The 60038-nt window shown below is 47.9% G+C and overlaps 2 protein-coding genes and 1 non-coding gene across 4 annotated transcripts; 1 reads left to right on the plus strand and 2 right to left on the minus strand.

The window, feature by feature from the left end:
* Positions 1-7357: 7357 nt before the first annotated feature.
* Positions 7358-7429, minus strand: trnaq-cug (transfer RNA glutamine (anticodon CUG)). The gene has a single exon. It is a non-coding gene; the product is annotated as a tRNA-Gln (tRNA).
* A 596-nt stretch (positions 7430-8025) lies between these two features.
* wdr73 (WD repeat domain 73) lies at positions 8026-21536 on the plus strand. Of its 2 annotated transcripts, none has more exons than XM_078544990.1 (8): positions 8026-8145; positions 9253-9320; positions 9927-10015; positions 10178-10266; positions 11892-11959; positions 14363-14524; positions 15140-15496; positions 18871-21536. In XM_078544990.1, exons 1-8 carry the CDS (start codon positions 8093-8095, stop codon positions 19098-19100), a joined length of 1116 nt encoding a protein of 371 aa, XP_078401116.1. In that variant the 5' UTR covers positions 8026-8092; the 3' UTR covers positions 19101-21536. The 2 variants fall into 2 exon arrangements, with proteins under 2 accessions (XP_078401116.1, XP_078401117.1); XM_078544991.1 differs by lacking the exon at positions 8026-8145 and adding an exon at positions 8530-9172.
* Positions 21537-26853: 5317 nt separating this feature from the next.
* On the minus strand, positions 26854-52319 carry LOC144682533 (sialidase-3-like). The gene is made up of 3 exons (XM_078544952.1): positions 52245-52319; positions 40612-40823; positions 26854-27947 (listed from the first exon to the last, which is right to left on the minus strand). Exons 2-3 carry the CDS (start codon positions 40810-40812, stop codon positions 26961-26963), a joined length of 1188 nt encoding a protein of 395 aa, XP_078401078.1. The 5' UTR covers positions 40813-40823; positions 52245-52319; the 3' UTR covers positions 26854-26960.
* Positions 52320-60038: the final 7719 nt, after the last annotated feature.

The raw sequence follows: 60038 nt of genomic DNA on the forward strand, positions 1-60038 counted from the left end.
AAAGGGGCAGCCACATTGTTAGGTGTTTTTTATAGACCCCCAGATAGTCAGCGGGAAATTGAGGAGCAAATATGTGCACAATTAGTGGAGGTATGTAAAAACAATAACAATAGGGTAATTATATTAGGTGATTTCAACTTTCCCAACATTAATTGGGATAGACATAGTGTTAAGGGCTTGGATGGAGTGGATTTCTTGAAATGTGAACAGGAGAACTTTTTAGGTCAATATATAGAGGGTCCAACAAGGGACGGCGCAGTGCTGGACCTAATTCTGGGGAATGAAGCCGGACAGGTGGCTGAGGTGGTGGTGGGGGAGCATTTTAGTGATAGCGACCACAACGTGGTACAGTTTAAGTTTGTTATGGACAAAGAAATCGACAAGTTGTAAAAAAATGTTTTGGATTGGGGGAGAGTGGATTTTAGTAAAATAAGGCAAGATCTGGCCAAGGTAGACTGGGAACAGCTACTTGTGGGGAAATCTACAGAGGAACGGTGGGGGGTGTTCAAAAAGGAAATGGGGAGGGTACAGGTTCAACATGTTCCCTCTAGGGTGATAGGAAGGAGTAACAAGCCCAGAGAACCATGGATGACCAGAGATATTCAGGTTACGATGAGAAGGAAAAGAGAGGCTTTTAGCAGGTACAAGGGAAGCAAATCAGCAGAGGCATTAGTGGAGTACAGACAGTGCAGGGTGGAGCATAAGAAAGCAATTAGAAGAGCAAAGAGGGGATATGAGAAAGCTCTGGCTGGTAAAAGTAGGGAAAATCCCAAGAAATTCTATAAGTATATCAATGGGAAGAGGATAACCAGGGAAAGAGTAGGGCACATAAGGGACCAAGGGGGCAATCTATGGGTGGATCCAGAGGACATCGCTAGAGTGTTGAATGAATACTTCATGTCCGTCTTCACCCAAGAGAATGAGGATGAAGGTATCGAATTCGGGGAGAGAGACTGCGAGGTTCTTAAGCAAATTGATATAGGGAGTGACAAGGTATTGGAGGTGTTGGCAGGCTTAAAAGTGGACAAATCACCAGGTCCGGATGATTTGTGTCCCAGACTGCTGAGGGAGGCAAGGGAGGAGATCGCAGGGGCTCTGACCCAAATTTTTAATTCCTCTCTGGCCACGGAGGAGGTGCCAGAGGACTGAGAACAGCTAATGTGGTTTGGCTATTTAAGAAGGGTTGTAGAGATAAGCCAGGGAACTACAGGCCAATGAGTCTCACGTCAGTGGTAGGGAAACTATTGGAGAAAATTCTGAAGAAGAGAATCTATCTCCACTTGAAGAGGCAAGGTTTGATCAGGGATAGTCAGCATGGCTTTGTCAGAGGGAAGTCATGCCTAACAAATTTGATTGAATTTTTTGAGGAGGTGACCAGGTGTGTAGATGAGGGTAGTGCAGTTGATGTAGTTTATATGGATTTCAGCAAAGCCTTTGACAAGGTCCCACATAGGAGACTTATAAATAAGGCAAATGCACATGGGATACAGGGTAATTTGATAAGGTGGATTCAAAATTGGCTTAGTTGTAGGAGGCAGAGGGTGATGACAGAAGGATGCTTTAATGACTGGAAGCCAGTGTCCAGTGGCGTACCACAGGGATCTGTGCTGGGTCTCCTATTATTTGTCATTTATATAACCAACATAGATGACTATGTGGGTGGTAGGATTAGTAAGTTTGCGGATGACACAAAGATTGACCAGGTGGTTAACAGTGAGGTTGAGTGTCTTGGGCTACAGGAAGATATAGACGGGATGGTCAAATGGGCAGATAAGTGGCAGATGGAATTTAACCCTGAAAAGAGTGAGGTGACACACTTTGGAAGGAGTAATTTGACAAGGGCGTATTCAATGAATGGCATGATACTAGGAAGTTCTGAGGAACAAAGGGACCTTGGCGTGTGTATCCATAGATCTCTGAAGGCGGAGGGGCATGTTAGTGGGGTGGTGAAAAAGGCTTATGGGACACTTGCCTTTATCAATCGAGGCATAGATTACAAAAGTAGGGAGGTCATGTTGGAGTTGTATAGAACCTTGGTGAGGCCACAGCTGGAGTACTGTGTGCAGTTCTGGTCGCCACATTATAGGAAGGATGTGATTGTACTGGAGGGGATGCAGAGGAGATTCACCAGGATGTTGCCTGGGATGATACATTTAAGTTATGAAGAGAGGTTGGATAGACTTGGGTTGTTTTCGTTGGAGCAGAGAAGACTGAGGGGCGACCTGATCGAGGTGTACAAGATTATGAGGGGCATGGACAGGGTGGATAGGGAGCAGCTGTTCCCCTTAGTTGAAGGGTCAGTCATGAGGGGACATAAGTTCAAGGTGAGGGGCAGGAGGTTTAGGGGGGATGTGAGGAAAAACTTTTTTATCCAGAGGGTGGTGATGGTCTGGAATGCACTGCCTGAGAGGGTGGTAGAGGCGGGTTGCCTCACATCCTTTCAAAAGTACCTGGATGAGTATTTGGCACGTCATAACATTCAAGGCTATGCGCCAAGTGCTGGTAAATGGGATTAGGTAGGTAGGTCAGGTGTTTCTCACGCGTCGGTGCAGATTCGATGGGCCGAAGGGCCTCTTCTGCACTGTGATTCTGTGATAGTGAGAGGGAGGAATTGAAGAAAATCAGTATTAGTAAAAAAATGGTGCTAGAGAAATTAATGGGGTTAAAGGCTGAAAAATCCCCGGAGCCTGATAATCGACATCCCAGATACTAAAGGAAGTGGCCCTGGAAATATTGGATGCATTTGTGGTCATCTTCCAAAATTCTATAGACTCTGGAGCATTTAGTACAGATTGGAGGGTGACAAATGTAACTCCACTATTGAAAAAAGGAGAGAAAAAACAGAGAATTACAGACAAATTAGCCTAATATCAGTAGTGGGGAAAATGCTAGAATCTATTATAAAAGATGTGGTAACAGAACACTTGGAAAGCATTAACGGTGTTAGACAAAGTCAGCATGGGTTTATGAAAGGGAAATCATGCTTAACTAATCTACTGGAGTTTTTTGAGGATGTAACTAGTAGAATAGATAAGGGAGAACCAGTGGATGTGGTGTATTTGGATTTCAAGAAGATCCCACATAAGAGGCTGGTGGGCAAAATTAAAGCAAATGGGGGTCATATACTGGCATGGATTGAGAACTGGTTGACAGACCGGAAACAGAGAGTGGGAATAAATAGGTCTTTTTCCGGGTGGCAGGCGGTGATTATTGGTGTACCGCAGGGATCAGAGCTTGGGCCCCAGCTATTCACGATCTATATAAATGACTTGGATGAGGGAACCAAATGTAATATTTCCAAGTTTGCTGATGACACAAAACTGGGTGGGGTTGTGAGGAGGATGCAAGGAGGCTTCAGGCCGATTTAGACAAGTTGTGTGTGGGGGTAAACACATGGCAGATGCAGTATAACTTGGATAAATGTGAAGTTATATGCTTCAGTGTGAAAAATAGAAAGGCAGAGTATTATTTAAATGGTGATACATTGGGAAATGTGGATGTACAAAGGGATCTGGGTGTCCTTGTATACCAGTCAATGAAAGTAAACAGGCAAGTGCAGCAAGTAATTAGGAAGGCAAATGGTATGTTGGCCTTCATTGCGAGAGGATGAGTTCAGAAGGAAGGATGTCTTACTGCAGTTATATAAGGCCTTGGTGAGACCAAACCTGGAATACTGCGTGCAGTTTTGGTCCTCTTACCTAAGAAAGAATATACTTGCCATAGAGGGAGTGCAGCAAAGGTTCACTAGGCTGATACCGGGGAAGGTAAAACTGTCATAGGAGGAGAGATTGGTTCGACTGGGCCTATATTCACTAGAGTTTAGAAGGGTGGGAGGGTATCTGATTGAAACATATAAAATTCTAACAGGGCTAGACAGACTGGATGCAGGGAGGATGTTTCCCCTGGTTGGGGAGTCTCGAACCAGTGGCCACAGACTCAGGATACTGGGCAGGCCATTTAGAACTGAGATGAGGAAAGATTTCTTCACTCAGAGGGTGGTGAACCTGTGGAATTTTCTACCACAGAAGGCTGTGGAGGCCGGGTCACTGAGTATATTCAAGAAAGGAATTGATACATTTTTTGATATTAGGGGAGAGAAAGCAGGAATATGGCGCTGAGATAGAGGATCAGCCATGATCCTATTGCATGGCGGAGCAGGCTTGAAGGGCAGAATGGCCTACACCTGCTCCTGCTTTCTATGCTTCTATGTAGCTTCACCAGGTTGACACCTCATTTTTAGGTCTGCCTGGCACTGCTCCTGGCATGGCCTCCTGCACACTTCATTGAACCAGGGTTGATCCCCTGGCTTGATGGTAATGGTAGAGTGGGGGATATGCTGGGACATGAGGTTACAGATTGTATTCGAGTACAATTCTGTCGCTGCTGATGGCCCACAGCGCCTCATGGTTGCCCAGTCTTGAGTTCTGTTCGATCTGTTTGAAATCTATCCCATTTAGCATGGTGGTAGTGCCACACTACACGATGGAGGGTATCCTCAATGTGAAGATGGGACTTCGTCTCCACAATGACTGTGCGGTGGTCACTCCAACCGATACTGTCATGGACAGATGCATCCGTGGCAGGCAGGTTGGTGAGGATGAGGTCAAGTTGTTGTCTTCCTCACCACCTGCCGCTGACCCAGTCTAGCAGCTATGTCCTTTAGGACTCGGCCAGCTCGGTCAGTAGTGGTGCTACCGAGTCACTCATGGTGATGGGCTTTGAAGTCCCCCACCCAGAGTACATTCTGCACCCTTGTCACCCTCAGTGCTTCCTCCACGTGGTGTTCAACACGGAGGAGCACTGATTCATTAGCTGAGCAGGGGGTAGGAGGGACAGGCACGGTACATGGTAATTAGCAGGAAGATTCCCAGAGCAATTCCCTCCCAACTGTATACCACTGTGCTGCCACCTCTGCGGGGATGGTGATGTCTAGGACATTATCTGTAAGGTATGATTCCGTGAGGATGACTATGTCAGGCTGTTGCTTGACTGGTCTGTGAGACAGCTCTCCCAATTTTGGCACTAGCCCCCAGATGTTAGTAAGGAGGTCGACAGGGCTGAGTTCGCCGTTGTTGTTTCCGGTGCCTGGTTCATTCCTTATAGGCCTCATAGTGGTTTGATACACTGAGTGGCTAGAGGGCAATTGTGTGGGCTGGAGTCACATGTAGGCCAGACCAGGTGAGGATGGCAGATTTCTTTCCCTAAAAGGACATTAGTGACCCTGATGTGTTCTTAATAACAAGAGTTTCATGGTCATCGTTAGGCCTTAACCTCCAGGTTTTTTTTGGGGGTTTCGAACCCAGGTCCCCGGAGGATTATCAGTGACAATACCCCAATGCTACCACAAATTTACAGCGGGTGGAATGTGGGAGACCACAGGAATGCATTGTCATAGTCAAGTCTGTAGGAAACAAAGGCATTGCTGAGGGTTTCAGCAGTAGATGAGCTGAGATAGGGCTGAAGTTGGGTGATGTTATGGAGGTGGAAATAGGTGATCTTAATGATGGCATGGACATGAGGTCAGAAGCTCATCTTGGGATGATCTCTGGGGAGTATGCAGGAGAAATAGTTTAAAGGTGAATTTAAGATCAATGCAAACAATGAACCATCTTCTTCCTCATTGATATTTTTAATTCATTATATTTTAATTGTACGCAAATAAAAAAGATAAAAAGTTCAGATGCTTCCTGGTGGATGTTTGCTCTGCCTGTTGTATTTTTCCCAGTGTGGTGTCCCCCTGGGAGGGGCTGGTGGGTTTGTCCCAGGGACAGATCTCTGGGCCTTTTGATCAACAGCAACTCCTAAGCCCGCTCTTTGAGCTTCCTAGCGCAGGTCAAAGTTCACAATGGAGGATTTGTCCCCTGCCAGGCTACTTGGAACCTGCAGGAGGGGAAGGCCACCCCCATCACTTGCACTTACCCGGCCTTTTGCCTGGGGAAGTGAGACAAGTGACCTCCTGGCAGTGGTTTTCTGACAGTGCGAGACTACAGGCTGGAGATGGGCTTTAGGACTTCGGAGGAGGTGGGGCTATCAACCGCTCCAGATTGCTGATCTCAATCGCCAACCATGGTCGCCAGGAGACCCCCATGTCTTCAGGCTAGCTTCTCCAGGGAAGATGGGGTACATCATTCGCCCCCGTGGGGAGTCTCTACAGGAACCTGGTTCCTCCAGGATTTGTTTCTGTTAGGCAGTTGGATATCAATGTGTGGCTATGCCTCATGATGGGAGTTGGAGTTTCTTCCCCTTGGTGGTTGCTGATGTCAAGATATGGGGCTGATAGGTTTAAAATATCATTTTGAAATCTCCCTGAATGCTTCCTTTGGCCAATGATGATGCCAATTCTGATGCCAATTCTGGTAGACTCTTGGCCATTCTGGGAGGGTTGGCAACCCTGTAGCCACAGGCAGGGGGAGACAGTGGTGTAATGGTAGACTAATAATCCAGGTAATGTTCTAGGGAATGGGGTTCAAATCCCACCGTGGCAGATGGTGGAAACTTTAATTTGATTTAAAAACCTGGAATTAAAAGTCTGATAATAACCATGAAACAATTCATTGTTGATTGTCCCTTTAGGGAAGGAAATCTGTTCTGGCCTACCTATGACTCCAGGCCCTCAGCAATATGGTTGACTCTTAAATGCCCTCTGAGCAATTAGGGCACATCCCATAATTGAGTTGGATGGATCTAATATAAAAGCGAAACGCTGGTCATTTTAAATAAAAACAAAAATGCTGGAGAAATTCAGCAGCTGTGGAGATAGGAGCAGAGTTAACGTTTCTGGTCAAGATGACCTTATAATATCAGAACTGTTCTGACCTAACATAGGAATAAGGAGCACGAGTAGGCCATTCAGCCCCTGCTCCGCCATACAATAAGATCATGGCCGATCTGATATAAAAGCAACAATACTGCGGACGGTGGAAATCTGAGCTCTGAAAAAGAGTCATTATTGGTCTTGAAACATTAACTCCGTTTTGCTCTTCACAGATGCTGCCACTTTTTTATAGCACCTTCTGTTTTTATTATGCCTGATCTGACTGTGGCCTCAACTCCATATTCCGCCTACCTCCGATAACCTATGGCTCCCTTGGTCAAGCAAGAATCGATCCAACCCACCATTAAAAATATTTTGCTGAGTATTCCCAACATTTTTTATTTTTATTTCATGTCTTTTTTTTTAATGTCTCATATCTTTTTCCAATGCTTCTGTGCCATAAAACAGTGACCACATTTGACTGTCAGGTTCCTTGGGAGTCATCCTGAGGTGGCGGCAGGTGCTATATAAATGCACGTCTGCCTAGTAGAGCGGGTGATCCACATCCACTGACAATATGGAGTAATTCAGAGTAAAAGAAGCAGGTTCCGCCGAGATTTGAACTCGGATCGCTGGATTCAGAGTCCAGAGTGCTAACCATTACACCACGGAACCCAGGCTGCTCAGCCAGCCGCTGGGAGGCGTATTTCAGGGAGTAGGACCGCCTCAACTGTTATTTCCCCACTTCACCCCAGCAACAGCAATCCTATTGGTCAGAGCATCACCACATGAGTCGCAGTAAAACACACAATACTTCAAAATATTAATTTGTTGAATGATACGTTTCTATTTAATTTGAAAGTAACTTCAGGGCGGGAATAAATAAAAATTATTTGGTTGGATGTAAAAAAAAACTCGCCAGCCCATCTCAGGAAGTGACGTTGCCGTAAAGGGTGTAAACTTTGACCTCCCGCGTCGTTTATTTTTATTTTCTGGAATTTTTTATTTGAATCTGATGACCGTTTTCAACATCTTTGGACACGGGTTGAAACGAGAAGATTATTTTTCTTAAATTGGTGAAAATAAAGTTGACGTTTCTGAAGTCGGAACCCAGTTTGCGGTGATTTCACCGACAGTTCCTTCGCCTGTGGCGAAAAAAATAATAATCCGATGAAATTATTTTTATGTTGTTCGTGAGATTCGGATTTTGCGAACCGTTGGCGTCTTTTAATGTAAAATATAAAGTGAATTTTTTTGTGAGGGGTGGGGGAAACAGCGGAAGTGACGATTGAAGGATACAGGAAGTGGAGCTGCCGGTGTTGCCGTGGAGACAGCAAGATGGCGGAGGATGAGAGCGAGTGGGATGACTGGATGTTGGAGTCTCTGAGGCTGTGCGGCTGATTCTATCTGAGGCGCGGGGGGAAAGGGGGGGGGTGTGTTGGCGGGGGGAAAGGGGGGGTGGTGTGTTGGCGGGGGGAAAGGGGGGGTGGTGTGTTGGCGGGGGGAAAGGGGGGGTGGTGTGTTGGCGGGGGGAAAGGGGGGGTGGTGTGTTGGCGGGGGGAAAGGGGGGGTGGTGTGTTGGCGGGGGGAAAGGGGGGGTGGTGTGTTGGCGGGGGGAAAGGGGGGGTGGTGTGTTGGCGGGGGGAAAGGGGGGGTGGTGTGTTGGCGGGGGGAAAGGGGGGGTGGTGTGTTGGCGGGGGGAAAGGGGGGGTGGTGTGTTGGCGGGGGGAAAGGGGGGGGTGTTGGCGGGGGGAAAGGGGGTTGCCAACTCTGGTGGACTGATTCCGGGAGATTTCATCCCTTCGTCCAATTCCCAGGCGGATAAGCAGCTTTTCCCAACCCCCTAATTCTCCCACGTTTTTATCGTAACTGAACTTGCTCAAATAAATTGTTTTTAAAAAAAACATCTCTAATTTAATGCCCCACTTTAAATTTTTTTTCCCCTCCCTCAACCTGCCTGAATCTTCAATTCCTCGAGAGACTCCAGGACAATCCTGGAGGGTTGGCAACCCTAGAGTTGGGGGTGGGGGAGAATGATCCATAGAGAGAGGGTGGAAATGGATGGTGGGTGGAGAGAAGGCTGGTGTATCGAGGAAATGGGAGTGTGCTGGGGTCTCTGGTATCTGACACCTGTGTGAGGGAGCACTGAATTCACCTGGTGTCACTCTGCCTCTCCATGTTGGGTTCTGGCTGAGGATCAGAAGTGGAGGTGGCGGATTATACCGAAGATTAATCCCAGAGGCACTGCTTCATGTTAAACCAGGATTGTGGGATGAGATTGAACGGTGCCGTAGAAATGATTCTTTAAGACTATCTCTTTGACCAAGCTTTTGGTCACCTGTCCTTCTGAATTTTAAATTTTATCTGATGTTCACTTTTCTGGAGCAGTTTACAATGTTTTACTCCCATTTGCTAAATGTAAGTTGTGGCTGAGGTGGGTTTTTGGAGTGTTTTACAGTACAATGGCTGTAGATCACTGTATTCTGTCTGTCTTTCAGGTACAACGATCTTCATGTGTTTGAACTTCAGGAGCCAACACGTGCCATAGAATGGATTCAGGACAGAAGTATGTTATTCTGAGTCTCTCTCTGTTTCTGTGTGTGTTTACACATGCACAACAGTTCCTTTTCCAAAATGATATATGATCTTTGCCTTGGAGAGGCAGTTGTGCAGGTTCACCAGAATGGTACCAAGGCTATAAGGGTTAAATTGAAAGCAGGTTGCATAAACTAGACTTGTATTCCATCATGTTTAGACAATTGAGGGATGACCTAACCTAGGTCCAGAGTCCAGAACAAGAGAACACAGATGCTGCCAGAACTACTGAATATTTCTAGAATTTGCTGTTTTACTTTAATGTTTCCATAGAATTTTTGTTGGATATTAAGTTTTATAGAATCGGTGTGTGTAGATGGTATTAAAGTAAAGATCAACTAATTGAATAAAGGAACAGGCTTGAGGAGCTGAATGGTCACCTGCCCCTATGTTTTATGACCCAACTGTTTAGTCACCCCTCATGATCTGCTGTCTGGTTCATTCTTTACATGCCCCCAGTCTGTTTAAGTAGTGAAGGACTCTGAGGTGTTCCTGTTACTGTGTAAGTGTGCACACACTAGCTGGTGTATTGTCAGAGTTGTTCTGTAGCCTGATTCTGCCCTTCCCTGTCTGGCAGGTATCTGCGTCGCCGGCTGTAGCGTGGGGAAGAAGAATGAAATTCTCGAGCTCTCCCTCCCTCAGAAACTCTGTGCTAAAGGAAACCAGGTGAGAGGCTGGCAGCCAGGAGAGAGCAACACCTCAACCCTTGGCTTCTACTCCCTCACTGTTGGGGGGTTCTCTGGGTGAGGTATCAGGCTGGGGATGGGGGTGGGAGGGGATGTAGGACGGTTTTCGATACATCTTTAACCTCTCCGTTTCCCTCTGCAGGGACTTTGTCCAGAGAGAGACTTCACGGTGAAACGTGGTGGCTTCTCAGAGAGGCCCATTTATGATTTGAAACACGTTGCAGGGACCAGGTAGAGTATGAGTCTGAGTGTCTGGGTACATTGTCTGCAGGGACAACTGAGGACCCCCAGAGAAAATTACTGTCCAAGTCGTATCATGTTACAATGAGAGTAGAGTTGTTGAATTATCACAGGAACCAGTTAGTCTACAATAGACCCAGACATGGTGGCGGGGAAGGGCAACCACTCTGAATTTTCCACTGAGAGACCTAGCCCTTAATCTGAATGGGCTAAAGGGCCTCAGGTTTCACATCTCATCTGAAACTCTGCAGTGGTCCCTCAGCCCTGACCCTCTGACAGTGTGGCGCTCCCTCAGCCCTGAACCCCCCCACCCCCTGATGGTGTGGCGCTCCCTCAGCCCTGACCCCCCAACGATGCGGGTGCTCCCTGAACCCCTGACCCTCCAAGAATGTAGCAATTAGGAATGGGTGCTGGTCTAGCCAACGACATGTATCCCGTAAATGAATTAAAAGAAACTCCCTCAGTACTGACCATCCGTCAGTGCAGCACTCCCTCGGTACTGACCATCCGACAGTGCAGCACTCCCTCGGTACTGACCATCCGACAGTGCAGCACTCCCTCGGTACTGACCATCCGACAGTGCAGCACTCCCTCGGTACTGACCATCCGACAGTGCAGCACTCCCTCGGTACTGACCATCCGACAGTGCAGCGCTCCCTCGGTACTGACCATCCGACAGTGCAGCGCTCCCTCGGTACCGACCATCCGACAGTGCAGCGCTCCCTCGGTACCGACCATCCGACAGTGCAGCGCTCCCTCGGTACCGACCATCCGACAGTGCGGCGCTCCCTCGGTACCGACCATCCGACAGTGCGGCGCTCCCTCGGTACCGACCATCCGACAGTGCGGCGCTCCCTCGGTACCGACCATCCGACAGTGCGGCGCTCCCTCGGTACCGACCATCCGACAGTGCGGCACTCCCTCGGTACCGACCATCCGACAGTGCGGCACTCCCTCGGTACCGACCATCCGACAGTGCGGCACTCCCTCGGTACCGACCATCCGACAGTGCGGCACTCCCTCGGTACTGACCATCCGACAGTGCGGCACTCCCTCGGTACTGACCATCCGACAGTGCAGCACTCCCTCAGTACTGACCCTAAGGATGATAAAGATGTAGAGAAAATGGAAGGGGTGCAAATGTACAAGGGTGATACCAGAACAGAGAGGTGGTATCTATCAAAAAATTGAACAGAGTGGGTCTGTTTTTAGAAAAGATAAAGCTGAGGGGTGACCTGATAGAGGTCTTTAAAATTGACAGGGTAGACACAGAGGGAAGATTCCACTTCTTGGGGAGACCAGAACTAGGGACCACAAATATAAAATAGTTACTGATAAATTGGGTAATCGGGAGAAACTCCTTTACCCAGAGAGAGGAGAGAATGTGGAACTTGCCACCACAGGGAGTGGTTGAGGTGAATAGTATAGGTACATTTAAGAGGGAAACTTGATAAACACTTGAGGGAGAAAGGAATAGATGGATATGGTGACAGGGTGAGATGAAGAGGGGGTGGCAGGAGGCTTGTGTGCAGCAAATACACCAGTTGGGCTGAATGGCCTGTTTGTGTGTTGGAAATTTGAAGTTGCGTTCAGTAGCTCTGATTCTTTCCCTACAGCCTTTTGGTGAGCAGTGGACCCCCTGACACCTCACTACAGGTCTGGCGCTTGGCAACAGATGAGAGCGGTAAGTGAATTGATTGCGTCGTGTTCTTGGTTCTGCGAGGTTATGATAAATAGAGAGGCCATCAGGACCAGGAGATGCTGAGCACAGCTTGGAACCCCCTCCCACCCCCAACACCACACCAGGGAGAGGGACCACAGGCAGACAAGAGATTTCAAATCCCTGCCCCGGCTGCGTTTTCAGCACTGGCCCCTTATCCAGGCACTGTTCAGACCCTCAAGTCTCTCCCATTAAATCCTATCTGATTTGTATCTTAACTCTATTTACCCACCTTAGCTCCACATCCTGATACTATTATCCAACAAAAATCAATCAAATTCAGTCTTAAATTATTCTCAGAATGTGAGTGTCGCTGGCGGGGCACCATTAATTACCCTTGGGAAGGTGGTGGTGAGCTGCCTTCTTGAACCGCTGCAATCCATGTGGTGTAGGTACACCCACAGTGCTGTTAGGGAGGGAGTTCCAGGATTTTGACCCAGAGACAGTGAGGGGACGGCGATATTTTTCCAAGTCAGGATGGTGAGTGGCTTTGAGGGGAACTTCCAGGTGGTGGTGTTCCCAAGCGTCTGCTGCCCTTGTTCTTTGAGATGGTAACAGTTGTGGATTTAGAAAGTGCTGTTTAAAAATGCTGCAGAGAAAGATTGGAGATTGGGGATCAGCTCATTCGGTCAGACAGCAAGACCTTCTGGTCTGCACTTGGTTCAGGAGAATCACAGAATGTTGCAGGAGGGAAGGAGGTCATTCAGCCTAGTGCTATGAAAGAGCTGTCCAAATAGTTCCACTCCCCTGCTCTGTCCCTGTAGCTATAAAATGTTTTACAAGTATTTATCCAATTTTGTTTTGAAAGCCACTATTGAACCTCCTCATTCCACTAACCATGTGAACAGGTTTTTAAACACATCTTGTTGCCATGTGGGAACAGAATGATGGAGCCTCTGCTCATCTGTCTCACTGGGAACTACCTGCTGTTAATTCCATCTCCACTAGAGGGACTCCGTGGCCTGAGGATCTCCTGCCAGTGAAATTCCCTATAATAGAGTCATGCTGCACAGAAGGCAGCCATTCAGTCATCGTGCCTGTGCCAGTCCTTTGAAAGATCCATCCAATTGCTCAGTCCCCTGCACTGTCCCCATAGCTCCATAATTTTTTACATTACAAATATTTATCCAATTCCCTTTGAAAGTTACAATCTGCTTCCACTGCTCTTTCAGTGTGTTCCAGATCACAACTCGCTGTGTCAAAGAACCAGGGGGAGGATGAGAATTTTTTCCACAATCACATTAAAATCTGTGTCCCCCTGGCTGCTGACCCTCCTGCTACTGGAAACAGTTTCTTCTTATTTACTCTGTCAAAAACCCCTCATGATTTTGAACACCTCTGTTAAATCTCCCCTTAGCCTTCTCTGCTCTAAGGAGAATAATCCCACCTTCTCCAGTCTCTCCACATGAACTGAAGTCCCCCCCCCCACCCCCATCCCTGGAACCGTTCAGGTAAATCTCCTCCGCACCCTCTCCAAAGCCTCGACATCCTTCCTAAAGTGTGATGCTCAAGATTGGAAACAATTCTCCAGCTGGGTTCTAACCTGTGCTTTGCAAAGGTTTAACTTAATGTCCTTTCTTTGTGCTCTGTCTCTATTTATATAACCTAGGATCGCATATGCCTTCTCAACTTGTCCTGCCACCCTCAAAAATGTGTGTCCCCCCCAAGTCTCTCTGTTCCTGTCCCCCTTTTAAAATTGTGTCCTTTTAGTTTATATTACTCCTCTTCACTCTACCTGAAATATACCACTTTGCACTTCTGTGTTCAATTCTGCCTTCAAACCCATTCCGATCTGATTGTTCTCCCGTTGCTTTATTTGACCCTATTTAAATTGCTTTGCCTGAGCTTGACTCCTTGTGCAGGGTCTCCAGACTGGTTTGAGCCTGAGTATTTGTCCCAGCTGGAATAATTTGTCCAGTTCTGTAGAGGGGCTTGTTAGAATGATCCCAGGGATGAGGGATTTCAGTTACATGGAGAGACTGGAGAAGCCAGCATTGTTTTCCTTAGCACAGAGAAGGTTAAGGGGGAGATTTGATTAAGGTGTTAAAATCGTGAGGGATTTTGGTAGGGTAAATGAGGAGAAACTGTTTCTAGTGGAAGGGGGTCGGTAACCAGAGGGACACAGATTGAAGAGAATTAGCAAAAGAACAGAAGAGATGAGAAGAATTTTATTTTTAAAACAGTGAGGTATGATATGGAACGCACAGCCCGAAAGGCCATTGAAATCATGATTTCTCTTTTTAAAAGGGAATTGGATAAATACTTGAAGGGAAAATTTTGCAGAGGATGCTGCAGATGCAATCTAACCAACCACCTGTATAATGGTGAATAATGCCTTCTGATTTCACTGTTAACTCTCTGTGACAGATGCCATCACATTGGTGAACACGGTCCAGTACCAGGCTGCAGGCGGCCAGTGGTCGAAAATCTCCGTCGACTGCTCTCCGACCCCTCGGGTGCTTCATGGTTCAAAGGTCAGCAACCTCACAATCCAAGAGATTGCATCGCAGAAGGTGCTGTTTACTACAGGTGGGTCACATACGCACACACACAACCTCCAGATAACATGATCGAGGGTCAAACCTGGAGTGCAGCTCCTTGAGGGAGGATGGAGATGTATAGGACTTCCTGACCGCAGTGGTTGTGAGGGGGACGCCCCAACTTGGGCTGAATGTGGAATGAAGTTGGAGCACTTTTGATGCCCTGGGAGCTGGAAGGATCCCTGTTGTGGAGCCTTATGTATCTTGTTGGAGGATTTGGAGCAACTGCTGGGGGCAGCTCTCTCCCGCTTGCCCTCTCGGACTCAGTGGCAAGGGAGGAGCTGATTCTTATGTGGGGCAAGATTCTGATGGAGAGCAATGGGAAGACAGAAAACAGGACTGAGTATTTTTGGGCTTAAAAAGTAGTTTGCTAACAAGTGAATGGGAAAGTGTGTTTGGGAATCTGTACAGTGGGAGTGAATGGGAAGGGGTTTGATCCATTGGGATTGTGTACAGTAGAAGTGAATGGGGGGGGTGGTGGTTTGGGTATATTGGAAATCTGTACAGTGGGTGTGAGGCAGTTGAAGAGTGACATGCTGGTTGTGGGTTATGTTTGAGCACTTGGATCCCAACTAATGGGAGTGTTTGTTAATTGTCTCCTCAGGGACAGATGATTGTGAGTCAATCAGTGAGCTGGAATTTCTTGATCATTCCACCTTCTCAGTCTGCTGCCTGAAAGGTCATCTGTGGTTGGCTGATACCCGGCAACGCCCGAGCCTGATTGGATGCTCTGATGTGCCTGTGAACAGGGGAGATGGCTGCCATTGGACAATGGGGTGGGCGCCTGGGCACTCGAAGGTGGCCAGGCTGTGCTCAGATGGTCGAGTGGTGCTGAGCGATTATCGGGACCTGAGCAAGACTCTGAGCCTCACACAGCTAGTGATTCCCACTGCCGTTTCAAGCAATGACTATCTGAGCCTGACCTGGGCACCCTGTCTACAGGACCATCTCGCAGTGTCTGGTATGTTGGTTCTGGATGTGGAGAGGATAAGTAGGAATAACAGGAGGCCCTTCATTCCAGCATGTTCAGCTTTTCAATTAGAACATGGTTGAATTTAACTCCATCTTATCCAGCTTGGTTCTGTAACCCTTAAAACAGTGGCCTAACAACATACGGCCATTCGGCCCCTCAAACCTGCTCCACCATTCTATAAGATCATGGCTGATCTGATTGTAACCTCAACTCCACATTCTTGCCTACCCCCAATAACCTTTCACCCACAGAACAAAATCTACTGATCTCAGTTTTGAAATTTTCAAATTGACCCGTCTCAACAACCTTTTGGGAGAGTTCCAGGTTTCCACTCCCTTTTGTGTGAAGAAGTGCTTCCTGAACAGCCTGGCTCTAATTTTAAGCCTCTGCCCCTTTGTTATGGACTCCCCCAACCAGAGGAAATAGTTTCTCTCTCTAGCAACCCGATCAAATTATTCAGAGCAATCCAAGCAGCCTCTCCCCACCTGCCCATATAATTTCACCCATTTAGCTTCAGTATCATTCTGGTGAACCTGTGCTGCTTCCCCTCCCAAGAACACAAGAAACAGGAGCTGGAGTAGACTACACGGCCCATCGAGCCTGCTCTGCCATTCAGTACGACCATGGCCGATCTTGGGCTTCAACTCCTTTTTCCCACCTGCTCTCCATATCACTTAATTCCCTGAGAGATCAAAAATCTGTCTATCTCAGCCTTAAATGTATTCAACAATGGCGCATCCACAACCCTTTGGGGTAGAGAATTCCAGAGATTCACAACCCTTTGAGAGAAGAAGTTTCTCCTCATCTCAGTCCTAAATGATCGGCCCCTCATCCTGAGGCTGTGCCCCCGTGTTTTAGATTCCCCGACCAACGGGAACAATCTCTGTGTCCACCCTATCAAACCCCTTCAGAATCTTCTAGATTTCACTGTGATCACCTCTCATTCTTCCAAACTCCAGAGAATATAAACCTAATTTACTCAGCCTCTCATCATAGGACAACCACCATCCCAGGGACCAATTTATTGAACCTTCACCATATATCATTTCTTACATGTGGAGACCAAAACTGCACACAGTGGGTTCCAGATATGGTCTCACCAAAGCCCTGTACAATTGTAGCAAGACTTCTTTATTCTTGTACTCCAATCCCTTTGCAATGACGGTCAACAAACCATTTTCTTTCCTAATTGCTTGCTGCACCTGCATGCTAACTTTCTGTGTTCCTTTGAGTCTGGGTAATTGTCCCTGCTGGAATAATTTGTCCAGTTCTGTAGAGGGATTATTGGAATGATACCTGTCATCCCAAGTCTCTATGAACATCAGCAATTACAAGTTTCTCACCTCTTGAAAATATTCTGCTTTTCTATCCCTACGACCAAAGTGAATAAATTCACACTGGCAGATTATACTCCATCTGCCACCTTGTTGCCTACTCACTTAACCCATGTACGTCTATATTTGCAACCTCTCTGTATCCTCCCTAGAGCTTAGCATTCTACCTAGCTTTGTATCATCAGCAAACATAGATACATTACTCTGTCTCTTTATCTAACTCATTAATATAGATTGTAAATAGCTGAGGTCCCAGCACTGATCCTTGTGGTGCTCCATTATTCATTGCCTGCCAACTTGAAAAAGTTCTTTTATGCCCACACTCTGCTTTTTTTTATTATTCGTTCATGGGATGTGGGCGTTGCTGGCTAGGCCAGCGTTTATTGCCCATCCCTAATTGCCCTTGATCAGAGGGCATTTAAGAGTCAACCACATTGCTGTAGATCTGAAGTCACGTGTAGGCCAGACCAGGTAAGGATGGCAGATTTCCACCCCTAAAGGGCATGAGCGAACCAGATGGGTTTTTTAGATAGTTTCTTAGACTTTTAATTCCAGATTTTTATTGCTGTGGTGAGATTCGAACTCAGGCCCCCAGAGCATTATCCTGGGTCTCTGGGTTAACAGTCCAGTGACAATACCACTACGCCACCACCTCCCCCCCCCCCGCCGCCGTTCCATGAACCGATCCTTTATCCATGATAATATATTACCCCCAACTCCCTGAGTCTGTATTTTGCCTTTTAACATTTTGCGTGACACCGAATTGAATACCTTTTGTTAATCCAGGTACCCTACATCTACTGGTTCCCCTTTACCTAATCTACTAGTTACATCCTCAAAAAACTTGTTAAACAGGATGTCCTTTTAGTAAAACCATATACCAAGGGCAATATGTCCTAGGGTGTTGTGCCCAGAACTGAACACAATTACTCCAGAAATTCTATTCTTAAAGAAAAACATGGTCAGTCTTGAAAGTGGCACTGTGATCCCGTCCCTCCCTCACTCCTACCCTCGGGAATTGGGTCAGGGATTAAAATGCTGAAAGTGGCATATCCCTTTGAAGCATTGTGAACAAGTGACCTATCTGGATTTGAGGGGTTGGAGGGCACACCCTTTCACCACCTGGATCTGGATGTAAATCTGAGGCAGTTTCACTCGTGTGTCCAATTAAAACCAGCCCTGCGTAGCTCAGATCAGGAAACTGGGTGCCAGACAAGATTGACCAGTATAAACCAGCAAACTTGCTTCGAGGATGACGAGAGGGCTGCTGTGAGTAATGCAAAATATCACTTTGAAGGGCACCTGGGATGATGTAAAGGGGGCCTTTTTTCTGTCCCAATACTCTGCTGCCAAATTCCATTCTCCCATTAACCCTTGAATTCACTGACCTGCATTCACTCCAGAGCAACTTCTTGCTTTTGCAATTCTTGCCTTGTTTTCAAGTCCCTTCATCGCCTCGCCCCTCCTTATCACTGTAACCTCCTCAGGCCTACATCTCTCTGAGATACCTGTGCTTCTCAGGCTCTGGCCTCTGAGTATTATCAAACAATTCAACACTGTTCACATATGATATTAGGTCTCATAACCAAAGAGCTGGGCTTTCACGGACACGTTAAAGAAGTAAAGAGAGTGATAGAGTGGGAGGGAATTCCAGAGCTTCAGGCCCAGGCAGCTGAAGGCACAGTCGGCAGTGGTGGAGTGATGGAAATCGGGGATGCTGAACAGACCAGAATTGGAGGAGCACAGAGATCTCTGAGGGTTGTGGCACTGGAGGAGATTATAGAGATAGGGAGGAGGCAGGGCAAAGGAGGGATATGAAAATAAAGATGAGCATGTGTAATAGTATGTTGACTCTCACTGTCCCCATTTGATGGTTGACCACTTGAATTACTGGAGGATGGGAGTGGAGGCTCTGCACCTTAACAATGTCAGGGGAGGGACAGGAGGAATTGGGGAGGTATCCTTCAACAACAGGAGTGTTTGATGTCTCTTCAGCCATCGTGATTGTTATTTTTCTCTCTGTTGAAGGTTTTAATGGGACAGTTCACGTTTATAACACCAGCTTGTGGTTGGCAGGACCCAGCAGGGTGGAGCCGACCTTCATCCACCGAGGTCACAGTGTCACTCCAGAGCCAAGGCAAGAGATCCCACTGGTCACCAGACATGCCTGGCACCCGTGGAAACAACGGGCACTGCTCTCAGCTGCAGACGACTGCTCCCTCCACGTCTGGGATTGGGCGGATTGTAACACAGCCTGATAATCACACTGCAGCTCCAAGCTTCATCCCAACATCGGTGCCTCGACTTACGACTCCCCCACCAAACCCATTGAGTCTCACTAGTTAGTGACTCTGCTACTGGCATGTGTTCAGCCAGGGATGAGAGTCATAAATCTGACTGGTTTTCAATGTGTCTCCTGTAATGGCCCAGCCTCTTCACAACAAATCACAACTCAATAAGAATGAAACGCAGACACCATGTGACTGACTGACCCCTCGATAGTGTGTCCCAGTCACCGTGTGACTGACTGACCCCTCGATAGTGCGGCGCTGTCACTGTGTGACTGACTGACTGACCCCTCGATAGTGTGTCCCTGTCACTGTGTGACTGACCCCTCGATAGTGTGTCCCTATCACTGTGTGACTGACTGACCCCCTCGATAGTGCGGCCCTGTCACTGTGTGACTGACTGACCCCTCAATAGTGTGGCCCTGTCACCGTGTGACTGACTGACCCCTCGATAGTGTGTCCCTGTCACTGTGTGACTGACTGACCCCTCGATAGTGTGTCCCTGTCACCGTGTGACTGACTGACCCCTCGATAGTGTGTCCCTGTCACCGTGTGACTGACTGACACCTCGATAGTGTGGCCCTGTCACTGTGTGACTGACTGACCCCTCGATAGTGTGTCCCTGTCACCGTGTGACTGACTGACCCCTCGATAGTGTGTCCCTGTCACTGTGTGACTGACTGACCCCTCGATAGTGTGTCCCTGTCACCGTGTGACTGACTGACCCCTCGATAGTGTGTCCCTGTCACCGTGTGACTGACTGACACCTCGATAGTGTGGCCCTGTCACTGTGTGACTGACTGACCCCTCGATAGTGTGTCCCTGTCACTGTGTGACTGACTGACCCCTCGATAGTGTGTCCCTGTCACCGTGTGACTGACTGACCCCTCGATAGTGTGGCCCTGTCACCGTGTGACTGACTGACACCTCGATAGTGTGTCCCTGTCACTGTGTGACTGACTGACCCCTCGATAGTGTGTCCCTGTCACTGTGTGACTGACTGACCCCCTCGATAGTGCGGCCCTGTCACCGTGTGACTGACTGACCCCTCGATAGTGTGTCCCTGTCACCGTGTGACTGACTGACCCCTCGATAGTGTGTCCCTGTCACTGTGTGACTGACTGACACCTCGATAGTGTGGCCCTGTCACTGTGTGACTGACTGACCCCTCGATAGTGTGTCCCTGTCACTGTGTGACTGACTGACCCCCTCGATAGTGTGGCCCTGTTACTGTGTGACTGACCCCTCAATAGTGTGTCCCTGTCACTGTGTGACTGACTGACCCCTCGATAGTGTGGCCCTGTCACTGTGTGACTGACCGACCCCCTCGATAGTGTGGCCCTGTCACTGTGTGACTGACTGACCCCCTCGATAGTGTGGCCCTGTCACTGTGTGACTGACTGACCCCCTCGATAGTGTGGCCCTGTCACTGTGAGACTGACTGACCCCCTCGATAGTGTGGCCCTGTCACTGTGTGACTGACTGACTGACCCCTCGATAATGTGGCACTGTCACTGTGTTGACTCACTGACCCCTCGATACTGTGGCCCTGTCACTATGTGACTGACTGACCCCTCGATAATGCGGCCCTGTCACTATGTGACTGACTGACCCCTCGATACTGTGGCCCTGTCACTATGTGACTGACTGACCCCTCGATAATGCGGCCCTGTCACTATGTGACTGACTGACCCCTCGATACTGTGGCCCTGTCACTATGTGACTGACTGACCCCTCGATAGCGTGGCCCTGTCACTGTGTGACTGACTGACCCCTTGATAGTGTGGTCTTGTCATTGTGTCACTGACTGACCCTTCGATTGGGATGGGGGTGGGTGCTGCTGTTGGCTTCATTGTCCTGGCTTGAGACAGTAGAATTCACCCATGACTCCCTATCAGGAAGAGACTTTGCAGATTTGTTTTGTCAGGATTCAGTATTGAAAAAACTTGCTGACACTGTTGAGCCTTGAAGAATGACTGCCTGGGTCAGAATCCAGGTGCAAAGGCACTAGTAACCATCTTTCTAAAAGTTTTAAATTGCTAGAAATCATTTAATTTATTAATAAACTGACTATTGTACACCATTGCAACTGATAAATAGTTCTGTATAGTTTTTAAGTGAATATCAGTGATTTTTAAATTAGGTTACCCACTGGTGGTAACTGGACACTAATTGAAAATGCCAATTTTTTGTGATGTCAATTTTCAGCTGTTATGATTGCAACAAGTTACCACTCTTCAATACTTCAAGGAATATTAATGCAGGGGTGAAAAAAGGAGCAATTGTATTCTGACACACCACCTGATTGAGCTGGTTCATTGAAGATTTTACATTTGTAATTATGAAAATGAATTTGAACCATAACTTCTCTTTATAAAACTAGTGCAATTTGCAGGCAAGTGGAAACACTATCCTATAGATCTGTTTTGTAAAGATATACCCAGCAACTACAGGCCAGGCATTTTAACTTCAGTGGTGGGCAACCGCTGGAAACAATAATTCAGGACAAAATTAATAATCACATGGACCAACGTGGGTTAATTAAGGAAAGTCAGCATGGATTTGTTACAGGGAAATTATGTTTAACTAACTTGAAATTGATGAGATTAATGCTGTTGATGTGGTATACATGGATTAATGGCTGCCCTTCTCCAAATAATTAAAGAAACTTGTTTCACAATATTGTTTGCAGACTTGTTGACTCCAGGGTTGAAATCCAGAGAAAGGGTGTGGAAAAGCTCTATTTTATCACGATGACATCACATGAAAGAAACTAGATTTCTCATAAGGAGATTTAATAGGGCACATTTTTGGAGCAGAGACAGAGAAACATGTAGACTTGTGAAGGAACAAGACCCTGCCTAAGAATCACCAGTAGGAAGAGATTCAGGTTGGCCTTTACCCCTCTACTTGAGGAACCAGACCAGGGTTTTGAGTCAGGACTGCGTTACCACACCTGCACTGGAGTGGAACAAGAGAAATCTGCTACTGCGAACAGGAAACAACAGCAAATGTCTTCCTAAAACCTCCAGACATTTTTCTTCAGTGGACCAAAAAAGGATTACAGGATTGAATTGCTTCAACACTTAATCCTGGGGAAAAACAAGTGTGACAAAGGACTCTCAAACTCTTAAATGCATACTACCTCTTGTAATCAGAATCTTGAGTGTGTGCGTGTCTATGAGGGTGAGAGTGGGTGTGGTTGTGTATATATTCAGGTGTTGAATAATAAGAATGTATCTTTCTTTTAAAATTTACAAGAAAACCTGTTTGTCTGTTCCTGACAGTTACAGCATTTAGGATTAAAACACTTTTATTTTCTTTCTGAAAACAAGCTGCCTTCCATCAGTTGAGAGGAGGCAAAAGGGGGATCCATCCCTGTCAACTCGCAGGTGTTACATAAATGGGAGAATTACCTCAATTAGATCACCTTTTAATCTTCTATATTCTAGTGAATAGAAGACTAGACTATGCAACTTGTCCTCGTACAGTGAAGGTTTGACCAAGCTTTTGGTCATTGGTTCTAATTTTTTGTGTTCTGTCACAGGGCGTGGGCATTGCTAGCAAGGCCAGTATTTATTCCCATCCCTAATTGCCCTCAAGAAGGTGGTGGCGAGCTGCCTTCTTGAACCGCAGCAGCCCCGGTGGTGTAGGTACACCCACAGTGCTGGGAGGGAGGGAGGTCCAGGATTTTGACCCAGCAACAGTGAAGGAACGGCGATATATTTCCAAGTCAGGATGGTGAGTGACTTGGAGAGGAGCTTCCAGGTGGTGGCATTTCCATGTGTCTGCTGCCCTTGTCCTTCTAGATGGCAGCGGTCGTGGGTTTGGAAGGTGTTCTTATGTGCTCGGTGCTTTACTTTATTTCATTACACTCTTATGAAGCACCTTGGGACAGTGTATTGCCTTAAAGGTGCTATATAAATATAAGTTGTACGGAGAGGTACACCTCTTGTTAAGCCTGCAGGGAAAAGTCACACTTTCAGTAAAGACAAGTGGGGCTGGAATTCAGGTTGAGGGTCAATAAACTTACACAGAAACAGTTTTATATATATTAATTTTTATGTTGGAATCTTTACACTGAGGCACATGACATACACAAGTTAACAGCAAATTAAAATGGAAGACACTACAATGTAACATAGTTACAGAGAGATAGAAAGAGGCCAATGATGGAGGTTTCCGCGATTGGAAAGCAGTGAAAACACATCACCAGAACTGCAGCTGTAGAGTTTTGAGAGGAGACTGAACATAAAGCAGAATCAATGTCTTTAAAGGTGGGTGGGTGACCCTTAGTGGAGCAAGGGGGCCACTGAACAAAACAGTCGCTACCGTCCACCCACCCACCCCGCAACCTCATTTACCATCAATTCACAGCCTCACAGAGGCTACTTCCAGGAAATGGGGGCCATCTTATCTGAGGATGGGCCTGGAGTCTGCAGCTGAAACATCCTGGAGGTAGCTTTACTCTGCTTTTGATCTGGGTTGTGCCTTAAACGAGTTCTCTATTGCAATGGGGCAAAACAGAGCCATAGAATTTACAGAAACATCATTCTGCCCAACCAGTGTTTATGCTCCATATAAGCCTTCTGCCACTCCTATTCATTTCTCCCTTCTGCTTTAACTGCCTGTTTCCAGTGGAAATGACCTTGGGCAAATCAGCATCTTTTTCATCCAATGATATGTTGGAAGCTCTGGAGGATTATGGGAAGAAAGATTTTGAACTATTTTTGAATTTTGGCTAAAACTTGATGAGGAGGTATTGGAAAGGCTGGCCGAACTTAAAGCTGATAAGTTACCAGGACCAGCTGAGATGCTTCCAAGGATGCTAAGGGAAGTAAGGGTGGAAATTGCAGAGGCACTGGCCATAATCTTCCAATCCTCCTTAGATACAGAGGAACTGGACCAGCTTATAAATACTCTGGCTACAAGAGCAGGTCAGAGACTACAATTACTTTTCGGTCTGGAAGAAGGTGTTCTCCAGGCGTTTGTATTAGGACCACTGCTTTCCTTGATCTAAATTAATTACCTAGACTTGGCCTCAATTCCAAAATTTGCAGATGACAAAAACTTGGAAGTAGTAACTATAGGGAGGGAAGTGATAGACTTCAAGAGGACATAGATTGGTGGAATGGGTGGACGTGTGGCAGATGAAATTTAATGCAGAGCAGTGTGACATGGTACATTTTGGTGGGAAGAATGGGGGAGGCAGTGTAAAGGGTACAATTCTAAAGCGGGTGCAGGAGCAGAGGCACTTGGGTGCACATGTGTACAAATGAGTGAAAGGTGGCAGGGCAGGTTGACAAAGTGGTTAAAAAGGCATAGAGGATTCTGGGCTTTAGAGTACAAAAGCAAAGAAATTATGATATGCTTGTATAAAATGCTGGTTTGGCCTCAGCTAGAGTACTGCATTCAATTCTGTGCACCACACTTGAGGAATGATATGAAGGCATTAGAGAAGGTGCAGAAAAGATTTATAAGAATGAGTTCAGGGATGAGGAACTTCAGTTACATAGGTAGATTGGAGAAGTTGGGATGGTTCTCCTTCAAGAAAGTTGAAGAGGAGATTTGATAGAGGTATTCAAAATCATTCAGGGGTCTAGTAAGATTTTTTTTTTTACTCTTTCATAGGATGAGACTGTTGCTGGCAAGGCCAGCGTTTATTGCCCATCCCTAATTTCCCTTGAGAAGGTGGTGGTGAGCCACCTTCTTGAACCATTGCAGTCCACATGGTGAAGTAACACCCGCAGTGCTTTTAGGGAGGGAGTTCCAGGATTTTGGCCCAGCAACTGTGAAGGAGCGGCGATATATTTCCAAGTCAGGGTGGTATCTGGCTTCGAGGAGAATTTGCGGGTGTGGTGTTCCCATGTGTCTGCTCCCCTTGTCCTTCTAGGTAGTAAGAGGTTGTGGGTTTGGAAGGTGCTGTCGAAGGAGCTTTGGTGAGTAAGAATAAACCTGGAGAAACTTTTGAAAACCAGACAACACTGATATAAGGTGAGTGGCAAACAAACTAATGGCACATGAGGAAAAACTATGAATGCAGTGGGTAGTTAGGATCTGGAATGTAGAGCCTGAGAGCCTGGTGGAGGCAGATTCAATCAAGGTTTTCAAAAGGGAAAAAATCTGCAGGGCTATGGAGAAAAGATAGAGAGTGGACTAGCTCTTGCAAAGATCATGATGGGCTGAATGGCCGCCTGTGCTTTGATGATCTATATACTTAACTAGTTTGTCCCTTAAATGCTTCAGTGTTGCTCTCCCACATTCTCACTACTCTCTGGAGTTACTGCTCCTCCAATTTGACCTGAGTGTTCAGGACAGGAAAATTCTGGGGTTTCTGCTCCAGATCACTATCCTGTTGCACACGTGAGGCTGTGTGGTCAGAATCTGACTGCAGCATCATGCTGTTATGGGCAAATATCATGCACCCTGTAGCTTCATGCTCAAAAATTAAGCTGTTTGTATGAGGTACGAGAGGAATGGGCACCTTCAGAGGTGGAAAGAAAATTAAAACAATAAGCATGTTGGCATGCACACATACTCTCACACTCATTCACATACAGAGCTACATACACCTAATCATTTTCTCATACATACACTTGATAATTCATACTCGCACATGGGCTCACACGCAAACTCTCTCATACAATCTTACACATAGACACACACTCAGCCTCATGCACATTTTCACACACCCACTACTCAAACTCGTGTATACAGGTACATACACCGTCACGTTCTTACACACACATACAGGCACATGTACACAGGCTCACTCGCATACACACATGCTCAGAGGAATTGATTATAAAAGTAGGGAGGTTATGCTTCAATTGTACAGGCACTGGTGAGACCACATCTGGAGTACTATGTACAGTATTGGTCTCCTTATTTAAGGAAAGATGTAAATGGGTTAGAAGCAGTTCAGAGAAGGTTTACTAGCCTAATACCAAGAATGGGTGGGTTGTCTTATGAGGAAAGGTTGTACAGGTTAGGCTTGTATCCACTGGAACTTAGAAGAGTTAAGAGGTCACTTGATTGAAACCTTTAAGATCCTGAGGGGTCTTGACAGGGTGGATGTGGAGAAGATGTTTCCTCTTGTGGGAGAATCTAGAACTAGGGGTCACTGTTTAAAAATAAGGGGTTGCTCATTTAAGACAGAGATGAGGAGAAATTTTTTCTCTCAGAAGGTTGAGAGTCTTTGGAACTCTCTTCCTCAAATGGCGGTGGAAGCAGGGTCTTTGAATATTTTTAAGTCAGAGCTAGATAGATTCTTGATAACTATGGGGGTGAAAGGTTATCGGGGGTAGGCAGGTATGTGGAGTGGAGGTTAGAATCAGCTCAGCCATGATCTTATTGAATGGTGGAGCAGGTTCGAGGGGCCAAGTGGCCTCCTCCTAATACATATGTTCGTATGTGCACTCATACACACAATCATACTTGCGCAAGAACACACACACACATGCCCAATCACAAACAGCACATATGCACAATCATGAATACACACGCATACATAATCATGCACAAAGGCGCACACACTCAAACACATGCACACTCAGATACACCATTCACACGCACACATTCACACACATGGGCACTCACTCTTTTATGCACATATGCACTCTCACATGCACTCAAATATTAACACACTCTCAGGCACACTCATGTGCACATATATTCACTCTCACATACAATTGCACATGCACTCATTCACACTAGCACACACATTCTCACTCACACACTTAAACTGTTCTTAGGATCTGGGAAGATTATTGTAGACAAGGTGGATCATTAATAGAAGCCAAAGGAAGAATCTCAATTGTGGTTGTACCATTAGAAGATGTTTTCCATCACCTCCTCAATGGTGAAGAGACAGAAAGCAATTTGTTCCCAGGACTTTGTCGTACCGCACTCATATAGACAAGCAAAGGTTCCCATATCATCAAGGTAGTTGAGGTCAGAGTAACCGCTGGGCCCAGTCTGGATGACCCAAGGTCCGTACCAATGTTTAGGCTTCAGGGGCATCAGATTGATGTAAACACCCAGGTTGGTCCGATTGCGCTTATGAAGGAAATAGCAACATTCACCGGTTGGGTGTGTGTACAGGAGCCAGGACATCTTGACTAATGGGTCAGGCCTATCAGAAGGCATGCCGATTGACTTTGGGGGATAGAAGCTCGCCACACTCCCCTGACACCCACCCTCTGTCTCTGACAGCCCTTTGGCTAAGCGGGCAATTTCCAAGTGGCCGGAATCCAGGCTCAACGCCTCCATCCTGCGACGGCCATTTGTCCGGGCATTGCAGTACAGCAGGTGGTAGCTGTCAGTGATGGTGATCTCCGCTAGTTCGCACTCCAGCCCCTGGTACTCAGGTATTGGCTCTGCCATTTTCCAGCTGTCTCCGCCATCATCACTGTAGAAGTAAAGCGAGTGGGGCTGCGTAAAGAACCAAGGTGGGATCAGCCAACACCTTCGTCGAATTATGTATGCATAGGCGGGAACTATGAGCCTCCCTTGCTGTGTCTGCACACCATGACCTGGCCCCACCCCAAACGTGCCCCACTTGTAGATTTGGGTGCCAAGGACACGGTACGTTAAGTCTGTCAGTCCACTCCAGCTGACCCCAGCGTCTCGGCTCAGCACGTAGCACAACCTGGTAGAATTCTTGCCCCACCAGATCTGCTGTGCCTCAGAGACTCCCTCCTTGATACAGGTGAAGAACAGATAAATCACTCCACGTTCCCGCTCGTACACTGGGCATGGGTTCATTGTCCGATAGCCTGGCAGCCTCGCCATCTCCAGCAGTACCGTGTCCTCCCACTAGGAACAGGAAGCACAACTAGATCAGGCACAAGCTATCCTCCGCAGAAGGTGCACCAGTGAGGTGAAGGTGGGGGGTTAATGAAAGAGAGGACTAGGGGAGGGACGAAAGGGGGATAGAGGGTGTGGTAGGTTAATACACAACAGCCTAGGCTGTGCCATCACAGACTGCCCTCGAAACACCACAACAATCAGTGACGCTGGTAAAAACCAACACTTCCAGCAAAAATCCTCCAACAGCAGCTGCCACTCATTCTCACAACTGCCCGATTCACATTCCCAGAGTATAGTGCATCCACGGTTAGCACATTGTCAGGGGTCTCTCTACCTCTCTCTCTTCCAGTTTCCGATCCGTCTCTCTCTCCTCCAGCCTCCGACCTCTCTCTCTCTCTCTCTTCCAGCCTCCGACCTCTCTTTCTCTCTCCTTCAGCCTCCGACCTCTCTCTCTTTCTCTCTCCTTCAGCCTCCGACCTCTCTCTCTCTCTCTTCCAGCCTCCGACCTCTTTCTCTCTCCTTCAGCCTCCGACCTCTCTCTCTTTCTCTCTCCTCCAGCCTCCGACCTCTCTCTCTTTCTCTCTCCTCCAGCCTCCGACCTCTCTCTCTTTCTCTCTCCTCCAGCCTCCGACCTCTCTCTCTTTCTCTCTCCTCCAGCCTCCGACCTCTCTCTCTTTCTCTCTCCTCCAGCCTCCGACCTCTCTCTCTTTCTCTCTCCTCCAGCCTCCGACCTCTCTCTCTTTCTCTCTCCTCCAGCCTCCGACCTCTCTTTCTCTCTCCTCCAGCCTCCGACCTCTCTCTCTTTCTCTCTCCTCCAGCCTCCGACCTCTCTCTCTTTCTCTCTCCTCCAGCCTCCGACCTCTCTCTCTTTCTCTCTCCTCCAGCCTCCGACCTCTCTCTCTTTCTCTCTCCTCCAGCCTCCGACCTCTCTCTCTTTCTCTCTCCTCCAGCCTCCGACCTCTCTCTCCTCCAGCCTCCGACCTCTCTCTCCTCCAGCCTCCGACCTCTCTCTCCTCCAGCCTCCGACCTCTCTCTCTCCTCCAGCCTCCGACCTCTCTCTCTCCTCCAGCCTCCGACCTCTCTCTCTCCTCCAGCCTCCGACCTCTCTCTCTCCTCCAGCCTCCGACCTCTCTCTCTCCCCCAGCCTCCGACCTCTCTCTCTCCTCCAGCCTCCGACCTCTCTCTCTCTCTCCTCCAGCCTCCGACCTCTCTCTCTCTCCTCCAGTCTCCGACCTCTCTCTCTCCTCCAGCCTCCGACCTCTCTCTCTCCTCCAGCCTCCGACCTCTCTCTCTCCTCCAGCCTCCGACCTCTCTCTCTCCTCCAGCCTCCGACCTCTCTCTCTCCTCCAGCCTCCGACCTCTCTCTCTCCTCCAGCCTCCGACCTCTCTCTCTCCTCCAGCCTCCGACCTCTCTCTCTCCTCCAGCCTCCGACCTCTCTCTCTCCTCCAGCCTCCGACCTCTCTCTCTCCTCCAGCCTCCGACCTCTCTCTCTCCTCCAGCCTCCGACCTCTCTCTCTCCTCCAGCCTCCGACCTCTCTCTCTCCTCCAGCCTCCGACCTCTCTCTCTCCTCCAGCCTCCGACCTCTCTCTCTCCTCCAGCCTCCGACCTCTCTCTCTCCTCCAGCCTCCGACCTCTCTCTCTCCTCCAGCCTCCGACCTCTCTCTCTCCTCCAGCCTCCGACCTCTCTCCTCCAGCCTCCGACCTCTCTCCTCCAGCCTCCGACCTCTCTCCTCCAGCCTCCGACCTCTCTCCTCCAGCCTCCGACCTCTCTCCTCCAGCCTCCGACCTCTCTCCTCCAGCCTCCGACCTCTCTCCTCCAGCCTCCGACCTCTCTCTCCTCCAGCCACCGACATCTCTGTCCCTCTTCCAGCTTCCCATCTCTCTCTTTCTCTCTTTCCCATCTCTCCCTCTCCTTTCCAGTTGCCCATCTCTCTCTCTCTCTCTCTTCCAGTTGCCCATCTCTCTCTCTCACTTCCAGTTGCCCGTCTCTCTCTCCCCATTTCCCTTCCAGTTGCCCATCTCTCGCTCTCCCTTTCCCTTCCAGTTGCCCATCTCTCTCTCTCTCTTCCAGTTGCCCATCTCTCTCTCTCTTCCAGTTGCCCATCTCTCTCTCTCTCTCTCTTCCAGTTACCCATCTCTCTCTCTCTCTCTTCCAGTTGCCCATCTCTCTCTTTCTCTCTTCCAGTTGCCCATCTCTCTCTCTCTCTCTTCCAGTTGCCCATCTCTCTCTCTCTCTCCCTTCCAGTTGCCCATCTCTCTCTCTCTCTTCCAGTAGCCCATCTCTCTCGCTCTCTCTCCCTTCCAGTTGCCCATCTCTCTCTCTCTCTCTCCCTTCCAGTTGCCCATCTCTCTCCCTTCCAGTTGCCCATCTCTCTCTCTCCCTTCCAGTTGCCCATCTCTCTCTCCCTTCCAGTTGCCCATCTCTCTCTCCCTTCCAGTTGCCCATCTCTCTCTCTCTCTCTCTCCCTTCCAGTTGCCCATCTCTCTCTCTCTCTCCCTTCCAGTTGCCCATCTCTCTCTCTCTCTCCCTTCCAGTTGCCCATCTCTCTCTCTCTCTCCCTTCCAGTTGCCCATCTCTCTCTCTCTCTCCCTTCCAGTTGCCCATCTCTCTCTCTCTCTCCCTTCCAGTTGCCCATCTCTCTCTCTCTCTCTCCCTTCCAGTTGGCCATCTCTCTCTCTCTCCCTTCCAGTTGCCCATCTCTCTCTCTCTCCCTTCCAGTTGCCCATTTCTCTCTCTCTCTCCCTTCCAGTTGCCCATCTCTCTCCCTCCCTTCCAGTTGCCCATCTCTCTCCCTCCCTTCCAGTTGCCCATCTCCCTCTCTCCCTTCCAGTTGCCCATCTCTGTCTCTCTTTCTCTACCTCTTCCATTTTCCCCCCCTCTCTCTCTCCCTTCCAGTTTCTGATCTCTCTCTGCTCTCTACCCCAGTCTGTTGCCATTTAGCTTGCCTTCCAATGGTCACTGCTCCTATTAACTGTCCTCTCTTGTTCCCCCCAATATTAAACTCACCCCCTCCCCCTCTGGCATTCTTTAGTCTTGAAATTCAGGTCCATCACACTGCCTGTTCCTCCAACTCACCCTTTCCATGGCCTCAAACTGTATGGACCTCCCTCCCTCACCGCCCACATCTCCACCTCCAACAAGTGACGGGCTTTTAAAAAACTCTAATGGTATCACATAATGACTGCTCTCTGAATTACTGAACTCCTGCTGTACTCTCTAACCTTTGCAGTGTTCTGGGCTATGGGCCTTGCACCTTCACTGGGGATGGGGTCTCTCAATACCCTGATTAACTGCAGGGGGTGGGGGTGTGGCAGGGGGGCAGGTCTTTATTCTTTCATGGGAAATGGGCATCACTGGTGAGGCCAGTGTTTGTTTCCTACCCCTAATTGTCCTTGAACTGAGTGGCTTCCTCAGCCATTTTGGAGGGCAGTTAAGGGTCAACCACATTGCTGTGGGTCTGGAGTCACATGTAGGCCAGACCAGGTAGGGACGACATTTCCTTCCCTAAAGGACATTGGTAAACCTGATGGGTTTTTACAGCAACTGATGATAGTTCTCATGGACTCCATTACTAAGACAAGCTTTTAATTCTAGATTTAATTAATTAATTGAATTTAAATTCCAGCAGCTGCCATGGTGAAATTTGAACCCATACAGCCAGGGCATTAGCCTGGGATTTTTAGTCCAGTGACATTGCCACTACAGGGTGCAGGGGCACCATGGGGAGTGTGGGTGGGGGTTTGGTGGGGGGGACGGGGTGTCAGGCCTGTGTGGGCGGGTGTGCTGCTTATGAAGTAAACAGAGGTTAAAACACAATTTCACAAAAGACAGGTTGGTAAATTATTATTTATGTGCACGAGCTAACCTGTCATGCTATGGGAAGCCGATGGCGTAGTGCTAACATCACGGGACTAGTAATCCACAGGTCCAGATTAATGCTCGGGGGACACGGGTTTGAATCCCGCGATGGACCAAAAGTCAGGCCATTCAAAAAAGTAGGCCATTCAGCCCATCGATTCTGCTCCACCATTCATTGAGATCATGGCTGATCTGCTAATCCTCAACTCCACTTTCCTGCCTTTTCCCCATAACCCTTGATTCCCTTACTGATTAAAGATCTGTATATCTCAGCCTTGAATATACTTAACAACCCAGCCTCTACAGCCCTCTGCGGTAAAGAATTCTACAAATTAACAACCCTCAGAAAATAAATTCCTCCTCATCTCTGTTTTAAATGGGCGACTCCTTACTCTGAGATTATGCTGTCTGACTCTCCCACAAGGGGAAACAACCTCTCAGCATCTACCCTGTCAAGTTCCCTAATAATCTTTTCTGTTTCAATAAAGTCGCCTCTCATTCTTCTAAACTCCAATGAGTACAGGCCCAACCTACTCAACCTCTCCTCATAAGAAAATCCCTCCATCCCCAGGGTCAATCTAGTGAACCTTCTCTGGACTGCCTCCAATGCCAGTATATCTTTCCATAGATAAGGGGACCAAAACTGTTCACAGTATTCTAGGTGTGGTCTAACTAGTGCCTTGTATAGTTTTAGCAAGACTTCCCTGTTTTTATACTCTATTCCCTTTGAAATAAAGGCCAACATTCCATTTGCCTTCCCTATTACCTGTTGAACTCGTATGTTAGCTTTTTGGGATTCATGCACGAGGACCCCCAAATAAAACAATGAATCCTCACCCCTTTTTACCCCCTGTTTTCAACATTCATTTTTATTCACTTATTTTATTTTTATTTATTTTCATTTTCATTCATTTATTCATTGTTTTATCCTCACCTTTTATCCTATTTTTGATCTTTTTTCCCCACCACCATCCCCTCCCCCTACCCCACTGCCACAAGGGCCACCTGTCACTTGTTCATGTTGTTCTTTTCAGAGTGTTTACCCTTGTCCTGCTATTATCATATTCTGCTTTCTTACCTCAATGTCACTATCATTACCTCCTTTAGCCCTTGTCAATACCATTAACACCTCCTTTGTTCATGACATCTTTATCAATCACTCCTTTGCCCCCACCTACCACTGGCCTTCTATCCAGCTTCACCTGCCCCACCCCCTTTAAACAGTCATTACATTTTTACTTCTCTTTAGCTCTGAAGAGTCATAAGGACTCGAAACCTTAACGCTGTTTCTCTCTCCACAGATGCTGTTAGACCTGCTGAGTTTTTCCAGCATTTTCTGTTTTTGTTTCAGATTTCCAGCATCCGCAGTATTTTGCTTTTATCTGTCTTCTATTAGTTATCCAATCCTCTATCCATGCTAATATACTACCCTCAACACCATTGTGCGGTACCTTATCAAACGCTTTTTGGAAATCCAAATATATTGCATCTACTGGTTCCCCTTTATCTATCTTGCTTGTTATCTTCTCAAAGAATTCTAATAAATTTTTCAGGCATGATTTCCCCTTCATGAAGCCATGCTGACTCTGCTTGATTATATTATGTATTTCTAAATGCTCTGCTATTACATTATTTATAAGACTCTAACATTTTCCCAATGACAAATGTTAAGTTAACCGGTCTATAGTTACCTGTTTTTTCTGTCTCCCTCCCTTTTTAAATAAAGGTATTGGCAGTTTTCCAATCCTCTGGGACTTTTCCAGAATCTAAGGACTCTTGGAAGAATCTACCAGTGCATCCACTATTTGTGTAGCTACTTCCTTTAATATCCTAGGATGCTACCCATCAGGTCCAGGGCACTTATCTGCCTTTAGCCCCATTAGTTTTCCTAGTACTTTTTCTCTAGTGATAGTTATTGTATTTATTTCCTCCCCCTCTTTTGCCCCACGATTATTTAGTTTTTTTGGTATGCTATTAAGTGTCTTCTACCATGAAGACTGATGCAAAGTATTTATTCAACTCCTCTGCCATTTCCTGGTTCCCCATTATTATTTCCCCAGCCTCTTTCTCTAAGTGCCTATGTTAACTTTGGCCTCTCTCTTCCATTTCATACATTTGAAAAAGCTCTTACTGTCTGGTTTTACATTACTTGCTAGTTTACCCTCAAAGTTTATTCTCTCCCTCTTTGGTCATTTTTGGTCATCTTTTGTTTGTTTTTAAAAGTCTCCCAATCCTCTGGCTTACCATTAATATTTGCCACATTGAATGTTTTTTCTTTCAATTTGATACTATCCTTAATTTCCTTGGTTATGCATGGTTGGTTTATCCCCTTCCTAGAATCCTTCTTCCTCACTAGGATATAACTTTGTTGTGACTTATGAACCATTTTCTTAAACGTCTGCCATTGCTCATCCACTGTCTTTTCTGTGAAACTCCTTTTCTAGTCCACTCCAGCCAACTCTGTCCTCATTCCTTTGTAATTACCCTTATTTAAGTTTAGCACAGTTGTTTCCAACTCAACTTTCTCACTCTAAGTGAATGCTAAATTCAACCATGTTATGGTCACTGTTTCCTAGAGGATCTTTCACTCTGAGATCATTTATTAAACCTGCCTCATCACACATTACCAGATCCAAAATAGCCTGATCCCTGGTTGGATCCACAATATTTTTTTCTAGGAAACTGTCCCAAATATACTCTGAATTCTTGCTCGTGGCTACTTCTGCCAGTTTGATTTTCCCAATCTACATGAAGATTAAAGTCACCCATGATTAACGTACTGCCTTTTTTACATGCCCTCATTATCTCCTGATTTATTCTCTGTCCTACAGTATAGCTACTGTTAGGGGGCCTATAGACTACTCCCACCAGTGTCATCTTGTCTTCTTCCCCTTGTTATTTCTTACCTCCACCCATATGGACTCTACATCTTCCGATCCAAGATCATTTCTTGCTATCGTACATATTCCATCTCATACTAACAAAGCTACCCCGCCACCCTTTCTTTCCTGCCTGCCCTTTCAAACAGTCACATACCTCTGAATATTTAGTTCCCAGCTTTGATCTCCTTGTAACCACGTCTCCCTAATGGCTACAAGATCATACCCATTAACCTCTATTTGTGCCGTTAATTCATTTATTTTGTTCTGAATACCATGTGCATTTAAGAGCCATTAATTTTGCGTTTTTACCATTTTTCCCCCTTTGACCCTATTTGCTGCTGTTTTTTTTATGGCAGCTGGCGGAATTTAAATTCAGTTAATACATCTGGGGGAATCTAAAGTTAGCTTCAGTAATAGTGACCATGAAACCATTGTCGATTGCCGTAAAAACCCATCTGGTTCACTATGTTCTTTAGGGAAGGAAATGTGCTGTCCTTACCTGGTCTGGTCTGACCTACATGTGACTCCAGACCCACAACTCTTAAATGCCTACCAAGCCACTCAGTTGTATCAAAACCACTACAAAGTCTACAAAAAGGAATGAAACTGGACAGATAGACCTAGGCACCAGAAAAAACAACGGCAAGCACAGCCCTGACAACCTTGCAAAGTCGTCCTCATTAACATCTGGGGGCTTGTGCCAAATTTGGGAGAGCTGTCCCACAGACTAGTCAAGCAACAGCCTGACATAGTCATCCTCACGGAATCATACCTTACAAATAACAGACACCACCATCAACATCCCTGGGTATGCCCTGGCCCACAGACAGGACAGGCCCACCAGAGGTGGCGGCACAATGCTATACAGTCGGGAGGGAGTTGCCCTGGGAGTTCTCAATATCAATATCAACTCTGGATCTCGTGAAGTCACATGGCATCAGGATAAACATGGGCAAGGAAACCTTCTGATGATTACCACCTACCACCCACCCTCAGCTAATGATTCAGTACTCCTCAATGTTGAACACCACTTGCAGGAAGCACTGAGGGTGGCAAAGGGACTTCAATGTCCATCACAAAGAGTGGCTCGGTAGCACCAATACTGACCAGGCTGGCCAAGTCCTAAATTACATAGCTGCTGGATTGAGTCTGCAGCAGGGTGAGGGAGCCAACAAGAGAGAAATGCCTACTTGACCTCATCATCATCAATCTACCTGTCACAGATGCATCACTTTGAGGATACCCTCCATGCTAAATGGGATAGATTTTGAACATATCCAGCAACTCAAAACTAGGCATCCATGAGGCACTGTGGGCCATCAGCAGTAGAATTATATACAACTACAATCTGTAACCTCATGGCCCAGCATATTCTGCATTCTACCATTACCATCAAGCCGGCATCAAACCTGGTTCAATGAAGAGTGCAGGAGGGCATGCCAGGAGCAGCACCAGGCATACCTAAAAATGAGATGTCAATCTGGTGAAACTACAACACTAGACTACATACTTACATGCCCAACAGCGAAAGTAGCATGCAACAGACAGAGCTAAGTGATCCCACCACCAGGATCAGATCTAAGCTCTACAGTTCTGCTACATCCAGTTTTGAATGGTGGTGGACAATTAAACAACTAACAAGAGGAGGAGGCTCCACAAATATCCCATCCACAATGAAGGGGGAACACAGCATATCAGTGCAAAAGACAAGGCTGAAGCAGTTGCAACAATCTTCAGTTAGAAGTGCCGAGTGGACGAACCATGTCATTCTTCAGCCAATTGATTCACTCCACATGATATAAAGAAATGGCTGAAGGCACTGGACATTGCAAAGGCTATGGGCCCTGACAAGATTCCAGCTATAATACTGAAGACTTGTGCTCCAGAACTAGTGCACCCTTAGCCAAGCTGTTCCAGTACAGCTACAACGCTGGCATCTAACTGCCAATGGGGAAAACTGCCCAGGAAGTTCTGTGCACAAAAAGTAGGACAAATCTAACCTGGCTAGTTACCATCCGATCAGTCTACTCTTGATCATCAGTAAAGTGATGGAAGGGGTCATCAACAGTGCTAGCAAGTGGCTCTTACTCAACAATAACCTGCTCACTGAGGCTCAGTTTGAGTTCCGCCAAGGCCACTCAGCTCCTGACCTCGTAATGACCTAATAATAAAAAAAAATTATAGCCTTAGCCCAAACCTGGACAAAATAACTAAACTCAAGAGGCGAGGTGAGAATGACTGCCCTTGATATCAAGTCAGCATTTGACCAAGGATGGCATCAAGGAGCCCAAGCAAAACTGGAGTCAATGGGACTCAGGAGGAAAACTCTCCAATGGATGGAGTCATGCCTAGCACAAAGTTAGATGGTTGAGGTTGTTGGAGGTCAATCATCTCAGTCCCAGGACACCACTGCAGGAGTTCCTCAGAGTACTGTCCTAGGCCCAACCATCTTCAGCTGCTTCATCAATGATGAAGTGGGATGTTCGCTGATGATTGCACAATGTTCAGCAACATTCAATGACTCCTCAGATACTGAAGCTGTCCGAATGCAGCAAGACTCGAACAACATTCAGGCTTGGGCTGATATGTGGGATGTAACCAGCAGAATTAATAAGGGGGAGCCAGTGGATGTTATGTATTCGGGTTTTCAACAAGGTCCCACACAGGAGATTAGTAAACAAAATTAGAGTACATGGGCCAGAGGATTGGGAAAGTTTTAAAAACCAAGGCAGAATTTTGCCCTTGGCGTGTGGGATCGGCAGGGGTGGTTGGGAAGCCGACTGCCACCCATGATCCACAACCACCCCGATTTTATGCGGACGGGCCAATTAAGGCCCGCCCAGTGTGTTACGCAAGCGGCAGTGCTGCCTGTGTGGGCAGGGGGAGGAGTGCGAGCCGACCTAGCGCTCACTTCACGCATGCGCACAAAGAGTGCTGAGTAATCTGTGCCTCGGGGAGATGAAGAAAAGATTCAAAACACTATTAAACATCAGAAAAATTTAGTAAAACATGTCCCCTCATGTGACTCTGTCACATGAGCAGCGACATGTCTTTAATTAAAAATTAAAGTTTTATTTCATTGGAATTTGCTTTTGGAAACCTCATCCCACCTGTGGATGAGGTTTCCAAAAAATTCAAAGGCCACTTGGCTTTTTCGCCCGCCTGTCAACCATCAGGTTGAACCAGCAGTGAAAAATTCAGGACAATTGATTCACAATGGCCTTAATAGGCCTTTTAATTGTCAGTGGGCATGCTGCTGGCTCTGGCGCACGCCCGCCGACCGAACTATCGTGCAACTACACGTTGACATCGGCATGCTCAGCCGACATCAACATGTGTCAATTCACGCTCGGTTGGGTTGAGCGTGTGCCCACCCGCCGAGCTAAAAATTCCAGCCTAAGAGAAGATAATCAAAACAATAATAAAGAGGGAGAAATTAAACTTTGAGGGTAAACTAGCAAGTAATATAAAACTGGACGGTAAGAGCTTCTTTAAATATATAAAAAGGAAGAGAGAGGCCAAAGTCAATCTGGGCCCCTTACAGAATGAGGCCAGGGAAATAATAATAGAGAACCAGGAAATGGCAGAGGAGCTAAATAAATACTTTGCATCAGTCTTCAAGGTAGAAGACACTAATAGCATACCAAAAATACTAAATAATCATGGGGAAGCCTTGCTAAAACTATACAAGGCTAGACCACACTTAGAATACTGTGAACAGTTTTGGTCCCCTTATCTAAGGGGAGATGTACTGGCATTGGAGGACAGTCCAGAGAAGGTTCACTAGATTGATCCCAGGTATGGAGAGATTTTCTTATGAGGAGAGGTTGAGTAGGTTGGGCCTGTGCTCATTGGAGTTTAGAAGAATGAGAGGCAACCTTATTGAAACATATAAGATTCTTAGGGGGCTTGACGGTGTAGATGCCGAGAGGTTATTTCCCCTTGGGAGAAAGTCTAGGATCAGAGGGTTTAATCTCAGAGTGAGGTGTCGCCCATTTAAAAAGAGATGAGGAAGAATTTTCTTCTCTCAGAGGGTAGTGAATCTGTGGAATTCTTTACCACAGAGGGCTGTAGAGGCTGGGTCGTTAAGCATATTCAAGGCTGAGATAGACAGATTTTGAATCAATAAGAGAATCAAGGATTATGGGGAAAAGGCAATAAAGTGGAGTTGAGGATTATCAGATCAGCTATGATCTCATTGAATGGCAGAGCAGATTCGATGGCCGAATAGCCTACTTCTGCTCCTAGGTCTTATGGTGGCTAGTAACATTCACGCCACACAAGTGCCAGGCAATGACCATCTCCAACAAGAGAGAATCCAACCATCGCCCCTTGACATTCAATTACATTACCATCGCTGAATCCCCCACTGTCAACATCCTGGGGATTATCATTGACCAGAAACTGAACTGGACTAGCCATATAAATACTGTGGTTATAAGAGCAGGTCTGAGGTTGTGAATTCTGTGAGAGTAACTCACCTTCTGACTCCCCAAAGTCTGTCCATCAAGTCAGGAGTGTGATGGAATATTCTCCACTTGTTTGGATGGGTGCAGCCCCTATTTGAAGCTCGACAACATCCAGGACAAAGCAGCCTGCTTGATTGCCCCCCCCAGCCACCACCTTCAACATCCACTCCCTGCATCACCAATGCACAGTGTGTACCTTCTACAAGATGCACTGCAGTAACTCACCAAGGATCCTCCAACAGCACCTTCCAAATCAATGACCTCTACCACTAAGAAAGACAAGGGCAGCGAATGCATGGGAACACCATCACTTGGAAGTTCCCCTCCAAGCCACACACCATCTTGACATGGAACTCCATTCCTAACAGCACTTTGGGTGCACCTATACCACATGGACTGCAATGGTTCAAGAAGACAGCTCACCACCACCTTCTCAAGGGCAATTAGGGATGGATAACAAATGCTGGCCTAGCCACCAGCGCCCACATCCCGTGAAATAATTTTTAAAAAATTGCTCGTGAATAGCCTGGGATTTGGAACACCACGGTCTTCAGTGGTCTTCCTGCTTTGGGGCCAGTGTATTCCCTAAGGGGTAATAGTCTAAAAAAAAAACACCCTTGACAAGGTCGGCATTCATTGCCCATCCCCAGCTGCACTGAGAAGGTGGTGGTGAGCTGCCTTCCACCTGAACTGCAGAACAACTGAATGGCTTTGCTAGATTACGTTTGAGACCACAAGAGTCAACCACATAGCATGGAACTTGAGTCACGGGCAGGCCAGACTGGGTAAGGGTGGCAATTTGCCTACCCAGAGAGGCATTACTGACTCTGTTTGGGCTTTAATGAGAATCTCGCAGCTTTGATGCTCAGATTTTTTTTCCTAGTGCCAGCTCAGATTTAGTAAATGCTGTTCCAGAAGTCAGTCAGAATATAATTGTTATATTTTTAGACGTTTACTGTGCATGGAAACTTTAGGCTGCATGTCGAATAAATAACTTTAAAGAGATCATCCTTGCAATGTGGATATCATGGTGAGGTGAGCATTTACTGCTTGTCTCTGGTCAGCCTTGAGGAGGTGACAATGATATGACTGAGTGACTTGCGAGGCCATTTCAGATAGCAGTGAAGAGTCTACATTGTTGTGGAGTCACATGTAGGCCAGGCCAGGTAAGCACGGTGGGTTTCCTTCCCTAAAGGACACCAGTAAACCAGTTGTCTTTTTGCAGCAACGCGACAGCTTCATGGTCACTTTTACTGAGATAGGCTTTCTGTTTCCAGGTTTGTAAAACTGAATTCAATTCTCAAATTGCCCATGGTGGGATGTGCACTCGAGATTAGTCGACCAGCAACATATCCATCTATACCACCTTACCCTTTCTTTCTTGATCCAAAAAATACTTGTGCCCTTTTGAATTTTCCAGGACGTAGTCAAGAAGTCTCGACTGTGGATGATACATACCTTCACTGATCCCTTGATTTGCTTCCCTCTCCTCATTACCAGAATCTTTGCATCCACATCTCGTGCAGAGGTTCGTTTCTCCGCAAAGGCTAAAAAGGTTTTGTGCTCACTGAGGTAGAGAAGTGAGGGGATGCGATACACAGCTCCATTCCTTTCACTCGCAAACAAGATAGCTCTACTCGGAAGATGGTCAGCTGGCATAATTGCTGCACCTGCAACAAAGGAAATGGAGAAAAACATTTTTTTTCCCCTATGTCTTCGCATAATCTCACTGAATAAATAAAATGGTGCCAGGTGCTGCTGTGGGTGACCAATTCTCTCCTGAAGAAGAAAGCAGGTCCATCATTAAATAAGAACATAAGAATTAGGAGCAGGAGTACACCATTCAGCCCCTCAAGTCTGCTCTGCTCTACTATTCAATACAATCATGACTGATCTTCAGCTTCAACTCCACTTTCCTGCCTGCCCCTCATATCCCTCAATTCCCTGAGCATGTAACTCCTGCAGCTGACCAGAAAGGCGTCAGGAACAATTGTGCATGTGCGCTTGGCCTGCACTACAGTCAAGGATGATAGGTGTGTGCCGCTTTGCTCCCAGGCCTGTTTAACACTGCAAAAAGGCTAGTTCAATACTGCAGCTTTAACCACTAAACAACATTTTTCTATTGATTTATTGGAATGAGTTGAAAAGGTTTTGTGCGGGGAGATGGTGGTGTCGTGGTAATGGCACTGGACTAGTAATCCAGAAGCCCTGATATATTGCTCTAGGGACTTGAGTTCAAATCCCACCATCGCAGCTGGTGGAATTTGAATTCGATTGATAAAAGTCTGGAATTGAAAATTAGTTTCACGGTCACCCATTACTGAGACTATCAATCATTGATTGTCATAAAAGCCAAAACTCACCTGATTCACTAATGCCGTTTAGGGAAGGAAATCTGCCATCTTTACCTGGTCTGGCCTACATGTGACTCCAGAACCACAGCCCTGCCCTGAATAGCCCCTGCAAACCACTCAATTCAACAGTAATTAGGGATGGGCAACAAATGTTGGCCTTGCCATTGACACCCACAATCCCATGAAAGAATTTTTAAAAATCTTGCAATCATAGTGCTCCAAAATAAGATCCATCATAATCACTCAAATTAAAACACTGAGAAAGATATATTAATACAACTCAGTTACTAAGGAAACTCATTCAAATTTTTCCTTAAAGGTAAATTCCAATTTCCAGTAATTCACTGGGTTATTTTCCTCATTTTGGCTAGGCGTGGGAACTCACAGTTGTTTAAAACCTCACTGTTAAAATGGTTGCTCCAAGTAGCTGCAATTTTTTTCTATTAACTCATTTTGATGTTAAGGAGACAGCTATAAAAAACCAACTTGCAAAACAAAATGCATAATTCAGTGACAGAAAACAGAGCTGCACTTATAAGCATCTCTCACTTCTAAACAGTCACAGGCTGACGTTGACATTGCATTTGTGCATGTGCAGGAAGTGCTCTCCCTAGTGTTGGGGCACAATAAATGCAGTCTTCCCTGAGACATCAAAAATCTGCCTCTCTCGGCTGTTAGGACCTACCCCCACATGAGGTTCCCCAAAGTTGTTGGTCCAGGTGAGACCCCCTCAGCTTGTCATCGTCTGGCTAGGACACCCCCAAATTGTTATGCCCCAGGTGAGGGGGGATGAACTGGCTCCCTGTCTTTTTTCAGCACCCCCACCCCCTGTTGATCGCAACAAGATTTAATCTAAAAGGGATCCCTTCTGTGGATGCTTTTTTCCCAGACCCAATCGTTCTGGTTTTGAAAGAGCCAATTTGATCAGACATTCTTGAGTTAAAAGTAAAAGTAAGTTGATTAACTACTAAAGGCAAGAAAAGATAAAACACATGCATACACGGTCATACAGGTTAAAAGTAAGAATTTAGCTTGAAGTAAGTGAAAATAATATATTTTATATTTTTTTTAAAGGTATACGGAACAGTCCTTGACTCATGATTGAGCATTGCAGTCGTTGTGATTCGAGATTCTAGTAGAATTGACTCCAGTAGGCAAATAGTCGGATTTGAGGTTCCTGTAGAGTTGACTCCGGCAGACAAATAGTCTGGTTTCGAGGTTCCAAGTGTTGAATTTGGTAGAGAGGGAGAGAAGTCGGGTTACCTGCAAAATGGCGATTTGCAGGGGTACTGTGTGTGGCTGTTACTTCTCAGTCAAACTTCCAGCACTTGCTCTCTCTCAAAACAGACACTGGGGCAGCTTTTCTGCTCACTTTTAACCCCTTCCTTTGTATATCCCAAGTGGGAAGCGAATTCACAAATTTGTCTGGGCATTGCTCACAGGATTTCTTGATGAGATGATTCTCATCTCCCATTGTCTCTACCAGAAGGAACAATTAGTTTCTGGATGTCTTTAGAAGTACCTTGTCTGGCAACAGGGTGGGGTTCCATTACCTCTTAGGGAGTTACCCTGCAGCATCCCAGCCAGTGGCTTGTGTGTATTTTAACAAAAAACTCAGGTCTTATTTTTAAAGTCCAATATTTCTGGATGCAATTCGGTGTTTTTCTTTATCATGACACAGCTTTAAATATGTTTAACGATGGAGCATCCACAACTGTTTGGGGAACAGGATTCTAAAGATTCACAACCCTTTGGCTGTAGAAATTTCTCATCTCAGTCCTAAACGATCAGCCCCTTATCCTGACACTGTGCCCCCATGTTCTAGATTCCCCGACCAGTGGAAAAAATCTTTCATTGTCCACCCTGTCAAATCCCTTCAGAATCTTGTATGTTTCAATGAGATCACCTCTCATTCTTCTTAACTCTAGGAAACATGGACCTAATTTACTTAGCCTCTCAGTATAGGAAAACCCTATCATCAGAGGAACCAATCTAATGAATACACTGCTGGGAGAAGGATCAAGGGGCTGCAGGCAAGTCTGGTTTAAAAATGTACTTCGATTTTCCTTATGGGCCACGAATGCCTCCTTTTCCTGGGGCTCCTCCCCAACACCTGGGCAAATTTCTGTTCCTGCCCATCGAACAGCTACAGTGTCTGGTCAGGTTTGGGTGGGAATCCAGGTGAATTCATGCAAATGAGACCCAGTTGCTAAGATCAGCTCTGGTCTCCGCCTTTTGGAATTCCTTGCTCACTTTCAAAAAGGGGACCAGAGAAAACATTTCCTCTGGTGGGGGAAATCTAGAACAAATTGGGCACAATAAGGCAATAAAAATTAGGAGCAAGAGTAGGCAATAGGCACTGGCCTCTCTCTGCCATTCAATAAGATTCACCCGAATGCTGTATCCCTTGATTTCCCTAGAGTCCCAAAATTTTATCTATCTCACCCTTGATATATTCAACGACAAAGGGGAGGTGCTCCATAAATGTATAAATGAGTCTTATTTTTCAACCCCAAATTTACATTTCTCAGAAGGGCTCAAGTATTTTTCAGTCTGGTTGAGTGCAGCTCCAACAAGAAGAAGCTCAAACCCATCCAAGACAAAGCAGCCCGCTTCATTGGCACCCCATCCACAAACATTCACTCCCTCCACCACCGACGCACAGTCGCAGCAGTGCGTGCACCATCAGTAAGGTACACTGCAGCAACTCACCAAGGCTCCTTACACAGCACCTTCCAAACCCACGACCGCTATCATCTAGAAAAGGCTTGTCCAACACATGGCCCGTGGGCCACTATCTAGCCTGCCAGGGCTCTCTAACCGGACCTTCAGTCCCAGTGTTCAAAATGTAGGGAAGTGAATTCAAAGATTCTTCAAAGAACTGCTCCTCCAATCACAGGCTGTTTCTCTCTCACATTTGCTGTTAATAAAATCACTAGTGAGCCAATCAGCAGCAAATGGGGAAGAGAACCAGTCTCTGATTGGAAGAGCTGCTTTCTTCAGCCGGAAAGTATGGTGTGATGGCAGCAGAGAGTCTGAAGTGGCTGCAGGGCGAGGGGCTGCAGGGGGGGGGAGGGGCTGCAGGGGGGGAGGGGCTGCAGGGGGGGGAGGGGCTGCAGGGGGGGAGGGGCTGCAGTGGGGGGAGGGGCTGCAGGGGGGAGGGGCTGCAGGTGGAAGGGGCTGCAGGGGGGAGGGGCTGCAGGTGGAAGGGGCTGCAGGGGGGAGGGGCTGCAGGGGGGAGGGGCTGCAGGGGGGAGGGGCTGCAGGGGGGAGGGGCTGCAGGGTGGGGGGGAGGGGCTGCAGGGTGGGGGGAGGGGCTGCAGGGTGGGGGGGAGGGGCTGCAGGGTGGGGGGGAGGGGCTGCAGGGTGAGGGGGGGGAGTGGCTGCAGGGCGAGGGGGGTGGAGTGGCTGCAGGGCGAGGGGGGGGGGGAGTGGCTGCAGGGCGAGGGGGGGGAGTGGCTGCAGGGCGAGGGGGGGGAGTGGCTGCAGGGCGAGGGGGGGGAGTGGCTGCAGGGTGAGGGGGGGGAGTGGCTGCAGGGCGAGGGGGGTGGAGTGGCTGCAGGGCGAGGGGGGGGGGAGTGGCTGCAGGGCGAGGGGGGGGGAGTGGCTGCAGGGTGAGGGGGGGGAGTGGCTGCAGGGCGATGGGGGGGAGTGTTTACAGGGGGGGGAAGTGGCTGCAGGGCAAGGGGGGGGGGAGTGGCTGCAGGGAGGGGGGAGTGGCTGCAGGGAGGGGGGAGTGGCTGCAGGGAGGGGGGAGTGGCTGCAGGGAGGGGGGAGTGGCTGCAGGGGCGAGGGGGGTGGAGTGGCTACGGGGGGGGGAAGTGGTTGCAGGGCGAGGGGGGGGAGTGGCTGCAGGGCGAGGGGGGGGAGTGGCTGCAGGGCGAGGGGGGGGAGTGGCTGCAGGGCGAGGGGGGGGAGTGGCTGCAGGGTGAGGGGGGGGAGTGGCTGCAGGGCGAGGGGGGGGGGAGTGGCTGCAGGGCGAGGGGGGGGAGTGGCTGCAGGGCGATGGGGGGGAGTGTTTACAGGGGGGGAAGTGGCTGCAGGGCAAGGGGGGGGGAGTGGCTGCAGGGAGGGGGGAGTGGCTGCAGGGAGGGGGGAGTGGCTGCAGGGAGGGGGGAGTGGCTGCAGGGAGGGGGGAGTGGCTGCAGGGAGGGGGGAGTGGCTGCAGGGAGGGGGGAGTGGCTGCAGGGCGAGGGGGGTGGAGTGGCTACGGGGGGGGGAAGTGGTTGCAGGGCGAGGGGGGGTGGAGTGGCTACCGGGGGGGGGAGGAGTGGCTGCAGGGCGAGGGGGGGGGCTGCAGGGCGAGCTGCAGGGCAAGGGGGGGGCTGCAGGGCGAGGGGGGGGCTGCAGGGCGAGGGGGGGGCTGCAGGGCGAGGGGGGGGCTGCAGGGCGAGGGGGGGGCTGCAGGGCGGGGGGGGCTGCAGGGCGGGGGGGGCTGCAGGGCGGGGGGGGCTGCAGGGCGGGGGGGGCTGCAGGGCGGGGGGGCGGCGAGGGGGGGTGGAGTGGCTACAGGGGGGGGAAGTGGCTGCAGGGCAAGGGGGGGGGGAGTGGCTGCGGAGGGGGGGGAGAGTGGCTGCAGGGCGAGGGGGGGAGTGGCTGTTGGGGGGGGGGGAAGTGGCTGCAGGGCGAGGGGGGGGAGTGGCTGCAGGGCGAGGGGGGGTGGAGTGGCTGCAGGGGGTGGGGGGGGAGTGGCTGCAGGGCGAGGGGGGGGAAGTGGCTGTGGGGGGGGGGGGGGGGGGGTAGTGGCTGCGGGGGGGGGAGTGGCTGCAGGGCGAGGGGGGGTGGAGTGGCTGCAGGGCGAGGGGGGGTGGAGTGGCTGCAGGGCGAGGGAGGGGTGGTGGGGGGGAGTGGCTGCAGGGCGAGGGGGGGGTGAGTGTCTGCAGGGTGGGGGAAGAGTGTAACTACCAGACGAGGGGAAGACACTGACTGGCTGGTGTGTGTGCGAGCGAATTGATGGAGTTGATAAAAAAAACGGTGACTGCTCTTAAAGCAGCAATACATTTACAGACATACATGTAAGAAAAATGGCTGTGGACAGGAAATTATAAGAGACCCCAGAGAGAGGGCAATTCTGTGGAAGGCAAAATACGAATCGATCGACGGCAGTCAAGAAAGCCACGGTAAGCCAAACACTGAATTCGTTATTAACTGGGAAGCCATCGGAAGCGCAGTCCCCTTACAGTCGTTCACGATGTCGCAGTTCAGGCAAGTCGTTCCATTCATCCCCATTCCAGGTGACTGGTCTCAGTGTGTCGAACGCATTGCGTTCTTTTTTACTGCTAACGACATCGCGGGGGAGGAGAAGAAGAGGGCGATTCTTTTGTCCACATGTGGGAGCAAAACGTACAGGCTGATCCACAGCCTCACGTCACCTAACACCCCCTCCCCACTCGAAGACCTTCGACGAGTTAATAAAAATTGTACAAACCCACCTGAGACCAAAGCCCTCAGTTACTATGCAGCACTTAAAGTTCAATTCAAGGAATAGGCTTCCAGGGGAGACAATAGCTGACTGTGTTGCCGTTTTAAAGAAACATTGTGAATTCGGGACGTCCATTAGAGATATGTTGAGAGATCGACTGATATGCGGGATTGGAGATGATACTATTCAAAGGCATTTGCTAGCCAAGATTATTCTAGACTTGCATAAGACATTAGAATTAGCCACAACCATGGAGAGTACTGTTAGAAATTCGGAAGCTAGAAGAGATACACAAAATGATACACAAAATACACAGAAAGGCGGGAAACGCCCCCTATGTACAGATCAGTAATAAACAACAGTATCACAGTGAAAACCCACTAAATGAATGAGAGAAATGCATCCAGGCATCCAGTGGGCAATCGACAATCCAAACAGGTCGAATGCTTTTTCTGCCACCGCTATGGTCACATAAGGCGGCACTGCAGAGATAGGCTGAGGCAGCATTTTAAAGACAAAGGAAGAAATCGTGAAATATGTCTCATGGAAGAACCAGAAGAAATAGAATCAGACATCCATTCACTATATAACCTAAAGGTGGGAGAACCGAGCCAATCCAAGTAGTCATTATCGTCAACGGACAACCCGTTAAGATGGAAGTTGATACTGGAGCGTCGATGTCCGTCATTGGAGAACATACATTCAGATACTTGAATAAAGGAACCCATTCTTTAAGACTGGGAAGTTGGGAAATTTCGGACACTAAACTGAGAACATACAGGGGTGAAGAAATAAGACTGAAAGGGTTTTATCAAGTCTCGGCGATGTACGGAGTTTAATCTGAAAGGTTGCCCTTGATAATGGTATCTGGAGAGGGCCCCAGCTTAAAAGGCCGCAACTGGCTCGAAAAGATTCAACTGAAATGGGCCAAAATTTTTCAAATTACAACAAAAAGCTTACAGGAAGTGTTGCAAAGGTATGCTTCCGTTTTGAACAACGAGTTAGGAAGGATTCGAGGGCTACAGGCCAGAATCCATGTAGACCCAAACAAACCCACCCCCACCCCCATGCCTGTAGCCCTCAAATCCTTCCTAACTCGTTGTTCAAAACGGAAGCATACCTTTGCAACACTTCCTGTAAGACTTTTGTTGTAATTTGAAAAATTTTGGCCCATTTCAGTTGAATCTTTTCGAGCCAGTTGCGGCCTATTAAGCTGGGGCCCTCTCCAGATACCATTATCAAGGGCAACCTTTCAGATTGAATTCCATACGTCACCGAGATTTGACATAACCCTTTCAGTCTTACCCCTAGATTTATAAAAGCCAGACCAGTCCCTTATGCTCAAGACTAGGCGTTACAAAGGTAACAAAAAGAAAAAACTGAAGGCTCTCTGAATGCACGTAGCATTCATAACAAAGTAAATGAATTGATGGCCCACATTGAAGTAAATAAATATGATCCGATAGCAATTACAGAGACGTGGCTGCAGGACAACAAAGATTGGGTCCTTAATATTGAAAGGTACATGACATTCAAGAAGAATAGGAAGCTAGGTAAAGGTGGAGGGGCGGCACTGTTAATCAAAGAGGGCATTGGTGCAATAGTTAGAGATGACGTTGGTTCAGGAGATCAGGATGTAGAATCTTGGGTGGGGATTAGGAACAGTAGGAGAAAAAAGTCACTAGTGGGAGTGGTCTACAGGCCCCCTATCAGTAGCCACAGCGTAGGACAAAGTATTCAAGAGAAAATATTGTGTGCTTTTGATAAAGGGACGGCAATAATCATGGGTGATTTTAATCTACACATAAACTGGAAAAATCAGTAGTAGCCTAGATGAGGAATTCTTAAAACGCTTTTGAGATAATTTCTTAGATCAGCATGTTCCGGAACCAATCAGAGAGCAGGTTATATTAGACTTGGTATTGTGTAATGTGACAGGATTAATTAATGACCTCAGAGTAAAGGCACCGCTAGGTAGCAACGACCACAATATGATTGAATTTTACATCCAGTTTGAAAGGGAGAAGAGTGGGTCTAATACTAGTATCTTAAACTTAAATAAGGGCAATTATGTGGGGATGAAAGCTGAGGTAGCTGAAGTGAATTGGGAAACTAGGTTAGAGGATAGGTCAATAGAGAAGCAGTGGCTGACATTTATGGGGATATTTCAGAGTATTCAGAATAAGTACATTCGCACTATAAAGAAAAATTCTAAGAAGAGAAACCGCCATCCGTGGTTAATACGCACCAAGGATTGTATCAATGCACACGTCTACCCTTTGGGAACTCCTCTGCGTATGCTATTTTCCAAAGAATGATGGAAAATTTGCTCCAAGGATTACCCCATGTTATCGTTTGCTTGGATGACATATTGGTCTCGGGACTGACCGATGATGAACACTTAGCAAATCTAGAAGAAGTGCTCAAACACTTCGCACAAGCAGGGGTACGTTTAAAATGAGAGAAGTGTCTGTTCCAAGCTAAGGAGGTAGTTTACTTGGGCCACAAGGTTGATGCGCAAGGCCTGCGTCCTGTGGAAGAAAAAGTCCAGGCCATTCGCGAGGCAACTGCCCCGAGAAATACCACAGAGCTTAAGGCCTTCTTAGGCATGGTAAACTACTACGGCCAATTCCTCCCAAACCTCTCGACTGTGCTGACCCCGTTGTACGGCCAGCTTAAGAAGAACCAGAGATGGAGTTGGCAAGCCCCACGCCAGGATGCCTTCCTGAAAGTGAAGTGATTAAGATCGTTGGCCTTGTTGGTCCACTTTGACCCTAAGAAGGAATTAATTTTAACAAGTGACACGTCCCCTTATAGAATAGGGGCTGTCCTTTTACATCGGATGACGGATGACTCCGAACAACCCTTTGGTTATACATCTCACACACTCCCATGTCGCAGAGCAACGAAAGTCCCAAACTGAAAAAGAGGGCTTATCTATTGTGTTCGGTGTCCGCAAGTTTCATCAATATCTCCATGGCCGCCATTTCCATATTATAACGGACCACAAGCCCCTACTGGGATTATTTGGAGAAGATAAAGCGATACCCGCTATTGCATCGGCTCGCATCCAAAGATAGGCACTAATATTAGCTGCCTACGAATACACTTTTGTTCACCATTCGGGTATTCAAACTGCATGTGCTGAAGCACTGAGCCGCCTTCCCCTACCAGCTAATAACGGGGAGGCTCTGATTCCCCAGGAACTGGTCTTAGTGCTAAATTTTCCGGATTCCTCCCCGGTTCAGACCAGACAAATCCATGAGAGGACAAGCCGGGACCCACATATTGCCTAACGTCCGGGAGCAGGTCTTAAATGGCTGGTCAGGTGGATCTAAATCCGAAGAGATGAAGCCCTATTCTGATTGCAGATATGAGCTCTCCTGCCAGGACGGCATATTACCCTAGGAAGTAAGGGTTATCGTGTCCCCGAGGGGGTGAAGGCCGTTATTAGCCAAACTACACAGCGCTCACCTGGATATTACCAGAATGAAGATGCTCGCACGCAGCTTGTTTTGGTGGCCAGGTATGGACTTGGATATCAAAACCCTGGTCAAAAGCTGTCCTCAATGCCAACAGGTGCAAAAGCTCCCCCACCGAGCGCCATTGCACCCATGGGAATGGCCGGGGTGACCATGGGTGCGCCTTCATATCGATTATGTGGGACCCTTCTTGGGCACAATGTTCCTTTTACTGATTGACTCCCACTCCAAATGGATGGACATCTATGAAGCCCACGTCAGCTGCCACCATAGATCATTTGCGGCAGAGTTTTGCAGTGCATGGGTTGCCGGAGGTCCTCGCGTCTGACAACAGGACTGCTTTTACCAGCGGGGAGTTCCACAGGTTCACGACCCTTAACAGCATTACCCATATCAAAACCTCACCCCGCCACCCAGCGTCGAATGACGTGGCTGAGCAGGCAGTCCAAACCTTTAAATCCAGGATGAAAAAGATGGAAGGGGATTACATCGGCATGAGATTGTCCCGGTTTTTGTTCACATGCAGGACCACGCCACACACGACAACCGGCATTGCCCCTGCAGAACTACTAATGAAGAGACGTCTTCACACCCGCCTGACCCTTGTTTGCCCGAATTTAGGGGAGAGGCGAGAGAAAAGCCAAGAGGCGCAGAACAGCTGGCATGTTGGTCATGGTCGCAAAAGAACTTTTATGATGGGAATTGCAGTCCTCGTGAAGAACTTTGGAGATGGGCCCAATTGGCTGTTAGGCGAAGTGAGTGCAGTAACTGGACCCCTCTCCTATTATGTATCGGTAAACGGCTGAATAATTAGACGACACATGGATCATCTCTGCAGAAGAACACCAGTCCCACAAGAAGAAATGCAGTCTTCATCTACGCTTGGGTCTGTGCCGCCTGTAGAGGACAGGTCACACGATTTGGAAGTACCGAGAGGGTCGGGGAGACAAACCTTCCAATTTCCACTGAGGAACCTAATGGACAACTGATCTTTGACAAGGAGGTCTCGTAAAAACCAGCTGAAGTTGTTGAGCAGCGACACTCAGCACATCCAAGAAAATCTCTTGAGAAACTTGATTTGTAAATAGTTACTAGTGTAAATAGTTCATGTTATTAAGTGTGTTAACTGTATTTTTTAAGTAAAGGGAGCGGGATGTGGTAAAGTGGAGTACCATGTACCTTTAAGAGAATGCAAGCGGACTAACCATATGGTAGTACTGACTAATCTCTGTACAGTGCGGGAGCTGGAGGTGGTTGTGGGAGTGTGCGAGGATTTAGTGCTCTGCCTTCTGTTGCAATAAACAATTATAGTTTGTTCTTAAGTCGGTCTCTCTCCGTTATTGATAGCGAGTATCAACTAACAAGAGTATATGAAGGCGTGCAACTCGAGTTTACTCGACTAGTGAACTCATAGACCCAAGACATAAAACTATGTTTCCACACTGACCACATTTCAAATTGGTTGTAAAACAGTTTGGAAATGGTCTGAGGACTGCGAAGGCGCTATATAAATGCAAGTCCTTTCTCTTTGACAATAACTAGTAGTTCTTCATAAAAACATCAAAATAAAAACAACAATGTAATATGTATGTGTGAAATAAGCAGTATAATTGCAATAGGTTAAACATTTCTATCAATAACTTGGACTCCGGCTCTAGGCTCGAAGCCTGGGCCTCGAGTCCGGCTCCGCTCTCAGGCGGTGAGCGAAGCGGCCAAAACAAAACAAAACAAAACCCCGCCGCCAAAAATTAAACCTCGCCAATTCCCCAAAGCGCGACCCAGAGCCGCGCTCGCCAGTTTATTTTAATTTAATTGCACTTTTTTTACTTTTACCTGAGGCTCTTCGGACCCTGTCGCTATGGAAACCGGTTCCAACTGAGCAATGAGCATGCGCGGGGCACTCTGGCAGTTGTAGTTTCACCCCTCCCCCTCCTCCACCCCCTTCCCCCCTCCCTCAACCCTCCCCCACCTCCTCAACCCTCCCCCAAACCTTCCCTCACCCCCACAACCCTCCCCCTCCCTCAACGCCCCCCCCAAACCTTCCCTCACTGCCCCATCATCCCCACCCTCCCCCTCCTCCACTCCCTTCCCCCCTCAATCCTCCCCTCCCTCAACCCTCCCCTCAACCCTCCCCTTCCCCTCAACCCTCCCCCACCTCCTCAACCCTCCCCCAAACCTTCCCTCACCCCCACAACCCTTCCCCTCCCCCACCCTCCTCTTCCCTCCTCTCCCCTCAACCCTCCCCCTCCCTCAACTCGCCCCCAAACCTTCCCTCACTGCCCCATCATCCCCTCCCCAAGTCCCCCCAAACCTCCCCTCACTGCCCCATCATCCCCTCCCCCCAATCCTTCCCTCACTGCCCCATCATCCCCTCCCCAAGTCCCCCCAAACCTCCCCTCACTGCCCCATCATCCCCTCCCCAACTCCCCCCAAATCTTCCCTCACTGCCCCATCATCCTCTCCCCAGCTTCCCCCAAATCTTCCCTCACTGCCCCATCATTCCCTCCCTCAACCCTCCCCCATCATCCCCTCCCTCAACCCTCCCCCAAACCTTCCCTCACTGCCCCATCATCCCCTCCCTCAACCCTCCCCAACCCTCACCCTCCCCTCAACCCTCACCTCAACCCTCGCCCTCCCTCAACCCTCACCCTCCCTCAACCCTCGCCCTCCCTCAACCCTCGCCCTCCCTCTCAACCCTCCCCCAAACTTTCCCTCACTGCCCCATCATCCCCTCCCCAACTCCCCCAAACCTTCCCTCACTGCCCCATCATCCCCTCCCTCAACCCTCCCCAACCCTCGCCCTCCCCTCAACCCTCGCCCTCCCTCAACCTTCCCCCTCCCTCTCAACCCTCCCCCAAAATTTCCCTCACTGCCCCATCATCCCCTCCCCAACTCCCACCAAGCCTTCCCTCACTGCCCCATCATCCTCTCCCCAACTCCCCCCAAGCCTTCCCTCACTGCCCCATCATTCTCTCCCCAGCTCCCCCCAAACCTTCCCTCACTGCCCCATCATCCCCTCCCTCAACCCTCCCCCAAACCTTCCCTCACTGCCCCATCATCCCCTCCCCAACTCCCCCCAAACCTTCCCTCACTGCCCCATCATCCCCTCCCCAACTTCCCCCAAACCTTCCCTCACTGCCCCATCATCCCCTCCCCCCCAAACCTTCCCTCACTGCCCCATCATCCCCTCCCTAAACCTTCCCCCTCACTGCCCCATCATCCCCTCCCCCAAAACCTTCCCTCACTGCCCCATCATCCCCTCCCGCAACCCTCCCCCCAAACTTTCCCTCACTGCCCCATCACCCCCTCCCCTTGTCCCCCTTACCCCTCCCCTTGAAGTCTTTCATCCCTGGAACATTTTTAAAAATTCATCATGGTATGTGGGTGTCGCTGGCTCAGCCAACATTTATTGCTCATCCCTAGTTGCCCTTGAGAAGGTGGTGGTGATGGTGAGCTGCCTTCTTGATCCGCTGCAGTCCCTGTGGCGTATGTACACCCACAGTGCTGTTAGGGAGGGAGTTCCAGGATTTTGACCCAATAATGAATCTTTCCTGTCCCACCTCCGAACCATTCAGTCTTAAAGTGCTGTGCCTAGAATTGGACATACTAATCCTGTTGAGGCCAAACCAGTGTTTTATAATGGTCCTTTTCCTTTCTTTTGTACTCTAAACCTCTTTTTATGAAGTCCAGGATGGTGTATGTTTTATTAGCTATTTTCTCAAACTGCTCAGGTGGGACTTTCCCCATGCTATTGCCAGCAGGCAGCCATTTAAGGAAGTGGGTGGGCCTTCCAATTTGAGGAAGCTCTGGAGTACCAGCAGCACCATTGAGACAGCTGGCCACTACTGAAACAGCATGGAGCTCGCAAGTGTACCTCCATTTTGTGGTGCCCTCAGAGATGTGATAATTACCATAGAAACGTTATGGCACAAAAAGAGGCCTTTCAGCCCATCGTGTCTGTGCTGGCTGAAAAATAAAAAAACTAGTTGCCCATTCTAATCCCATCTTCCAGTGCTCAGTCCGTAGCCTTGCAGGTTACAGCGCTTCAAGTGCATATCCAGGTACCTTTTAAATGAGTTTTAAATGAGGATTTCTGCCTCCACCACCAAACCAGGCAGCGAATTCCAGACACCCACCTCCCTCTGGGTGAAGAGCTTTTTTTCTCATGTCCCCTCTAATCCATCTACTAATCAGCTTAAATTGGTGCCTCCTAGTAATTAACCTCTCCCTGTCTACTCTAGCTAGGCCCCTCACAATCTTGCATATCTCAATTAAGTCAACAATTAAAGGAAAACAACCCTAGCCTATCTAATCTTTCCTCATAGCTGCAATTTAAGCCCTGGCAACATTCTTCTAAATCCCTCTGTACTGTCTCCAGGACAATTATGTTCTTCCTGTAATGTGGTGAGCAGAACTGTATACAAAATTCCAGCTGTGGCTTAACCAGCATTTTATGCAGTTCCATCATTACATCGATATAAAAACAAAAAGCTAAAAGCTACTGCGGATGCTGGGAATCCAAAACAAAAACAGAATTACCTGGAAAAACTCAGCAGGTCTGGCAGCATCGGTGGAGAAGAAAACAGTTGACGTTTCGAGTCCTCACGACCCTTCGGCAGAACTGAAGTATAGTTAGGAGAGAGGTGAAATATAAGCTGGTCTAAGGTGGGGGGCGGGGGGAGAGAGAAGTTGAGGGTGGGGTGGTTGTAGGGATAAGCAAGCAGTGATAGGAGCACATAATCAAAAGATGTCACAGACAAAAGGATCAAAGAGGTGTTGAAGGTGGTGATATTATCTAAGAAAAGTGCTAATTATGAATGGATGGCAGGACACTCAAGGTACAGCTCTAGTGGGGGTGGGGTGGACAGACTAACAAAGTATTAGTTGTAGATTTAAAAATAATGGGAAAAGGTGGGAAAAGAAGAATCTATATAAATTATTGAAAAAGGGGGGAGGGGGAAGAAACGGGGTGGGGGTGGGGATGGGGGGAGGGGGACTTTAAGATCTAAAGTTGTTGAATTCAATATTCAGCCCGGAAGGCTGTAAAGTGCCTAGTCGGAAGATGAGGTGCTGTTCCTCCAGTTTGCTTTGGGCTTCACTGGAACAATGCAGCAAGCCAAGGACAGACATGTGGGCAAGAGAACAGGGTGGAGTGTTAAAATGGCAAGCGACAGGGAGGTTTGGGTCTTTCTTGCGGACAGACCGCAGGTGTTCTGCAAAGCGGTCGTCCAGTTTGCGTTTGGTCTCTCCAATGTAGAGGAGACCGCATTGGGAGCAACGAATGCAGTAGACTAAGTTAGGGGAAATGCAAGTGAAATGCGGCTTCACTTGAAAGGAGTGTTTGGGCCCTTGGACGGTGAGGAGAGAGGAAGTGAAGGGGCAGGTGTTGCATCTTCTGCGTGGGCATGGGGAGGTGCCATAGGTGGGAGTTGAGGAGTAGGGGGTGATGGAGGAGTGGACCAGGGTGTCCCGGAGGGAACGATCCCTACGGAATGCCGCCAGGGGGGGTGAAGGGAAGATGTGTTTGGTGGTGGCATCATGCTGGAGTTGGCGGAAATGGCGGAGGATGATCCTTTGAATGCGGAGGCTGGTGGGGTGATAAGTGAGGACAAGGGGGACCCTATCATGTTTCTGGGAAGGAGAAGGCGTGAGGGCGGATGCGCGGGATATGGGCCGGACACGGTTGAGGGCCCTGTCAACGACCGTGGGTGGAAAACCTCGGTTAAGGAAGAAGGAGGATATGTCAGAGGAGCTGTTTTTGAAGGTAGCATCATCAGAACAGATGCGATGGAGGCGAAGGAACTGAGAGAATGGGATGGAGTCCTTACAGGAAGCGGGGTGTGAGGAGCTGTAGTCGAGGTGGCTGTGGGAGTCGGTAGGCTTGTAATGGATATTGGTGGACAGTCTATCATCAGAAATTGAGACACAACTGCTTCCTCTTCACCATGGATGTCCAATCCCTCTACACCTCCATCCCCCACCAGGATAGTCTGAGGGCCCTTAGCTTCTTCCTTGAATAGAGGCCCCAACAATCCCCATCCACCACTACTCTCCTCCGTCTGGCTGAACTTGTTCTCACACTGAACAATTTCTCCTTTAACTCCTCTCACTTCCTCCAAATAAAAGGTGTGGCTATGGGTACCCGCATGGGCCCCAGCTATGCCTGTCCCTTTATGGGGTATGTGGAACATTCCTTGTTCCAGTCCTACTCCGGCCTCCTCCCACAACTCTTTCTCCAGTACATCGATGATTACTTCGGTGCTGCTTCGTGCTCTCGTCGGGACCTGGAAAAATTTATTAATTTTGCTTCCAATCTCCACCCCTCCATCATTTTCACATGGTCCATCTCTGACACTTCTCTTCCCTTCCTTGACCTCTCTGTCTCAATTTCTGATGATAGACTGTCCACCAATATTCATTACAAGCCTATCGACTCCCACAGCTACCTCGACTACAGCTCCTCACACCCCGCTTCCTGTAAGGACTCCATCCCATTCTCTCAGTTCCTTCGCCTCCGTCGCATCTGTTCTGATGATGCTACCTTCAAAAACAGCTCCTCTGACATATCCTCCTTCTTCCTTAACCGAGGTTTTCCACCCACAGTCGTTGACAGGGCCCTCAACCGTGTCCGGCCCATATCCCGCGCATCCTCCCTCACGCCTTCTCCTCCTTCCCAGAAACATGATAGGGTCCCCCTTGTCCTCACTTATCACCCCACCAGCCTCCGCATTCAAAGGATCATCCTCCGCCATTTCCGCCAACTCCAGCATGATGCCACCACCAAACACATCTTCCCTTCACCCCCCCTGGCGGCATTCCGTAGGGATCGTTCCCTCCGGGACACCCTGGTCCACTCCTCCATCACCCCCTACTCCTCAACTCCCACCTATGGCACCTCCCCATGCCCACGCAGAAGATGCAACACCTGCCCCTTCACTTCCTCTCTCCTCACCGTCCAAGGGCCCAAACACTCCTTTCAAGTGAAGCCGCATTTCACTTGCATTTCCCCTAACTTAGTCTACTGCATTCGTTGCTCCCAATGCGGTCTCCTCTACATTGGAGAGACCAAACGCAAACTGGACGACCGCTTTGCAGAACACCTGCGGTCTGTCCGCAAGAAAGACCCAAACCTCCCTGTCGCTTGCCATTTTAACACTCCACCCTGTTCTCTTGCCCACATGTCTGTCCTTGGCTTGCTGCATTGTTCCAGTGAAGCCCAAAGCAAACTGGAGGAACAGCACCTCATCTTCCGACTAGGCACTTTACAGCCTTCCGGGCTGAATATTGAATTCAACAACTTTAGATCTTAAAGTCCCCCTCCCCCCATCCCCACCCCCACCCCGTTTCTTCCCCCTCCCCCTTTTTCAATAATTTATATAGATTCTTCTTTTCCCACCTTTTCCCATTATTTTTAAATCTACAACTAATACTTTGTTAGTCTGTCCACCCCACCCCCACTAGAGCTGTACCTTGAGTGTCCTGCCATCCATTCATAATTAGCACTTTTCTTAGATAATATCACCACCTTCAACACCTCTTTGATCCTTTTGTCTGTGACATCTTTTGATTATGTGCTCCTATCACTGCTTGCTTATCCCTACAACCACCCCACCCTCAACTTCTCTCTCCCCCCGCCCCCCACCTTAGACCAGCTTATATTTCACCTCTCTCCTAACTATACTTCAGTTCTGCCGAAGGGTCGTGAGGACTCGAAACGTCAACTGTTTTCTTTTCCACCGGTGCTGCCAGACCTGCTGAGTTTTTCCAGGTAATTCTGTTTTTGTTTTCCATCATTACATCCCTGCTTTTATATTCTATGCCTCATCCAATAAAGGAAAGCATTCCATATGCTCTCTTGACCAACTTACCCACCTGTCTTGCCACCTTCAGGGGCCTGTGGCTATGCACTCCAAGGTCTCTCAATATCCTCCTTTTTATTGTGTATTCCCTAGCTTTGTTTGGCCTCCCCAAATGCATTACCTCACACCTCTCTGGATTGAATTCCATATGCCACTTTTCCACCCACTCAACCAAACCATTGATATCATTCTGGAGTCGACAGCTATCCTCTTCACAATCCAATCATAATCTACACAGCCAATTTGTTTCATTTGCATGTTTCCCAATCATTCCTCTCACATTTAAGTCCAAATCATTAATATATACAACACATAAAAGCAGGGATGTAATGATGGAACTGTATAAAATGCTGGTTATATACAGGTCCCCAACACTGAGCCCTGTAGAACAGCACTGGAAACTACTTTCTATTCGCAAAAACATGAAACGACCATTAACCCTTGTTTCCTGTCACTGAGCCAATTGTGCAATTCGCCAACATTCCCCTGTATCAGACCTGCTGAGATTTTCCAGCACTTTGTTTTTATTTCAGATCTCCAGTATTTTATATTAAAGCTTTTATATTAAGGTAGATGGAGCCTCAGTTTAGCATCTCAACCAAAAGACAGCATCTTTGATGGTGTAAGACTCCCTCAGTATTGCACCGGGAGTATCAGGCAAGATTTTACGCTCAATCTGTGACATAGGACTGAACCCGGAAAGAACAATATCAACTGAGCCACAGCTTGCTGGTAAATTAAGACACATGGTGTTAATAGAAGTGTGACATACATAGATAGGAAGCTGGTTAAGGAATAAAACAGTGCATGTCAATAAAAACAAAAAAAAAATAGGAAACGTTCAGCAGGTCAGGCAGCACCTGTGGAGAAAAATAGAGTTAACATTTCAGGTGAGATGATCAACTCTGTTGATCTCTCCACCAGTGCTGCCTAACCTACTGCATGTTTTCAGCATTTTTGTTTTATTATAGATTTCCAGCATCTGCAGTATTTTGCTTTTGTATTAGTGAGTGGTAATATTTGGATGTTGTTCAGACTGCAGGGATGTAAACAATGATGTCGCACCATGTCCTGATGGGACTGTTGGACTTCTCTCTACACTGATATCACTTGAATCGGATGCAAAAAATACAATATCACGATTTGCAGCTGACACAAACTGGAAATGTGAGGACTGTTAAGTGACTTCAGGAGAGCGGACCAGTTAATAAATTGAGCAGATAGATGATATTTGACACAGACAAAAAAAAGTCAGGCTTATTTTTCAGTTTTGTTCTTTATAGATTTTAATCCATTAATGATATCCATAAATAAATATACAACTATTATTGGACGTAAGAAGTGCAAGTTCTTATTAAATGACTGCTCAAGTCCATGGGGTTAGAATGACAATTTCAGAAGGTGCAGAATCCATTGGGACTCGTTTGAATATCTACATCCAGAGCTGTGTTTTAAATCCAAAACCCAGGTGAAGATCCACGTTGACCAACACAAGATTTAAAGAAAACAGAGGACTAGGTAAACCAAATACCTTTTTAAAAAAAATCTAGATTGCAGAAGGAAGAGCAGACTGAGGGAGGGAAGGAGTTTTGAGAACCTGGATCAGAATGATTTAAGAGTATGAGGCATTGCAATGAGACGAGGGCGAGGTGGTGGTGTAGTGGTATTGTCACTAGACCGGTAATCCAGAAACCCAGGGGTAATACTTTGGGGGTGAACAGAATACTTTGGGGATCCAGATTCGCCAGATGGTGGAATTTGAATCCAA

The sequence above is a fragment of the Cetorhinus maximus genome, chromosome 7, assembly GCF_964194155.1.
Source record: "Cetorhinus maximus chromosome 7, sCetMax3.hap1.1, whole genome shotgun sequence".
NCBI lineage: Eukaryota > Metazoa > Chordata > Chondrichthyes > Lamniformes > Cetorhinidae > Cetorhinus > Cetorhinus maximus.

Coding starts and splice junctions, on each gene's coding strand:
- wdr73 (XM_078544990.1), top strand. CDS start 8,093: ATGGCGGAGGATGAGAGCGAGTGGGATGACTGGATGTTGGAGTCTCTG. Junction 9,321..9,926: donor AGAATGGATTCAGGACAGAA/GTATGTTATTCT, acceptor CCTGTCTGGCAG/GTATCTGCGTCGCCGGCTGT. Junction 10,016..10,177: donor TCTGTGCTAAAGGAAACCAG/GTGAGAGGCTGG, acceptor TTCCCTCTGCAG/GGACTTTGTCCAGAGAGAGA.
- LOC144682533 (XM_078544952.1), bottom strand. CDS start 40,812: ATGCCAGCTGACCATCTTCCGAGTAGAGCTATCTTGTTTGCGAGTGAA. Junction 27,948..40,611: donor AAATCAAGGGATCAGTGAAG/GTATGTATCATC, acceptor TCCTGTTCCTAG/TGGGAGGACACGGTACTGCT.